Source organism: Coturnix japonica, chromosome 2 (assembly GCF_001577835.2).
Source record: "Coturnix japonica isolate 7356 chromosome 2, Coturnix japonica 2.1, whole genome shotgun sequence".
Classification (NCBI taxonomy): domain Eukaryota; kingdom Metazoa; phylum Chordata; class Aves; order Galliformes; family Phasianidae; genus Coturnix; species Coturnix japonica.
The window spans coordinates 109,357,337-109,429,425 of NC_029517.1; the positions used below are offsets into that span (position 1 = coordinate 109,357,337).

The window sequence follows — 72,089 nt, forward strand, 5'->3', positions numbered from 1 at the left end:
GACCATTCCCATAGGAGAGGTGCTAAAGCCCTCTGATCATCTTCATGGCCCTCTTCTGGACCTGCTCCAACAGCTTGAAGTCATTCTTGTGTTGAGGGCCTCAGAACGGGATGCGGTCCTCCAGGTGGGTTCTCACAAGAGCCGAGTAGAGGGGCACAGTCATCTCCCTCAATCTGTGGCCATGCTTCTCCTGATGCAACCCAGGATATGGTTGGCCTGGGCTGCAAGTGTACACTGCTGGCTTATGCTGAGTCTTTCATCAACCAACACCTCCAAATCCTTCTCCTCAGGGCTAATCTCAGACCATCTCTGCCCAGCCTGTATTTGTACTTGGGATTGCCCCTACCCAGATGCAGAAACTTCTGTCTCCCTGATAACACGCAGCCTTTTGCCTGTTTCCCACAGCTCAGTCACCACTTGCAGGAGGTCCTCCACCTGGACACATCTTATGCAGGAAGTTTATCACCTGTTGCAGTAGGCGATAGCGGGGACCCAGCTGTATGGGATAGTTCTTCCACTTGCCCCTATATGCATATGCTTGCTTGAATATGGAGCTATGCTTAGAAGAAGGTCAGTATGACCTTGAAGAAGTAGTAAACAAGTTTTGGGGAGCTGATCAAGAAATAGAACAGTGGAGGAAAGATTGTTAAGGAGATTGCTGATGTGGCGTGTTTCTTGACACCCCCCCCCCCCCCCCAGAATATAGGAGATTGTATCTCAGACCAATCAGGGATTGACGAATGTACTAGGGGACTATAAGAATAGACGTGTTGCTACAATAAACGCCTTTGCTGCTCACCAGATTGGTGTACGCCTGTAGTTACTGGCCCTAACCAAGCAGTTGGTCAGACACACAAGGGTTAGCACACAGGCTTGAAGAACCAAATGCCACAGTCACTCTGGTTTTGCTTTAGGCAGCAGGTTGACTTCCTGAGGTCCTTTCCAACCTGAACTGAGCTACATCCCTATGGTCCTACTGCATACATGCTTTTTCTTGAACTACTGACATCCCAGCTGGTATCAGAAGCAAGTTAGAAGCTACACAGGCATTTGATTTGGGTTGGTGTAGAAGTTTTCACACTCACAGATGAAAGATCCAAGCTATATTAAAGTCAACAGTCTTCACTAGCTCTTCTGGCAACTGGATTAGTCTAGTTAATTTTGCCAGGATTACTGGAAAAAAAAAAAATCTTAAGCACACACCTGAATAATAATAGTGCAGGGGCTGGGCAATATGAATTTTATAAGTAAATGGCACAATTTATGATCAGTGCAGGAGCAACAGCTCAGTTCTCATCAGAAATGTGATCTCATGGAGTCATAGTGCTTAAACCCAGGAGCACTACTTGTGATTACCTGATCCGATCTACTTATCACAGGCCATTACCTTTGTACTGAGCTCAATACCTTTATGTTTGACTTAAATACATCTTCCAGGATGACATCCCATCTTAATTTTAAAATGAGAGATTGGGAATCCATCTCATCCCTTCGTCATGCATTTCAGTGATTAATCAGTCATTCTGTTAAAAATGAGCACAGGGTTTCTAATATGAAACTGCTTCTTTACTACTCAGAATTTTCTTACTGCAAATATCCTCACTCACTTTAATGATGATGTTACCCCAAGTCTTCTTTTTAATTCAGCAACATACCATTTTCTTCATTTCTCATGAGATAAGATACATTTTGTAGCTCATAAATCATTTTTGTAGTTCTTCTCCTTGCTCTCTCAAATCTTTCACAAGATTTTAAAATATGAATATGAACTGGATACAATATTCCACTTCTCTGCAGAGAAGTAAAATATCTCCACACTCCTATTAGGAGAGTGTTTGACAGTGGACATCTTATTGTTGATTGCAGCATGAACATGGATTCCTCTTGACAAAACAAAATTATATTAGAAGAGTGATGTTTACTAGATAAGATGTTGTTTGACACAAAAATTTTAGTTGACAAAGTAGGTTCATGGGTGAAGCAATCTCTTAGTGAAGCGTTGTGATTGATAAGCTGTGTCCTTTCAAAACTCATCTGACCATCTGTCCTCAGTTTCTTTATTGTAAAATTAACCTGCAACAGCAGAGGGAAAGGGAAAAGGGAAAAGGGAAAAGGGAAAAGGGGAAAGGAAAAAGGGAAAAGGGAAAAGGGAAAAGGGCTGAGGAGAGGAGAGGAGAGGAGAGGAGAGGAGAGGAGAGGAGAGGAAAAATGATTGCTTGCTGTAGCAAGAAATATCATTCTTCACCACAACTGACATTTTCAAGTAGTTTTGCCATTTTAATGTTAAAATAATGAATTTTATGCTGTCATCTTTTCTTCTCTGGGGTATATTCAGACCAAATTCTTAGCTCCCAGAACTATCTCAGACACAGGAAAAAACTATTATCCCACTGCTGCAATGATGAGATATATGACTATTGAGATAAAAAGGGCTTGGCTGTAGCATGTTAGTTCAAACCTACTGAATTTAGCATATTATTAGCTGACAACATTCACTTTAGAATCACTGCTGCCATTACTGATGTTTAATAATGCCAATTTAAATGCATTACTGAATTGAAAATTTGAACTCTCCAGAATGTGCCTTATTTACTTTTGAAATCATTCATTTTTTTGCAACGGAGATACATGGTTTCTCAGAAATGATGGACATTGCATTCCTTTTGCTGCTTAGGATTCTTATCATCCTCAGACAATTGAATTTCTTCCATTTGTAAAATATATTACCAGAGAAACAATTGCAAGTAAAAACCAATGTCAGGACTGCTTTGGCAATATAGGAATAGTACATTGATCCATATTAGTACCTCAGTATCTCATTTAAAATATTATATTTATTTAGTCTTAACAATTAGAACTTGAGCAACATCAAAGCAAATCTTATGAGGCTTGTATATTCCTAGAGCAGATTTCTCCAAGATGTACTTAAACTTGAACTAGTGAGATGTTTTAATGTTTGGAAATGCCCTAAATAAATGTAACAATATTACATGTTTAAAAGCTGATTAACCAGAGAGACTGCAGAAAACAACCACGGAGTAAAATCATTGTCCAAAGAGGTACTTTCTGGAAAGGTTCCCATAAAAAGTATTTACTTCAATACAGATGTGAAGCAGCATTTGTTCTAATCTAAATGCAACTATTAAATTATTGCTAAAAAATATGAAAATGCTCATAAAAACTGTGATATCACAGGTAGTTATTTGCAGAATGACTAAGAGAAGTAATAGCCCTTTCCAGACTTAAAAATTTATGAATTGATGACACTGTATCTTCTGGAGCATTTACTGCACTTTCAATAGGTCTAATTAATGAAACTATTCACACAGTTAAACATAGTGCTTAGCAGTATGACATTATGTCCCAGTTCTCTGCAGACATCTCTGCTTTAAAACATTTTCACGCTCATGCATGCAGTGGCCTACTGAGCATTTTACTGCTTATCCTGGTCATGTCAGGAAGTGCTTAATTAACATCACTTATCTTTTGTTTACCTGCATATCAGTGTAAAGCTACTCCAAAGACATGTAAACTGCAGGGTATGATACTTACTGAAACAACACTGTTGGAAATCAGTATAAATAAGATTGTTATATTTTGCAAATAACATACATTTATGTTTTGATGTGGTCCTTTATAGATCCAGAAATAGGCGGTCCTCACTACTAAAACAGAAAACAGTAACCTGTGAAGCAGAGTCTGAAAGGAATCTACATGAAATCTTAAGCAGCTGCCTTATGGCAAGAGCAACCAAAACAGTTTTTGCACATGTCAAATGTAAAGTGATGAAAAAAAGCAGAGGGTCTGTTTCTGCTTCTTTGTGAGATAATTTTAGAAATAATGTGATCTTTCTACTAGCTGCACAGAAATGGAATAAGAGGACCCAACAGCTCAGGCTGAAGATAATGTCGCACAGCCAGAAACAAGAGGGGCGAGGTCATTCTTGCTTTCCAGAACGACTCAGTATGGAAACTACATTAAAAAAAGGGTGGAAGAAGGACTCAGAAGGTAGAAAAGTTAGAAACTATACTTTTTTTTGCTTAGATAAGGGTATTTTTTCATCTCTCGGTGTCTTCAGTTGATGATGAGGTACCTTTCTAGAACACATTTAGGGAAATATGAGGCATTTTGCTGAAGAGTCGTTAGGATTTAGTTACTCTGCTTTGTCCTCCTGTCAAGGTAGAAAGGTCAACGGAGCAAGGATTTCAGGTAAAAGAGATCAAAGTTTTCTAGTTCAGTGAATCCTCTGTTGCCAAGAACTCACAGCTAACCAGGCACCTAATAAGGGAATTTGATTCTTGCCTGACTTTCAATCTATAAATCCAAGAGCTAAAGCTATCATCCTGAAGGTCATGTTCTTACATGTTAAGATATTACATCTTACAGTAGCATTGTCCTCATATTGCATGATCACGTATCAGATATGCACTGCAATACTTTAATGCAACAGCCTCACAAAGAGAAGAGTTTACAGTCAGTTTTCTTAGTTATGTGGTCTTCAATCAGCAGCAAAATGTTACTTACACTTTAGACGTGTTAGAATCAGTTTAGCAGCCAGGTTTTCCATTGAAACCCATCAAATGAATGTGTTATTCTAAATTTTGGGTAAGGAAATATCTTAATTCTGGAAGCTACTAGCACTTGGAAACTGATATTCTACAGCAGAACAGAATACAGCAGTGGCTAGCAATAGCAGTCAGTACACATTAGACTGCCACTGTAGAATCCAATCAGAATACCTACCCTACAAAATGCATGCTTCACTCCTCAGCTCATAACCTCATTTTTTGACCCAGGAAGTTCTCTCAGCCATGTCTCTCTTTCACCTTTCAGATAAAATCAACTTTCATGTGCTGCGTGAAGCTGCAGTCAGTAGGTTGCCAACACTATAACTCATGCAGACTTCTCTACTGGCCAACTTATCTGGAAGAAGAATATAAAAAGTCCAAGATCTTGGACTCAAGAAACTTTTGAACAATTTGAATTTCTGATGAGAAAATCAGAATTTAAAAAGCAGTATAAAAATGCACTCTCAGCCAGTCCCATGCAGCTGGAGATCTTAATATCTAATATGATTTTCCATGTTTGGTTATTACAGCAGCTACATACTATCGAGTCACTGAAAAAGAATGACAGCTTTTCTCTTTCTTTTTTTTCATTTTCTTGCTAAAGTTAGAGCCTTACTTGACTTGACTCTAGTAGTATTAGACTGAAAACGAAATCACAATTCAAAGAGGAATTTTTCAGCCCTAGAAAAAATAAAAGTGATTTACTGCTTTAATTGGCTGTTGAATTAGCTCATATGAATAATAGCTCATGGTCTTTTCAAGTTCTGTGGTTTAATAAGACCTACTTCTCTGTCTGAAGATTTACTGGAGGATATTCATTCCTTTTGGACATAGTGATTACTTTCAAACTCCAGACATGAAAATGCTATGCAAAGCAAAAATTATATGTAGTATTTGCTGCTGGTAACATTGGTCTTTGGCTAACTTTTCCTTCCATGTGGCAACAACAAATGTGTTTTAATTATGCTGGAGGGCCAAAAACAAGAGGGCTCTTCATTACATGGGACTGCATCACGGGGGCCTTGCACATATATGTATTTAAAATATAAACATATATAAAATATAAAAATAAGAACAAGAAAGGCCAAGGAATGTCAGAACAGGTGCATGCTGGTATGCCAGTTAGCAAAACTATGACCCATGTCACTGAGCTGGGACTCAAGCAGAACATGAGCTATTTCATGTTTGGCACTGAACCAGCACTGAAAGAAATATGGGAAGAAGTGTTATGTGATCCAAAATGTGGATTTGTACTGAACCCTTTACCTACAGTAACCACAAGCAGATACTACTAAATACAGTTTCAAGTGTAACACCAGACAAAAGAAAACGCCAATACTAAATGAAACAATTATGTTTTCTGTTTGAAAATTCTTACTGTGGGTTACTAAGCCAGTAGCTTATTACTTACATGTGCTTTTACTATAACAAGCAGTAGCATCAGAGATACTTATCTAGCCTCCAGCCAGCCACAAGCTGTTAATGCTTTGCCACTAACTTCCATGGCATCAATTCAAGCTCTACATAAGCAATATTTACCCTAAGGTTACCCACGCATACCCTCATGGACCCTACCTATTTAAAATAGGAAAAAAAGCCATTGAAGAACTCATCATAAACTTAGAACATCCTACCAGCCAGAACAAACAGTCCTGCCCAAGAGGCAGGAAAAGGCACATGGGGTATCAGTATATCACTTAATCCCCCTCCTGCTAATCTCTTCTGTAGAAGGATGATAAAAACTTATCTTACCTCTGTATTTTGATATATTATTTAGCCACTATTTTTGCACAGAACAACTGCTTCACTCACCAAACGTCTAATCAATATTTTGCTTTCATCTCATAACTCACTGTGTGGCCCATTCTTTGTTTACTGCCCGTTTTTCAGTTGTCTTATGGTGGTAGAATTCCTAATTTCCTCCAGGGCTTCTCAGAAGTGCACATCACTTCAACATATGAGTGCTGCAAAAAATGCAAATCAATTACCTTCACAAAAAATCCACAGTGGCAAAGAAAAGGCAGAATTTCTATCTAAAATATAAGGAGTAGAGGCACAGAAAGAGTAAGGGCAAACATGTTCGTTAATTTTACATGTCCCGTCTGATGCATCAAAGATGTAATTTAAAAGTGTTTAGCAATATTTCAAGCACAGAAGTTGCAGCATCAGTCACAGGTGTGAATGCTGAGCAAATTGGATTTGGGATTCTAACGGTGGTCATTAAAATTAGATAATTAGAAGCTATTAGACTATTAGAGGTTTCACCTACAGAGACTGCAAAACTGTTTTAAGTGGATATATTAGCAATAGACAGGAAAACTCCTGTGCAGCAGTGCATTAATTCAGTCACATGACTTTCCCCTACCCTCCCTTGCTTCATTCATTAACTACTCTCAAGCTCAAGCAATAAATGAGGCACAAGCCATGCAGGCATCGCTTGCACAGCCCCAGTGCATCCTCAGAGCAGGTCCATCCTGCACCACACTGGAGACAGAAATCGTGCATAAAAACAATACGTGATCACACACTTATCATACCGGAACTGAACTGAGGTTGCCAGGCAACCTCCTCCCCACATTATGCCACAAATCCTTGTCCTTCATCTTTTCAGCAAACAAATGACAGGCCCCATCTCACAACCATATACTTTCCTTAGTCTGCCTCAGAGATGCTAATTATCCATGCTCCCAAAGGCTTCCTCATCTCAGTCTCTTTGTCTAGAGAGTTCCAGCTTTCTCTCATTACTCCAGCTGTAATTCTGTTTTCTATATAGTATTTAGTACATCCCATTTCCTATTTCCCTTACAAGTTCTCAGTCCCAAGATATGAGACCAATACAATAAAAAAATAAAGCATCCTCAGTGGGACAGAAACTTCAGAGATTCTAGTGAGGTTTTAACATGTCCCCAAAATCTGTTTAAAGCACTTTTTTTTTTTTCTAAAGCACAAAAGTGTTGCCAAGATTAAGTGGTTATTTACAATGAAAAAGACAGCAAAACTCTCTACTGCCAAAATAACTGTCTATCATATTTCAGTTATCTATTGCAGAATAAATATTATTAGAGTGTTTCCAAGAGAAGACCACCAGAATGAACAAAGCATGATCACATTACTTAGAGCTTATGGTCAAAAACAGCTAAGACATCTCAAACAAAACAAGTAATCGATGGACATGAAACACTGAAGATATCAAATTAAGATAATGAGATCTGACAAAGCTGTGAGCAAAAGCAGGTGCTGCATGAAATTTCCTGTAAACTCTGTATGGGCTACAAGCAAGACTAGAAACAGTTCTCCTACGCTTCATTCTCAGTGTTGTTTTCTGCTACTGTTTCCCTCTAAGTGAGAATTTCACCCAAGTGCAACTAATGTATTCAAAATCTATTTTATATATCTTCAATTTTATTTTTACATTATCGTCGTCTGTTGTCTGTATAGTGATAAATCACTGAGAAAGTGAAAATAAATCTAAGTTACAAAAAGAATACATAATGAGCCTGGTATGAGAAACAGGATCATTGCTTGAGAGGCAGTAATAACATAACACTTATTCTCCTAAAATCTGCCTGACTAATACTAAAAATGATCTGTCACATATTTGGATCATCTTCTCCAAAGTTTCTGAGACAAGAACCACAGTGAAACAGCTAATTACCAAAATTTAGCCACCACCAAGTTAAATAAATAAAAAAAATATTAAAATAAACAAGGGCACAAAAAAGTGCAAAAGCAACAAAACCTGAATAATTGCATTCATATCTCTGCAGACAGTAAGATGGAGAGAACAAAGTGAATCAGACCTTTGCAGCATACTTTATTGCCTATTCCACTTTGCATATTGCATTTTGCTGTTCCGAAAGACTACAGTCAGGAAACCAAATCAGGAAAGTGACAACATACACTTCATTTCAAATAGAAGGGCCTTCTTGGAGGACACTTTCAAAGTAGGACTTCTAGTTTTGGAATGACTTGTGATTTAAATCTGACGAATATTGTCACTTCCAAGAAAATTTCATTGTGAACCTCTGACTTGACATGGATGGAGTTGTCACTTGCCTGTCTAATATAATTCCTTTTGCATCATCTACCTGCCCACATGGTTACTTGAAACTCCTCCCATTTTAAAAGGAGAATTGGATCTGTTGTTCTTCTCTCTGTCTATGACTCCAGAATTGTAAGCATACTTAGCATATCAGATCTATCAGATGAACATAATAGGTCTTGGCAGGACCTATCATGCTTAAAATAAAATTTATTTGCTTAAAATAGGCAAAAGAAGATTGCTCTTTACAAAGTAAAGAGCCAGCCTGTAGAACTACCACTGTGGAAGGTAAAAGACAGCATGGGTTCAAGGACAATGCACAGTTACTTAGAAGAAAGAAAGGTTTGTGAAGAGCTGCTGATAGGAAAACTGCCTCGAGCTCAAGAATCTGAGAAAGTGGCTGGAATTATCCCTGGGGAAGAACTGCACTGCTTGTCCTACTCATGGCCTTCCCCAGCATTCACTTAGAGCCCATGATTATATGGAGAGGGTGGACTGCTAAAGAGTCACTAAATGTGTAGAAAACATAGGAAACCATGTTTGTAGAAACCAAACTGCACACATTTAATAGAAGAAAGAATAACAGGAGCACTATCATTGAACTGTAGAATCATTTGAGTTGGAAAGGACTTTAAAGAACATCTAGTTCACCTCTTTGCTGTGGACAGGGACACTTCTTACTAGATCATGTTGCCAGGGTCCCATGCAGCCTAGCCTTGGACATTTCCAGGACGGAGCATCCAAAACTTCTCTGATCAGTCTGATTCAGCATCTCACCACCCATATGGCAAATAATTTATTCCAAGTATCTGATCTAAATCTACCCTCTTTCAGTTTAAAACCATTACTCTTTGTCCAGTCACTATACTCCAATAAAGAGTCCCTCTCCAGCTTTCTTGTAGGCTCCCCTTTAAGTACTAGAAAGCTGCAATGAAGTCTTCTTGGAGCTTTCTCTTCTCTGGGCTGAACAAGCTCTTCTCCCTAAGTCTTCCATTATAGGAGAAGTGTTCCAGCCCTCTGATCAACTTCTTGGTCTCCTCTGGACTCACTGCAGCAGCTGCACACCCTTCACATATTGAGAGCCGCAGAGCTGCAAGTGGGGTCCCATGAGAGTGGAGTAGAGGAAAATAATCACCTCCCTTGACCTGCTGGCCACACTTCTCTTGATACAGCCTAGGATATGTTTGGGCTGCTGGCACATATATATCATACACCCTTGCTCCCTGTTAATCCTCCTGGACATATGTCTATGGCTGTTTTTCCTATAAGGTTTCAGTTTTAGGGACAGATATCAGCTCTTTATCTGTAAACAGGAAGTGAAAGAAGAAATAAATTAGGCAAAAGAAATGCACAGGAATACAGATCAGGAACCATGCAGGCAGGGAAGAGTTAAAGAGTTACAAATGTGAAAAATAAGAAGTCAAAGAGGTACATCAAACTTTACACCTCTAACAGCATTGTTGTGAACATTCTGAAAATAGGCAAGTACTTGGAGAGGCTGCCCAGTGGTGGTCTACTTGGAGATGTACTAGGATAAGAAAACTGAAAGATGTTCACAGGCATAGGATTCCCCTTCAGGCTGCATCCTTCAAGAGCTGCCGATGACCAGTTTGGCCAAGGCTAGAATGCAATTGGCAAGAAGATCCCATTATCTGATGGGGACTCAAAAGAGACAGGTATACAACTGAGAGGCTACTGGCTATATGCCTATATGGCCCTTTGTTCTGATTCAGCACAACAGTCCTATGTTCTCAAGAATATGCTGACCTCATTCAGAACCACACAACTGGCTTCTTCTCCCGCTCTTCCTCCACAAGACCAAGGGGTTTTTGTATATTTGCAGCAGGGGATAGATTCTAGGTGCAACTAAGTCACTCCAGTTCATGCAGCCTCGCACATCTCTAGCCCACGTCTCCTGGACAAGGGTATTGATGGAGGTCTGGTTATGTACAATCCCCATGTTAACCTTAAGCCATTTCTCAGAGATTTGGAAAAAATATCCGCAAATACCATAATACCACTATTTAGCTTCCCTACCATGATTCTGAATGGTGATGATATAACACCACGTGCAATCGTGCAAATATAAAAGCTCACGTGAAACCAGGCTAACACTAAAGCTGCAGTATTCCAATGAGTGATTTGTTCAGGAACTGAAGTCACTAATGGTGACATTGTTTGCAGCTGGCTTATTGAACCACTATCAAGCTGTAACAAGATGGTTTTTAGAAAGGCTATGCTCAGGAAAAAGCACAATTTCAGAGGTGGATATATGCTAGTTAAAAAGTTAGAGTATGTTGCTGCTTCATAACTCATACATTGCTTTGGAAAATGAGGGGATTAGAAAAGTGTAATTCATTAAGAAAATGTTGACCCTGATTTATATCAGTTACACATAGATGTTAATGCTCTTTGTTTCTCTCAATGTATTCAGCAGTACACAGGTAATCCTTTTCTTGGCTTGTTAGGATATTTATAGCATTATGCAGAAATTAATTTTAAAAAAAAAAATACAAAATCATATATTCACATATTTGTAGCCTCTCCCTAAATTTCACGTTAAAATATGTAGGGTACTGAAACACACACTATGCTAATTTATTCTAATCTATAATTAACCTGCTGTGAAGAATAAGTCTGGACAAAGATTTTTTCACCTGTGTGAGAAAATTATTCTGTTGAACGTTCCTTTAAGAAAATCTTTCTTGTCCCCATGCTTTCAGCAGTACACAGAGCCGTGTCATGGTTCGTTTTTATGAGAACAAAATAAAAATAAAATAGCAAATAGTCCTCACCAAGGGAGCCCCATCCATTCTGTTATGGATGCAGGGAGAATCTGGTGGAAAAACAGCGTGTGAGTACATAATTGGAAACTGTATCATAATATATAACATACATGCATGGGGAAATAATTAAGGTTGTGCAGGCACCATTCTTCTCTGACTTTTGAGGACTTCACTGCACAATCTGAATAACATCTTTCACCATAGCTTTGCGTGAGGGGGTGGAAGTAATAAAGATGAAATAAGTGAATCGGGAGCTAATTACTAATTAATCTTCAAAAATTGCATGGACACAAAGAGAAATTGCTTTGGGAGGCCTAAAGAAGTAGAAGTGACCACAGCAAGAAACCAGCAGCTTTAAATAGGGTCAATTGTATTTCCTAGTGGCAAATGTTAAGTGTACAGAAGTCAGTACAAGCTTAATTTCCCAAGTTAAGTTCAGTCTATGCAGCAGAGACAAAAAGCACAGGCTAATAAGAGATGCATAACCTACTCCCACCTCTGCTGTTTGTAGTTGCCAGCACAAACTGTATTTTCCGTGCCAAAGGAGTTCATTTACCTAGCAACAACAGTCTTCAAAGTGCTGCATAAACATTCCTCTTTCCAGTATCACCCCCCTCCCACCTTTCCTTGTCTCCAAGTGGGTAAGAATTAAGGTTCTTTCTAACAAATGGTGAAAACAAGAAATGTGAAAAAATAGATAACAATGGACTTTTCTGAGATCTGTCCAAGGCCACAGATGAAGTGCCCAGTGAAAGCTCACTGTTGTTCAGAAGCTTTACCTTTTGTCCTTACAGCCTGTGCACATCCACAGACCCAGAGGTAAGCTATGCTGCAAATGCATTTTAATGTCAACTAAGAGAAAGCCTAGACTCTGAAAGAACACAGGTCCAATGCTGGAACATGCTATAGCTTAATTCCATTATCCCATCAGATATACCTGAAACACAACATCGAAAAGTAGAGGTGGATTAGGCATAATATACAGTGTGTCTAATAACTGCTCCTGTACATGCCAAGTGGTTGACATGACAGTGGCTGCCAAGCAATTTCTTGAACCACTTTCTATGCAACAGCATACATTCTGATATTCTGATATTCTCTTGCAGAAGAGCCGGTTGGAGCCCCCTTGGGCCCCTCCAGCCAGAAGGGGCTGCGGAGGGCGACGCGAGAAAGAAGGGCGGTGCCTGTAGCGGGGAGATGCTGCTGCTGCTGCTGTCACTGCTGCGGTGACTGGGGGCAGGCTGTGTTAGCTCGGAAAAGAGAAACATCAGAATGAAATAATAAAGTAAATTTAGAAAAATAGAGTAGACGACAGGGCGGGTTGGATGCGGGCGGGTTGGATGCGGTCTGGGCGGGGGGATGGGAAGCCGAGCTCAACAAGAAACGTGATGGCAGAGCCGTATCGGGGTCCCCTTGTGTCCGCTCCCGGCAGCTGAGCCCTCGGTGCCGGGAAGGCAGAAAGGCGGTGGGGGGGGGAGGGGGGGGGGTGCAGGAGCCGGGCGGGGTCGGCAGCGCAGCCCCTCACCCTCTCCGCGTTGCGGCTGTCGCGCTGCGCTGGCGCAGGGCCCGCGGGGGGAGAGAGAGGGCGGAGGAGAGCGGGGGGATGCGCTGCCCGCTCCGCCCTGCTCTGCCCGCAGTCTGCCCGGCACCACCCTACCGTGAGCCCGGGCCGCAGCGCCGCCGCCTTCAGCACCACGGACAGAGCCAGCTGATATGCTTTGGCTGGACTGAAGGAAGCTCATTAATGAAGCAACCCCACAATCTGCATCCTCCACATTGTGAAAAATAGCCCAGTATCTGCCTCTCTGCATGCAGCATGGGAGTCTGCTGCCTTTGGGCCCAGCAGATGCAAGTGAGCTCAGCTGTGCAACATAAGGATGAGATGGTGATGTGTTGTCCCCTTTGTAGTACAGGCTCAGATGCTGTCTCCTCTAGAGAGATATCAGCTGTTTCCAGCCTTAAGAGGTGTGCACCCACTGCCATCTTTCTAGCAAAATAATCAGATAACCACCCACACGTGTTTAGTTGTCAGCTACATCCTTAAGAGAACCCTTATAATGAATGGCAAGAATTCTTACAATGCATCCATCCTCTTCCATGTAACAATCCTGTTAGGTCATATTCTTCACTCTTCATCAAGAAACTCAAGCTTACAACTTCCCAATGGCTATCCTTATTGTGCACAGTGGTTGCTGGAGCTCCTTTTCACATTCATCCAATTTGGGGCTTTCCAGAGCCCTTCCTGAGCACAAGCAGCTCCAGATGTTGTTCCCCATGTTTTGGCACAACGTGAGTCGTCCTGGGTTAACTCTGGGGTTTCTAAAATAAATATGCAGCATAAAAGTAAATGGTATCTGCATGTACTAGTAGGAAACAGGATGCAGAAGAGAAAGTAACCTGGTCCTATTGAATGGTTTAGAAAATCCTTTCAATTTGTCCTCTTTATTTATTTATTTTTGTCACAGCTTTGGAATAAAATGTGCTAAAATGCATTTCTGCATGTTTTACAGGTAGCAACAGCAGAGCCTTCAACACCAATAGGCTTTTTTCATGTAAGACATAAAACATTTGACATGGAATGTACTACTGAAGCCAGACCGAGGGGGGAGAGGCATTCAAGGACTGATTTTCATTTCAAACTGCATTCTGGCACTTTGTACTCCAGCACCATTGGTGGATCAATATTTAATGCCCGGAGATTCTGGCTCTGGAGGAGTCATGTCAGGGGACCTCTAGAGCCAATCTGCTTGGGTAGAGGAGTGATAATTATTCATGGGCTCCTGCCTCTTTCTCCTTCTCTTGCACGGCCCCACTCTGCTGACTCAGTGCCTTATTCAGTCTTCTCTCTCTCTCTGCACTGCTGTAGCTGGACCCCTTTGCCTTCAGCACCTCTGAGCGCCTGCATACCCCACCATGGCTAAAACAGCAATGGGTAAGAAAATACGTCTCTTTTCCTTCCAATGCCACCGCCACTATTTTCTAGCACCATTCCCTGCTCTGCAGGCTCTTCTCGGTGGCTCCAAAGTTTAGAAAAATCAAGACAACGCTAAGCGTAATTTTTATTTATTTGATGGATTAAAATAATAATAATAATTTAAAAAGATGATGATAAAGAAAAAAGAAAGAAAAAAGGGGGGGAAAAAAAGAGTTGGGGGATGGGGAGGAGGGTGGGACCGCGGGGCTCTTTTAGCGTCCTGAGATCAGATAAAATATTTTCTGATGGGTGAGGTTGGCAGCGTGAGCACAGCCTTGTTTTCAAAACGGTTTTTATTATTTCAAAGATTGGTGTATCTTACGGCACCGAAAACGTACATAATATTAATATATACATTAAAGTAGATATATATTTAAAAGAGAGAAAACGAACGGAAAAGTTGTCCCCACCGCAGAGATGCCCCCAATGCCCCGCAGCCCCGTCGGCGGGCGCAGAGATACCCTTTATTTCTGAACCACGCCTCGTGGCGAGGGGGATCCGGGGAAGGCACCGCGGAGCGGGGGTGCGGTGCGGTGCGGTGTGGGGGGCGGCGGCTGCGGAGCGCACTGCGGGCCGGCCGCGCCCAGCCCAACGCCGGGGACTGCGGGGGGGCGAAGGGAAGGAGTCCGCACCTGCAGTCTGTCGGGGGCGGAGTGGGGGTGGGGGGAGAACGGGGAGGGGGAAGTAGGTCACTGCACCGTCGATGGCTGTTTTCTAGCGGGTCCCACCCTGCTTTTCTCTCCCTGGGGGCTCTGCTGTTCGCTCGCGTTTGGAAGCTGCAAGACCAGCAGCCCCTCCCTGCCCACCCGCTTCAGATGGAGCCGCGCCCTGCTGCCTCGCAGCCCCGCTCCCCGCATTGGAGGTGCGGGGACCCTCGGCACTAGCCCCGCTCTGACCGACGGGTGCTCGTCGGGGCACCCCCGGGGTTGGAGGCAGGGGGAGGGAGATGGGCAGCCCGGCCCCTGTCCCTTTGTCTGAGGGCGACTAGGGAGTGGGTGGGGAGCGGTGAGGCGCAGTGAGGGTGTGGGAGATACGAAACCAAAGGGTGTGGGAGAAACGGCTGCTGGAAGCATCCGATCCCCAACACTAAGTTGGGGTTCTATTTTCTTTTTTTTTTTCATTTTTCTTTTTTTCTTTTTTCTTTTTCTTCTTTGGGGGGGTGGTGGGTGGGTTGTGCATCTTTGAAATGAGACAGAACCTATGTTTGACGCAGTGAAGTTTTCACAGTCATTCACCATTAAAGTCGTGCACACACAAATCACATGAAACGATGATGGAGAGCTCCAACACCATCTATTCCGAAGAAACAAATTCCATTCAGATTCCCACTCTGTGCACTGTCGCCACTCTCAGTTACGGTGCATGAAGTTGCACCGAGCTCTCTTGGCACTGTATGTGATGCATTCTGCATTTATTTCTCTGAACGCTGATGATTCCTCTCCCGAGGAATAATCAGTGTGGATGGGAGGCGTTTTAGCCTGGCCATTGAACCCCTGGGGACAGGGCAGGAGACAGCTGGATGCCCGAATAGCGGGGGGAGACAAGGGCTGTGGATTGTGGCCAGCCCTGCAGTGTGAGCACGCCCTCCCCTCCCCGCTGCAGCAATCTGGTAATCGGTATTGATAATTTGTCGTCTGCCAGAGATGTATCGCTGCAGAAGGCCCTGCTAGGAGTGCTGTCAGTGGGAAAGAAAAGGCTCGTCAGCCTTTGATTAATGATCTCTCAGAGCACAAATATCGAGGTTTCTGCAGCAAGAGACATGGTGGAAATCATTGGATTTGCCCAGAGACTGGTTGGCGTATCGCTCCACTTTGCCAATTAATACCTGGCTAATGAGCAGCTTAGAAAAGCAATTAAAAGAAATATAACTACCTAGCTCAGGTTTCTGAAAGTACTAAACACAACAGTGATCAATTAAAAATGAAGCGAATGTTAATAAAATCATCTTCCCTCTTTAAAACTCACAAAGATAAAAGCTTCTTTTCACCATTTCTTTGAACTTCATTCTTCTTTACTGTAGTTATCTTCAGGGAGATTTTGAATGTAGGCAACATACAACAATAAACCATTTCATCTCTGTTTTGAGGCTGTATTCAACAGAAGAAATTTTATTGTCTTGTGGAAGAGTAGGTGTTTTCTCAGTCGGACATGCTTCCATTTTCTGCTAAATAAGCTGCATTTGTTCTGTACCCAAGCATTACCCAACAGACCACTAAGAGACCTACACAGTGCCTGATTATTTTTCCCCTATTAAGCACCGTATTTTGCAAAGTGGCAATAAAGATGAGGCACTGCTATCATCGGAGCCAACAGAACATTTCTAATCAACTTAAGTTGGCCCACCATTATGTTTCTGGCCCTGCTCCAGCAAGACACTTAAGCAGGTGTCTGGGTTTGAGAATGTGAACAGCCCCAGTGGCATTGAACAGAACTCTTCACATAACTCAGCTTAGTCAGGTGCTAAATACATACCTTGACAATCTGTGTTTATCTTCTGCCATAAAAATCATTATTAGGTGTTTGGAATTTTGTTTTAAGATTCTATTTCATGGATAACTCCATTGACTTACATGGGATTTTTAACAGCTACAAAAAATTCTGGGGCTTGTTGTACCCTGAATGCTCATGAAGTTCTTTCTGTTTAGTTTACACAATGTAGGAGTAATGCACACCAGGTACATACATGCATGTGCATATTTGCATGTCTTGATTAAAACAAAGCGCATATAATGTGACTGCAGAAAATGTGGCGGCTTTTAAATGGCACTCTCCTCTTGACTCCTTCTTCCAAATAAAACTTGGGTTATTTGGATAGTGCACAAGTGGTGCATTTTAGAACATTAAATCAGCTGATTTTTTGGGTGGAGTCACTACAGACCTGATAAGCCGTGTACATGGTTGTATAATGCATCTTAGAGCACGTACATGGCAGTGTGAGGGTGGAGCAGGCAGTGATGCCACTCGAACAAAAAGAAAATGCATCTGAAAATATTATTCCACTGTTTTCTTTCTGTGTTTAATGTAAAGAATACTTGTTCTGAGAACATGTTCAAGCAATTACCGTACAGAAAATCATGGTCCTGTCTATGGTCCTAGCTTTTTTTATAGCAGCTGATCTAACAGAAACACACAGGACATGAGTGAATAATGTGCAAAAGCAGTGTTTTAATTCAGACTATTTTGAGATAGTCAGGAAGTCTGTGAGGTTACAAATGGGTGGAATTTATGGCAATATAAATATTTAGGCAGCCCCATGTTGCCTCGCAGTGAGACTGATTAAACCATTGTAAAGGCGCTTCAGAGTGGGGTTCTTTTATCCTTTGTGATTTAGTTACAAGCTCAGATATAAATACTTAGCTTGATGGATACACTGTCGCTGCTCAGTTTGTCTATTAATGGAGTACCACAATATTGTAACTGGTATGTAAACATACATACAAAGTCATAAGTATATGTATGGTTGTTGATTTTGACTGGTTCAATTATTTTAATAAGTTGGCTTTTTACCACAAAGAGTTATGCATTTTGCCCTGACCTGCCAGTACTCTTAAACAATTGCTTTATCTTTAATAATTGCACATGAGTAGTCGTCTGGACATCAATAGCAATGACAAGCTTCAACTTAAACAACATATGGCCAAGTGCCAGGTTGCATTCAGACTAAACATGCTTCCTTCCATATTGTGCAGGCTTTCAGTGAAGGTTTTAACCTGTTTTCTTCCTCTTTTGTAAATAAATGGACGCAAGTCATCAGTGTACTAATTGTTAGAAATTTACATATTTGAATAGACGAACAAAATTACTTTAAAATAAGAATGAATGTAGACGAGATTCAGAAAAGAGTTTGTTGTCTCCTAATATTGACAGAAATGTGATTTGACTGAGAAATCATCATTCCAAATTTTATCAGGGTCTCACAGAAGAAACTCTTCAATTAATCTGTTGATCATTCATTTGATCATTGTTATGCTAATGTAAATTTGCTAGCCAGTACAGTTCACATGAGAACTCAAGGTTAACACTTATTTACATCATTTGCCTGTGTTTTTTTTTTTTTAAAAAGAGTAGATTGCTCTTCCTGCTATTGAAAATTCAGGCACTAATAATCTCACTAACAGTCCATGTGCTTAAGAGCTTATATTGCTTCACAGCAGTCCTTTATTTATCCTGTGAAATGCTGAGACAGGAGAACAGAGTGTCATCTATTCCATCACCTCATGGAAGACATCCCATAATGTGAAGAGGAAATAAAAATCAGCAGCTTGAACAGTCCCAAAGTATCCTCTTGCCTCTACATCCATCTTCTCTTGTCCTAATGCAAGCTCTATCTAGCTAAACACTTCTCTGTTTAATAATGTATTCTTATAATCTATTCATATTGATTTTTCTCAGGTTTTCTCTTAATTAATTAATTCAGCTTGGAATCTTTTTTCATTTCCTTGGTATTTGCACTACAATAGCACATTTCTCTAGATTGCACTTTGCACGCATTTTTTTTACCATAATTATGCATGTAATCTAATGGCATGGTTAGATTTTTCCCAGGTGACATTTATATTCATTTCTTCAGAAAAGAATTCTCCATTTTCAAATTAATACCACTAATTAAAAGACTTATTATAGCAGAGGGACTGGATGGTCATATTCAGCAATACACTTAGGTGACATTTTAGCCTTCAAAGACTGCTCAAAAATTAAGAGATTAATTCTCCTCAGAGCCTCCTTTGAGAAGTAAGCATTATCATGTAGGCTGAAGAGCAGAGATCAGAGGGTTCTCATGGCAGGTAGGTCTGGGCAGTACTTAACCTATGGAGCATTTTCATGCACATCTAATTCAACTGCCTTAGAAGCACATAGTCAAAAGGAACAAGAGATATACAATGCCCCTGAAAAAGAAAAAAGAAAAAACCAAGCCCTAGGCTTATTTAAGCCCTGTGCCTTAAACAAGGCATCCTAAAATGGTGCCACTGCAAATAATTGAGATAGCTGGAAAATCAGCTCTCTGAAAGAAAGTTGAATGCTAAGTGGCATCTTGGCTGGTCACCAATTGATAATCCTCTGTTCTGACCAGTAGGCAACAACTCAGCTGGAAATGAAATCCTCCAACGTGACTTTTTTCTTTTCGAACATGTTTCCCAAAGGCTTTGCATGTCTCGACTACCTTTGTCTTTCAACTTGCAATACCAGGCCTCAATTTTTATTATTTATTTTTATCCTGGAACTACCATTAGTTCTGCACAATTCTTTGAGGAAGAGTGAATATCGTGTCACATACCAGCAGTGATCACTTACCCTGCCTTCAGAGATCCAGTGTTAGTTGTCCAGACAACTTTATCAAATCAAAACTACTGCTGTATCTTGTAGAGAAATTTCCTCAGCAGTACCCATAAATTGGATGGTAGATGAAACAATTCTACAAGTCTTGTCTCCTTGGTTTCAGTGGAGTTCAGACAATGGTTTTAGCACAGTCAGGGCTGAGCCCATGGGAATACTGAAATCTGACAGATAATTCAGAGGAATGGCCAGTATTCACTATTTTTCATAAGGTATGCAGGCAGTGATTTCCATGGAAGCACCCTGATCTACTGCTGGTTTTTGTATGTTTAAAGATACTATTGATCTTACTTAGAAATGGGTCAGTGTGCTGCCGCAGAATGCAGTTTTACTTCACCCACGGCTGCCAAGAAGGCAGTGTTTGTTACTCTAGATATTACTCTAGTAATAAAGTAATTACTCTAGGCATTACTATAGTGGCCCACCACTATTAAAAACTAAGAAACTAAAAATTTTTGAGTCCTCAGTCTCCACAGACCTGCATTCTCAAACAGACAAAGGCCCAGTGCAGAAATGATTTTTCCTGGGAGATAACATTCAAGACACACTGTGTCTGAGCAGCAGCCAGCATACAAAGCTGCTCTTCAGTTATTTCACTTTCCTCCACTTACTATGTTTTTCTTTCCTGATAATACATAATTTAACAAATGAAGTGAATTTAAGCTTGCAGGATGTACAGTTAATCTGATGTAGAACATCTGCATAAAACATTAGTTACTGATCAACGCGTTTAGAAACATTATTTTTCATAGGTGTAGTTGTGTAATCCAAGTTATTCATGAAAAAACTCATTATTTATGCACTCATTCTAGTACACAAAATCAATCACTGGGGACTTCTCCATCACGGCAGGAAGAAGGAGAGGTGGCAATGAGTGCATCCCCTTTGGCCCTAAGTAAGTGGTTGACTTCCAGTTGTGGCACTGGGATATGGTGACCCTAGTCCTTGTGTGGCTCCCAGGAGAGTGTCAGAGCTGAGCTGTGTCCTCTTACCCATGGGAGCAGCTTCACACTGGAGAGAGGACGTGAAGGCATATAGGTGGAAAATGAGCCCCACTGAGTACCTGGGAAGTCCTGGCTTATGGAACTACTGTTGGATGGTGCACACTGCAGCTACTGGACTAAGAAAAGGAACAATTGCAGGAGCTGAAAACAAAACTTGATTCTCTTTGGGTGAAAATTAGGAACCTTCAGGTTAAATCCTCTATTTTTGTTGAGATTTAAGCCTGTTTTTTTTCTTAAATGTCAGTATAGACATCCATCTCCTCTACTGGATTTATCCCTTGCTCTTTTTTATGATTTCAGTTTCTCTTCATTAACACAGGCATAGCTTTATATATATATAGCTTTATATTATTTCAGCACTGTGTTGCGAAATTATTCCATAATGTATAGAAAGGTGCAACAATGCTCTCCTGTTACTGAATTTGTAGAAAACCTTATCAGTTAGGTCAGGAAATGAAGCAACTTTCTGTCTAAAGATAAATTAGCTTTCTGAGCTGCTAAGGTGCTTCTTACGATTCCTTATGGAATTTCTCAAGGAAATGTGGTTATTTTATATCCATTAGCACAGAATGACTACAAATGACTACAAATTCAAGTTCAGCTAGGGTATATTTTACTTTAAGCTATGCTATTTTTTAATATTTAATTTTTCTTACGTTTAAATATATTCACCAACCACAGTGTGACTATGTCACTGTAACTTCTGACCTTTGTATTGTTTTTGAAAACATCAGTGACTATTTTCACCTTGGTTTTCTCATGTTCTCTGGTTTCCATTCTGACAATGACTAATGTGATTTCCCTGGCAAGATTCCCTAATTGTCTAAAATTATTAGGGTTATTATTTTTCATCTCAAAAGCTATAGAGACTACATCAAGGTCAAAGATTCACCAAAAAATATTGACCTACATCTTATCTTGACACTGTCAAGATTCCAGGCAGGCAGCTTTCAATAATATACATTGTAGATAGAAAAGATCCCTATTCTCATTATGGCTTAAAAAAATAAAAGTTTAACATTTATTAATAAAATATTGTCCTTGAGGCAAATAACTCACTGATGGGAAAACAATGTTCTAGTGCTAAACATGATTATTTTGTAAGTAGACTGTCTGTAATGATTGCTTACAAGAAATGGAGGATTCAAGTTATTCCCTTCTGAAGTGTATTCACAGTTTTTTGAAGTGAATCATCAAGAAGCGTAATGGTGAAAAGACTTCTACCTTCTAGTGGTGAAAGGTCTTAAAGACAGCATTAAATATGGCAGAGGTATTTTCATGTTCACTGAAAAGTTGTAATTGTCACTTGGTGTGGGTCACCAGTGTTATTCTGCAGTCTCAGCTCTTCTGGTATCCTGATCTCTTCTGCATAAGAGATGTGATCAGTGCAGTCAGGGAGGGTAAAATTCGCAATAATGAGAATAAACACTGAAACATAGCATAAAACTTAGGTTATTTAGGGAAGCAAACAGAAACAATCTGCAACACAGAGCTTAAAGAATTACTTTGATACATTTTTATGTAGCAACATGGGTATAATTTCCTGGAAAAAAGCAAAAATTAAGGAAGAGTTTACTGGAAACAGAATACTAGATCACATCAACCTCAGTCTGTCCCTGAGCTGATGTTCTAATACTCCCATAGTCTTTCAGTGCCATTTATACTTCAGAGGAAAGTTTGAGCTGGCAGTCAGGAAGACTTCTATATTTGATTTTCCAACACTGAACTTCCTTCTGAACATTCTGCCATTCAAATTGCAGCTTCCCATCTGTTCCATCCCTCCCACCCACTGATTTCTACTCCATCTCCTTAATTCCTTTTTTTTTTTTTTTCAAACTCAACCTATTTATCCAGTTACCATTTTGGGTCCTTTTTCAATTATTCCATCCCTTAACAGACTTTATCTTTTAAAACATATTTTATTTTTATTTCCGTTTTCATTTATCTGCTATTGGCCACTTCTTCTACCAGGCAGATTCAGTTTTCTTCCCTTCACATAGACTTTAGTGGCTCTCCAATAAACCTCTATGCCTCTGAGGGACAGACACAGAGGAGCTGACACCACAGAATAGTTGTTTTCTTTTCCCAATTTTCAGCACTTCTCTGGCCCACAGCAAGCAGGAGGAACAGTGTTTGAAGCATCATTCTCAGCCCATGTGAATTCAGACATGTCAAGAACAAAGCATCTTTATAGAATTTGGCTGTACATTTTTGGACATGTCTCTCCTAGTCCTGAGTGGAGCCTGAAAACAGATATTTCAATGAGTTATTCCATTGCCAGGCCTGGGCAGATTTTTCAAGGAAAGAATGATTTCCTGGCACAGAGTCTAGAGGCTTTCAAACAAATGCAGTATTTGTCCAGTTTGCCATAGGCAAGCTCTCTATTTTTCTGCAGTCATCTTCCCTGAAATGGTGAAATGATTTTTGCTAAAAATTTTACCCAAATTCAGCAGCAGGCAGACCTCCAGTCAACAAAACTGCTGGACAAATCATTGTAATTTATCCACATGATGGTGGAATGAGATCTCCTATGCTTTCTCCTGCAAGTGAACTAAGAAAGTGGCAGTGGATGGGAAACAGCACTCACTATGACGCATAGGCCATGCATTTGAGTAGATAAGATGTGCAAAGATCAGGAATACTGATCTTGCTAGAATTATGTCCTAAACCAGTGCAAATCTACAGCAATAGAGCCCACGTTGATTTATGTCTGATGAACCCTTTTTTTTCCCTTTTAAATCTCCAGAAGCAGCTTAGGAAGGAAGCATCTCCTTCATTATTTTGAATAGCCATATAAGAGCCAACCACACTAATAAAGGAGAATTGGATTATACAGGAAAAGAGACTTTTTAATACAGGAAAAGGAATTTGATTACACAGCAAAAGAGAAAAATCAGGACATTATAAGCTCCAGTTAGTTTTCAGATGCACTGAAATACATGATGAGCAGGCCAGCCCTGGAAGCTTGGAAAGGCTGTTACAAAGAGCAAGCCAAAAAACATGGAAGAAGTTTTGCCTTGCCTTTAACAACAGTGTTGATGCTGGGATGTGGTGGCACACAGTGTAATGAAAATGTAGGTACTGCCAGCAAGTCTCCTTATTCTCAATAAGCCAGGCACCCTCATCAGAGACCACAAATATCAGTAGTGCATCCTGACAGGGATCAACTACTGATGGATTTGATATAGCTGCAGAGAAGAACTGCAGGTAAATAGACCCAGACAGGCAGGTAGGCAGGCAGACAGGTACAAAAAGATAAATAGACTGACACAAAAAATGACATCTAGATAATTATAACTTCGGTGATATTTCAAAACAGGAAAAAATGATCAATTAATTGAAAAATGGTGTAAAAGTAGAAAACTATGAAAAACTATAATGAATCATAAAATACTTAATTCAGAACAGTCACATTATTAAAATCTACATAAGATGTTGTAGTTTATACATTTGTGCATCCATTTTACATCTTCAAAATCTGCATGTTTGCAGATATTATGCATATTTTGCATATTATGCAAATCGGAGCAAAGCTCCTTCTTACACAGGTGGCTTCCTCTAACCACTGCTTCCTCTTTTTTTTTAATTGTGTTAATTGTATCAAAAATATCCCACCAACAATTGCTCTCTCTGACAGTTTAATGAATTCTGAATAATATATCAACTTGTTTGCACCATCAGCACGGTTACAAAGAAGAGGTTGTCATTCTTTTTTTAATTATCACTCATTTTACACATTCTCTGATTAAAGTAATCAACAATATTTATAATCTATGCCCAAATGATAAACTTCAGTAATATGCTGCTGAGTGGTATAATTATTTTCTTAATTTAGGCAATCCAATATTTGTATATAGGCCTAAGGGCATGCCAGGATATGATAGTGGAAATATATATCAGTTCATTAGTAATAATAGGTGCATAGATAGTTTAGTCATGCAGAAAAATATCTGAAAGCCACAGAAGAACAGACATTTTGCATATAGCTCAAAAACAAAAAATCATCTCAGCCCCTGAGAAAGCATTTGTTGGATTGTTCCCCACTCAAAGTCGAAGAGAGCTTTTCAGTTGACTTGCAAAAAGTCTGGGATTCCATCCACAGTTGTTCTGATTGACAGTGAAATATAGCATTAATCAGCTGAAGCTCAGGAGTGACAGTAACTTCAAACTATTTTAATTCTTTTTATTGGGAGTTAGGACAAGTTCCTGACAGTAGAATGTCACTATTCACAGACTGCGTGTTGTAGATAAGCTTACAGAGACTTACTGATAAATTCTGCAGCTCAGCAATTGGGCTTTACTGTCATGCACATGCATAGCATGGATTTTTCCTTAGACAAAGAAAGGATGGGACAAATTAGGAAATGCTTGTCACCTAGCAGGAGCCAACATTACTGAAGATTTCATCCATCAGTTCACAGGAGTCACTTCATTGGTTGACAAAGCACTAACAAGTTCGACTAAGAAAGGCAAAGCATATCCAATCAAATCATGGAATCACAGAGTCACGGGGGTTGGAAGGGACCTCAAGAGATCTTCAAGTCCAACTCCCTGCTAAAGCCAGTCCCCTACGATAGGTGTCAATAGGTTGCACAGGTCCAGATGGGTCTTGAATATCTCCATAGAAGGAGACTCCACAACAAATCTAGATTTATCATGTGGTCTGGATTTGGGTTTATGCTTGACCTTAATAAATGTTTTAAACTGTGGCACGTTCTGGTTAAAATACACGCATTTATATTCACACACTCTTGTTCTAATATGATTTAGTAGTTCTAATTAATAACAGAACTTGCAGAGACCCTGGATTTTTTGTGATAAGTTAATATTCTCTGAACACAAACTGTTATTTTATTTGCAATAGTTCTATAAATGAAATGATGACTTAGATTCCAAAAACCATACAAAATCCCCCCTACTGATGCAAAGCCAATAAACAAATAAATAGTTACAGTGGTGGTATTTATCTTCTTTTATGTATCCTGTTTTTTACCTCCGTCTGTTCTGTATGGTTTATTGCTTGCAGACCAGAAAGGGTACTTGAACCACTGCATTTCACAAAGAGGCAGGATGACTGGAGAAGTGATGAAGACTGCACCTAAAGTCCAGTAGCTGAATGGGCTGAATTCTCTCTCTTGTACTACCATAGCAATATGGTAAAAAGAAACCATTTGGTTCTTTGGCAAGGAGGTAGGATGGAGACCAGTGAAGGAAGGAGCTGGTAGCAAGCCTTGCTTCCCACAGGAGCATGAGATGAGGTTACTTTGGGATCTGAAAATCTGATTGTAGGGACATCTAGAGGTCATCTACCCTATTCTGCTACATGAAGATGGACCATCACAAGTTCATCTAGCCAACTTCTGAAATCTTCCATGGATAATCACCAACTAACATCCCAAGCCACAGTTTGTGGCTGCTGTTCCTTCTTCTGAAATCTGGAAGTACCTAGTTGGGGGAACTGGTTCTGTCATTTCAAGAATTATCCCTCTAGTTCTAAGCAATTAGCCAGTCACCCCTTAAGAGCCCACTGCCAACTAAACAACATGAGACTTTCAGGGCCAAAAAAAAAATAAAAGGGTTGTTGCCCAGTACCTACTCCTGTTTCAGTGCTTCAGAGTTCATCTTTGAGCACTAGCAGTTATAGGTTTATGTAGCCACTCACTGAAACATCTGAAATACCATTTAGGCATTTGTAGTCTTTTTAGGGCTGCATTCAAGACTAGAAGAAAATTATCCTATGTTCTTAAATGCCATGAAGACAGATTTGTATAGTGGGCATGCTGATCACTGAAATGTCTAGGAATAGCCTCAAGTCTTCTAGGCTTGAGGATCTGCCAAAAGATTGTTTTCCAGTCAACCCACTGCCCTCTTCTTATGAGATAACACCAAATGAAAACAAGTAAATTTTACAAAATATGCTTTGTACCAATATGGTAGATCAGGAAGTTGATGTTATTAGTGCTTACTCGGTGCAGTACTGTAAAAGACCTTCAAAATCTGAAGACAATATGTTTAGACCCAGAGATTTCCCCAAAGATAAACACACCCTAGATGTACTTCCTACATAGAGAGACTTTCTTAACTCAGGGATGAAATCTGTCTAAACCTAGAAATTCAGCTGTTTGGAATATCCTATAATGAAACAAATACAACCTCTTGCTCCCATAAACACCTAATCAGGAGACCTCTTAAATTATTATAAATATTTTTAGAAAAAGGGGGATTTAAGCCACATGGTAGTCATAAATCAGAGCATCAGAGGATCTGCAACAGGGTTGTTACATGCTTGGTTTAAAAGTAAAAAAGCTCCACAATTACAAGTTATACATATGAACTCTAATGTCAAGCAGTTTTATATAGAGATTTAAAAGTCATCTACACTCAAATTTAAAATGCATTTTTATTTAACATGATTATAATGTGTATGTTGTATTACTGCAAAGATAGAAACACTTTATTTTTAAGTAATCTACTTACATTTACCATTTGTAATTGTGTACAGAAAGCAAACAAATGCCTTTATTCACATAGATGAGATATCCTTATTTTAAAATGTCCCACAGAATTAAAATTCCATTCAGAACTCAGAAGAAAATTGGATTTTTCAGACTGTCTCCTTTCATTGTCATTTTCATTTTGACATTTAGCCGGTAGTCACAGCAGCTCATAGGAATGATTGTGTGGAACAAAGACGCAGTTACACATGTTTGGCTTTGGATTAAGTACATTAAATGCATGCAGAGTGCTCAAAATCAACCCATAAGCTTAGGTTAAAAAAAAAAAAAAAAATTTGAAAAAAGGTGTTTGTAATAAGTATAATGCATTTATATAAGGTATATAAGCTAAGTAATGAGTGCTCCTGCATGTTTATTTCAGACATTATAAAATGAGTTTTCTAGGTTATGTGACTAGGTTTTTTTTTGAGGGGTGCCTTTCCCAGCGCTCACAGCAGCACATTGTCTCTAAAATGGATTCTCCTGTTAATTATAGTGTGAAAATAATTAAAATATGTTCTGCACTCGCTGAAGTGACTCAGCAAGCAAGGAATACATTTAATTACTGGGATATAAAGATCAAGAGTCCAACCAAGCTGAAAATCATAATTGCATTTATCCCTTATAACGAAAGCACAAATCTCTACTTAGCTGATTGCCCTCAGTATTTTCTTTGCCTAAAACTAATATATGCTCCTTACAATTGAATTCACAGCTCATTTTCTGTGCCTTAAGTTATGGCTACTATTTTGGCCTTCGTTAGTTCAAAGAACAACCTTTAAAATACTGAAAGACATTAAGGATTGTGCCACCTTGGAGTGGCACAAGGTGTGTGTGAAGGAGGACTGTGGTTTCAAACCATATATGAATTATTATGAAAAACATAAAAACGGCAACACATTTCAGATCTGACTTTTAGTTCTTACAAATATCTGAGTCTCAGATAAACAGCAAAGAATGGACTTTCTGGTAACTGAAACTGTAGTAATGCATCTCTTTTTGCTTCGCTGAGGTGCTCCAATTCATGTCCGCTGTGATTCCTTTAATCATGGAAACAGAAAAAGTTGGATTCTATACCCATTCTTTCTTAACTGCCTATGTTGCATTCCTTTGCTTGATGTTGTATCAATGTCTTAATTCTAGAACTTGTGGATAATTCTGCTAAAAATTGCTTTTATCCAGAAATTCAATGTGAGTCTTAGAACTGTAATCCAAATCCAAATATGGGAAGCGGGAGGAGAGCATGCCATAAAATAATTGAAATAATGTCATTATGTATCCAGAAAAGATCTACCATGTCAACTTGAAATGAAGCAATAGCAAAACTCTTTATTCAATTGTTACAGTATGATCAATATCTTAGAATTATGTCATGACTCCAGACAAAATAGATTCAAATGTTACCAGAAATGTGATGCAAACCAGGAAGTGTTTGTTGAGACTACATATAAGGATCACTGTGATGCAAAATTAAGTCAGTGGAAGTCTCTGAAGAGTTCATTGTGAAAAATGGAATACATGCTTCTGTTCCAAGAGTGAGATTCAAAACAAATGCTAGAAGTCAATTCTGTCACATCCTGCACCACTAATCCAGTCTTACTGTGCTAAAATAGAAACTACAATGCATTTCATACCTTGGGATTATGTTGTTAGATCATAGCAGGCTGCTTAACTAACCAATTACCACTCTGTTCCATCAAATGTGATTTGCATCCTTCCTTCAGAGGCTGTTCTACCCACCAGCACCCATATAATCTGCAACATTCTCAAACAGAGAGCCTGGACCGACGGAAGAGTCACTCATCCTGACATCAAGAATCTGGGTTCCCCATGGAGCTTTCCTACAGACCGGGTCCGTGACCTGTGGTCATTTTTGTCAGCTCTGGCTTATTTCACCCTCAGTCCTCTCTGTCTGACTTTCTCACTTACACTGTAAGATGTTTGGCATAGCATGTTTGTACAAAAGTGGTGCATATCTTAGATGGACTTCTGTATGCTTCTCCAACACAATAATGACGTGACTTCAGCAGCATGCTAGCAGCATCTCCAATAGTCTGGCCCTTGACTGCAGGGTTCTTTGGGGGAAATTGATGTGCTCAATACAAGAGCTTGAAATTGTGCTTCCACCCAGTACATGGTGTCTGCATGCCAGGGCTGTGCCACTTAACAAGGAAGATCTTCAGAGCTATATTAGCAGACATTCAGGAGTGAAATATCTGACTTTTTAAGCCACTTTATATGTGACCTTTCTCAGAAGTAAAGGATTTTAATGGCTTCATGTGCTGTCAAGAGAGTATGTGGCAGCTCTTTTCTCAGGGAAATGAAATATGTTACACCATGAGCATTAAGTCATGCAAAGCAAATCCAGCCAATCAGAAATTCCACAGCTTAAGGTTTTGATCCTTAAATCATCCATGTAAGTCTCCAAGTAAGAGCTTGGGGATTTTCCTTGAGAACAAGAATATTAATGACGGGATCAGAACTCAGACTGATGCATGTACTACCATTATTACTACTACTCTTACCAGTAGTCATAAAAGAAAAGTAGAATTTAATTTTTCTGTAAGACATGAAAGTGCAGAGATTGCTATAATACCATCAGAAGAAGCTGTTTTCCCAGTGGGCAGGTGTGCAACCAAACCCACAGCAGTTCTCATCTAGGTGATGTAGGCCAGATAAGGTGGGTTGATTCTCCTAGTGCAGTTCAAACCTATTCTGATTCAGGAGAATCTCTTCAGTTTACATCATCTTATGTCTGAATTTCCATAGCCTTTTATGCTTCCAGAGGATACTGGAGATGGCAGATAGAAGAATGATCACTGAGTGGGGCTGTATTAAAGGATTGTGAACCACTGGCCCATACCTGGATTTCACACTCAGGCAATAATAGAACTATCTATGAGTGCAGTGGCCTCTTACGACTTCAAACTTATCAAAGGCAAGATAAGTTTGGCAAAACTTCAGCATCTTAAAAATCAGCATCTTGCCAAATCATTTGAAGAATTTGTCTGCAGAGCTAAAGACGTACAATGAAAAATTAAACAACTGCTTTTAGTTAACTGGCAGCAAATTACGCTGCCTTAAGAGCACAGTAGCCTGTGAGTTCATTCCTTGCTGTTCATCCTCTCCATTTTCCTCAAAGTCTGTTTTAGTAGCTGACATCCTTGCCTGTAGAAGAACCTCTATGGGAAGAAAACTGGGGAAGGGGGATGGGGTGGGAGAGCAGGGAAAATGGCAAAGGCAAGCAGATACTGAGGGGGAGGTCTTCTGTCCCCAGGGAAAGATCTGTGGATTTCTTTTTGAATCCTGCTAGAAGTTCACTGAGATTCAACTGAATTTCAGGAACAGCACAATCAGGATTCAGTAAATGGATTTTCTCATAGCTCTACCAGAGAAAATTACACACATAGAAATTTTACAGTGCAGTAACTTTACATCTTAGCGTTCTGACATCAGAAAGTGAACAACATTTGAATCCAATCCCGCTCACTAGGTAAAAACTATGGACATAGCATCTGGAATAGTCTAGGAAGGCATTATTGGGCAGTCCGCATAAGCAAACAGCTGCTTGTGTATTCCTGTGGGTGGGTTTTCCAGCCAGATACTGCTCTGCCACCTGAACTGTGCTGTAAAAGGCCATCATTTGCAGGCTTTAATTTGATGGTAGGGTTAATTTTTGGTACAGTTTGACACAGCCATAGTAGTATGAAGGGTCAGATCTGTCATTCTCATCAGTTCTTGTGTTTTGAAGAACTCGGACTCCCTGACTCTACTGCCATCCTGTGCTTCTATGAATGGCATTACTTGATTCTCCTCCAAACCATTTTAATCTATTTTCTAAAAGGCTTTCTATTCGGAGAGAATAAAATTGCACATACTTCCACTGGAGCCCAGATACCTTTCATGATTTCAAAATGGCCATGACGGTTACAGAAATGAATGCCTAACACTACTTTTTAAAATCCTCAGTTACCACAAAAGCAGATTAATCTGTCCAAGTTCTATCTGGACTTACTGTAGGAAATGCTAGAGCCAGTGTTCAGAGAGAAAACTCAGTAATTCACAATTTCTTTTCTTCATTCTGTTGTTGACTTGTTCAACCAAGAATGGCCTTGTTTATAATCAAAAAGGATAAAACCAACTAAATATTTTTTTCTGTGTGTTTTCTTTTAAATCTATAGAGATGAATCAAAATTTATCTTCAGTGATTAAGAGAACAGCAAAATGTGGATCAGATGCATGCCAGGTAGACAATAATTTGATAGGGCTATCTTGGCTTGCTTCTGGTATTTATCAGTTACAATTATGGCTACATAACACCATTTCATTTCACAGAAAAGTATGCACAATATTACTAAAATGAATTATGAAAATAAAATTACTGATCAACAGAGTGTGTCTTTTGTTGTTCACAAAATGATGTGGCTTTTCGTGACAAACCAAAAACTCTAGCACTTCCGAGAGAGCAGTCACAAAGTGAAATCTGTAAAAAGCTGCTCTCTCAGTAACACCTTTGAGAGATCAGTGCAGAGGATGATCGTAGCAGGTCTTATGTACCTTGCATTCCATGCTTTGTTGAATCTTATTTCTTACTCTTACACTCTCTTCCAAATAAATTAAAAAGAGTGGGATGTCACTTAGTGACTGTAATTCATCTCAGGAAGCTTACAGGAGGAAGTCTCATGGGTGCCCAGCAAGGCGATGGAGCTGAACCATCCTATGGGTTGCACATTTTGGCCATGGGCAAAATGCCCATTCAGACTTCCCTCCAGGTTCACAGATTCTCAAGGAATAGATTGGTTTCAGTAAGGGAAAACAAATTGACAGATTTGTGTTCATCAGATGTTAAAGTAACATTTACACTCATCTCTCTGCTTTCATGTGTTAAAAATAGTCTTGATTATGAATAATGGTCTCTGCTGTGACACGGCAAGCTGTCCTGACTCTGCTTTGCCAAGGAACAAAATCTGACCCAGATTGCCCATGGCCCATCAGTCAGAGATTTTCATGTTACAGTGAAAACTGTAAAAAATTCCTTATAGCTATTTGACAACAGATGAGAGCAGACAGAGTGGCTTTAACAGTGTTTTCCCTAATGTTCTTGCCTCTCCCAGCAGTAGATAACTGCTGACTTCCAATGGCAGCCATAGTGTTGTCTCTTAGCTTCAGCCTATGAGCAAGTGAGCTGAAGGACCTCTGTCTTTAGTGGAGAAATACGGAGTGTATCTGACCAAATTTGAGGTCAGGAGAGCAATTCAGAAGTGAATCATCAATGCACCCCAGCTAACCAAGCTTTGGTCTACACTGCAGAGCAAGCTGAGAGAACTCAAACGGGTTCAGTTGTGAGGTAAAGACAACTGGGAGGTACCCTTTAGTTGCACTTCTATCGAGCTCAGCAGCTAATGGTTGTTCACATCATTGGACTAACCTAGTCTAAAGAAAAGACCCTCAAAATGTCTACAGCAGGTAGCACGGAGTCCCTGGGATTGCATCTCTCCACAGATTCCATCCTGCTGTGCATCCCTGCTTACCATGCAGATGCAGCAGGAGGATCTGGCAACTAAAGAGCCCACAAAAATAATTAAAATATAAAAATATAAAAATATAAATGTTCACCAACACATGGACTGGTTTCATAATTTATAAACACAACTGGTAGAAATAATTTCAGAAGTTTCAGCAAGTAGTGTTATTTGCTTCAAGCTGTGATATTAAGTTGCATTCGGAACTCATTCGGAAAAAAAAAAAATGATGAATTTTTGTGTTTCAGTCTGATCTGAGATTCTTCTCTGAAGCTGTCAAAGGTTTTAAGGGCATTAGGTACTATCTCCACCTTTCTGCAGTTATGAATACAAGGAATTCACTTTAAAAAATAACATTGTAAGATTTCTAGTACTGAAATCCCTTAGGTTTTTATCAAAAATCCGTATTCTGGGTTCATGCCAGACTTCAAAGCATTTAATGCATCTAAACATTTAAGTGGTGCTGCCTATAACTGAGAAGGTTCTGTTATAATCTTTTGTCAACACTGTTCTTTCCTAGTAATTTTCCTAACAAAGCTTTTTTATTATTATGATTACTATCATTTACTTGCCTTCATTTAACTTGCACATTTAATGCAATGATATGTACCCTTCATGACTGCACAAGAAGCTGTATGGTTAGTAAGCCAGTTGAAACACATTTGGAAAATAAACTTTGTTGCAATCACTGATTCTCTTTATGGGTTTTTAAAATCTCTGCTATAAAATAGAAAATTGGTACCTATTTCAGTTAACACAAGAAGACCTGTGTAATATGCATAAATGTTGTACTGTTGACTTTTTTTTAATGTAAAATGTTTCCCTTAGAGAAAATGTGTTTCTGTGGCTACAACACTTAGCTCCACAGAGTTTGGGAAATCACAGTGGTAGGAGGCACATACTACTCAGCTATCCTTTCCTTAAAATGCCATGCATTAATGAAAAAGTAGTATGGTTAGCCAATGACAACTATGCAGGCACCTCTAGATGGTGGTCTGATTGGAGTGGCTGGCCAGTGTCATACAGGAAGCTCATGACTGAACAGGGGAAGAGCTGTGATTTTCCAAGCTCTGTGGAGTCCAGACGTGTTTTACAGATGACAAGCTAGCAGAACAAACACCTTTTTCTGATTGTTTTGAATGCTGCTAGAAAACAAGATATGTTCAGTGTGAAGCAAAGAGAGAAAATAATATCAGGGGCCCCAAAAGGTAGAATTCTTAGGACGTCCCTTTGCATGCCTCTTCCTACAAAGATATTATGAGCTGTATGTTGTGTCAGTGATTCAACAGGTCTTTTACAACAATGTTTAGCTTTCAGCTCATATCATCAATCGCCCTGTCTTTAATGGACAAGCTCCTGTGTTTTTACTAGCCCTTCATGCAGGATCTCTCCACAGCCTCCATGATGAAGTTTTGGTGGTGTGGGCAGCTGGCTAGTCAAGCCCTCCTCCAAGGATAGTTGTACAACCATGTCTTTGTGCTTAGAATTACACATGTGGTCATATACTTCATTGGATGAGGGCTTAAATGATTATAACATTACGTTTGACTATCAATAGACGTCAATTTGAAGTCATTTGACTCTTTAGAGGATCTTTGAGTTATTCCTTCCAAGTTGCCACATAGGTTTCAAAAGAAAAACTTGTCAAGTCCAAACTTCCTTAGCAATCTTAGTTCAGAGAAAGTGAAGTCTTCCATACAACCTTGACCTGAGATGCTGGCTTTCAGCAGTGGTTTCTCTATAGCTGTATGTCCTTTGGGTGGGTTATTTTGTGTCCAAACAAAGATTCATGGACTTAATTAATCATGCACTGGCGGTTAGAAATCCATTCCTAACTGATGTATCATTCAAATACCACCATTCTGAGCAACACCTAAGGGCTCTCAAGACCTCATCAACCACAGGGACCTTTCTGAGTAGGAAAAAAGAACAACAAAAACAAAAGACAGAAGAGCAGCCATGAGAAATACAAGATGGCAATTTTATCTGCACCTGCTATTTCAAAAACACAGGGTTCTCTGATTTTCTTATTATAACATCATGGATTAATTTGGTCTAATCTGTTAAATGCAATACATTCAGACCCAGTTACATTGTAAGTTATGTTTTTCATGTGCTGGCTGCAAATATATGTCTGACTCTGTAGATATGATTTTAATAGCAACAGCGATTTGCGTGTGCCAAGGTCAATTTTGAAGCAGCCCCACGAACATATATACCTTGTTCTGTGTGTGCAGCAGCTAGTGTATTACCATAGGACTCAGGAGGCTTGGCTCTTGTCTGGGTTCTAATTTCCAGTTAATAAGCTGAGATGTTAGTAATTAGGAATGGCGAATGCAGACTATCATGTAATGACCAAGGATTGGTACCACCATTTCTCAGTCCTTTAATGGGGTCTATAGACACTGCAGACTAACACTGAAGGTAAATTGCAAGCATGTTTATTGCATCAGCTGATATTCAGTAGACCTGAGTATGGAAGCAAAGTAACTGTACAGGAACTGAACACAGAAATGCTTCTTTGTTTCAAGTACTTTCTCATATTAAGGACATTATGCTAAGGATTTTATAAACAGATCCTCATTTCTGGGTTTATTTTTAATTATCTGGATGACATTTTCATTTGTCGCAGATAATGAGTTTAGCATCTGCCTATGGCAATACATGGGCAACAGTTCAGAGCTGTTCCCAGTTGTATTTGGAGACATCATAGAATTTGTAAGAGCTTCATTTCTTTCCACCTGCCAGGAGATAGTGGGGTCATGGCACCCTTCCAATGCTAAATACATTTCCTGGTAGCTAGATTCACTATAACCGAAAGAGGACTGCGTGAATTTGAGCCAAGTCTGAGGTCATGCATGACAACAGAAGCAGTTTATTCAGTACTGAACATTTCATATTTGATGTGATAAAGACTCCATGTTCAGAAGAAACAACTGAAAGTAAATATTCTGGATAAATCTGCCAGGTGGGCTATGAAGCAGATTTGCTGGTCCATGGTTAATCATCGCAGTCAGGGATTCACTAAGGAGAAGCTGAAGAAGGGGAGCTTGCTAACAAGGTCTCTTGTTTCAGCTTACAAGGAAAAGATGAAGGAGCTGTCCATGCTCTCTCTGATCTGCTCCTGTTTTTATCCTGAACCTCGCAACATGAACATCTATAAATATGACGGTGAGTAACATTCACTGGAAATCATCCTGCAGGTCAGATAATGTACTAATGCTGGGACATGACTCAGTTCGCCATCCTGGTACCTAATGTTAGGCAATATTTTGCTGATTTAACCATTTATTTTTCTGGGTTGGGCTATTGCCGCATTGATGGTGTATTACCCATGATGCTTGATATTTTTTCTAATAGCAACTAACTAAACTCCTAAAGCTATCTCTTTCATAAGGAGATATATTTTTCCTAGTACCCTGAGAAGTAAGTCCCACTTGAGAATTACGTGTCTTCACAGCTGACATCATAGTTCCTGAAGATACCCAAAAAAGATGAAAGCATGCTTAAAATTTAATCAGTTTATGTGAAATGACACAGAACCCTAGTAAACTTCCAAAACTGCTGTAAAATTTATCTTCATAGGATTAATGTATAAATAAACTATTGCAGGTAAAACGGGATGTACTTCTCCCAAGGGCAATTTTCTTTAAAATTCCCACAGCAAAGATGCTAAACCATTTGCCTGTATTTCTGATCCTACACTGATTTTTGGACTGCTTTTCTCCCAAATACCATGGCAGTATTGAAGTTCTTACCACTTCTCACTTTATTGTGCAGACATGGAAGTTAAACAAATCAACAAACGTGCCTCGGGCCAGGCCTTTGAACTGATCCTAAAGCCACCATCCCCAGTTTCGGAAGCACCACGAACTTTAGCCTCTCCAAAGAAGAAAGAGCTCTCCCTTGAGGAGATCCAGAAAAAGCTGGAGGCTGCTGAGGAGAGGAGAAAGGTATTTTTCCTTAAGAAAATATTAGTAATTGTAACTGGCAGTGTGCAGGATAACATCCAATTTTCCTATCTATTTGTATGTCTTTCATCTCCATCACTGACTCACAGTGTGCCTGCATGGTTAAAAGCTACTAACATGTTTAACTCAACAGATTAATCTATTTTTTTCAGCATCTTGCAGACAAACCTGGCTAGTCCAAATGTTTGGGAAGCATGTGTCATGAAATACAGGTAGTTTTGAACACAGAGTCCCAGTGGGTTCAAATTCATGTGCTTTATCTCTGTGTGTAAGGATGCATTCAAAGTACCTATGATAGTTGCTGAAAGCTGGTTCAGTACTTCTGATTTCTTGATTTAAGAGACCAATATGCAATTTGAACAGCTACTGCCTGGGCTTTGAGATATTGACTCCATATAGGGCCCGTGGAAATTAGTCACAAGGCCTATCTGAGTCAACTAAACTGTCTTCTTATTAAGTAGTATGGAGACATGCCAGACCTGAATAAAGAGTGTCCTGGATTGCTCACCAGACCACTTTACTGAAGATGCTTAGCATTGCTACTAAGAGAGGCATTTCAAGCAGACAGTCTGAGTTGTGCTGGAAATAGGCCTTGTGGGGTTATCTACTGAGTCTTTTCTCCCTTATGAGCTTACCCATAACAGTCATTTCTTTTTTTATAATAATTAAGCTTGTCACAAAGAGCTTAGAAAGGCTGGTAGACCATCTACAGAGCAATTAGCATAAATGCAGTGTGTGTAGATGTGAACAACAATGTATATTAAAGTTCAGGGACAACAGCTATGCCAGAGATAGATATGCCAGGGGTATCACCAGCAGAAAAAGGTTCTCCGCTCTCCTTTTGATTCTGTCAGACCAGACCAGGGTTCCTTTCAAGAAAGTCAGTGGAGCCTTTACAGTGCTACATGATGAGAAGTGAATCCTCTAAAGTCAATAAATCTGGATAGCTGATATTTATTTTAAAAGTGTCCCTTATTTTTCACTTGCAGTGGAACTCTGGATCTCACTAACTAGAACAATTCAGTCATTCAGATGTTGTGCATTAGTGCTATAGGTTCGGTCTTTGTTTCTGTCAAGGTATTCTCTTCAGTTGAACATGTCTACATGTGAAAGGCATATGCATATGCACTAGAACCTGCCCAGAAAAATGAGCAGTGGCACATCCATGTGATGGCAAACTTCAAAGACTCAGTCAGTGAAGTGAAGTACCTCTGTACTGAGTACATATACTCAAGTAAAGATACAGACACAGAATGAAATGGCAGCAGTTAAGAAGCCCAATATTATGCATATACTTAATGATAAATAGAAATTGAATGTTCCAGAGATTTCATTTCAATGATTTCATTACTGTTCATTTCTTCTGAAAGGAAAACTCATTATCCGATAAACTGGTAATCAGTGATAGCGGTGCAGGCACCGGCCATTTCTTCCCCTTAATACTGCATTCATTTTGAATGAATATGTAGTTAACTGAGTTATTTTAATAGACAAGATCTTCCATGTTAGCAATGCAGCAGAAACTGCAAGAAAAGGAAACAAGAACAGAGCAGAAAACCTCATTACATCACTTAAAATCCTTAGTGCTCCTACATCCCAAGCATTGCCTGCAGTTTTAGTCTAAAAAAAGAGCATATAATGCAGAGGAGTGAAAAATGCAATCACAGGGGTAGAACATCTTCCATATGAAGATAAATTAAACAGTCTATTTCTCAGCTTGGAGAGAGACAACAGATGGAAGATAAGACAGAACTCTTAATGTCATGAACAGTGATGAGAAGATAAATAGGAGCAATTTTATTCACACATCTGAAGGGGAAGAAACATTCAACAAAATCAGACAACAATTTGAAAACAGAGAGGGAATTACCTTTGCATATATCATTTAATCAAGTCTTTGTATTTGTTACCGTAAGCTGTTCAGATGTTATTTAAATATTAATTATTTCAAAAAGACAACAGCAAAATTAGTAAAGAAGTACCTTGTAGAAATAGTTCTATGGATACAACATCTGCCTCAGAAAACGTATAACCTGGTGGAAGCTAGGAAAATGCATAGAAAAGAATCAGGCAGAATTGCCCAACTCCATACATATTTTCCCAAAGCATCTTCCAGTTTCTGCTGCTAGAAAATCTGAGATCCAGCATGGCAGTTGTTATCATGCTTTTTTATCTATGTACATCAGCTATCAGGCATAAGCATTCTAGATCATGTCCTTCCAGCACAGTTCTCATTAAAATCAAGTATGACTAATGGATGAAAATTGCCTTTAAAAAAATACTCACTAGTTTTGCTCTTTCTTTTTAGGAATTAGGCCCTGATCTGCTAATTAAGCAATGTTCATTAATACATTTTTAAACTGGTGAGAATATCTGCAGCAATACATACATTCCTTTGCTCTGTAACCCCATGGAGGGGGGGCATCTTCCTCTTCTCCTTGTCCTTTTAGACTGTCATTGCTTTAGGAGAGGAATTGTCTCTTTTTTGGCACACTGGTTGGGAAAATGAGTCCCAAGACATATAGAGGAGGTTCTAATAAGTAAAAGTATGCCCCAGTGAGGAATATAATGTAAAAAGAGATGTGGGTGAGATCTAACTTATGGAATGGCTCGGATTTGAAGGGATCAAAGATAATCTAGCTTCTATCAATTTGAGCCCATTTCCTTGCTTTTATGCAGGAACCTCATTACAGAAAACATACAGAAACCTCGTTACAGAAAACATCACATAATTAATTCCTTCTAAATAAGAGCTAGGAATTTATATGTTGGTATTTGCATCACAGTAGGAGCCTTTAATCCTACCCTGTAGCATATCTTAAATACAAAATACACTGAAAAATATCAAAGTTATTGAAGCTTCTACTGAATAACTTAATTTAAAATAAATCCAGCAAGTGAATAAATGTGTTAGGAAAGTGGAATTCACTTGATTGATAGAACAATAAAATCAGAGATTCATCAAGGTTGGAGAGACCTCCAAGATCATCTAGTCCAGCTGTCCACCTACCCCCAGTATTTCCCCACTAAGTCATGTCCCTCAGTAAAAAATCTAAACATTTCTTGAACACCTCCAGGGACAGTGACTCCACCACCTCCCTGCACAGTCTATTGCAGTGCCTGGCCACTCTTTCAAAGAAGAAATTTTTCCTAATATCCAACCTGAACCTCCCCTGGTGCAAATCAAGGCCATTACCTTTCATCCTATTGCTGTTATCTGGGGGAAGAGGCCAATCCCCCACCTCACCACAACCTCCTTTCAAGCAGTTTCAGAGAGTGATAAGGTCTCCCTTGAGCCCTCTCTTCTCCACCAGGGAGGTGGTGGAGTCGCCATCCCTGGCAGTGTTCACAAAGCTTCTGGATAGGGAGCTAGGAGATATGATTTAGTGGTTTTCTGTAGGTATGGTAAAGGGAGGACAGTTGGACTAGATGATCTTGTAGGTCCTTTCCAACCTTGTGATTCTATGACTCTATGATTCTATGATTGCATATGGTCCTCTAGAAAGCGACTTAAATGCCTGCGTGCATCAGTAATCTTTTCAGCATGATAGTACATTTCTGGAAGCAAAAATATCTATACCAGGAATGTCTAAAAACATTTTTATTCCTCTACATCTAGCATTAGAGGCTGCGGCTGTAGCTGCTTTGATTAAACCTTTTTATATTTAATGTCTCATGAATATTCACCCCGAGTATTCCTTTTTTCCTTTCTCTGCCATTTTACACTAAATCTTCTCTCTCTTCCATCTCATTTCCAGCCTTGTATACTCATTTTCTCATAATAGCTATGCTAGAAACATTTATTGTAAACCATTTACAAGTGCTTTAGATAATGGAATTTGAGAATACCCTTTCCAGCATTTCAATACAATGTTGAAAAATAAGCTTGGAATAAAAACTTCCCACATGAGTTGGATCCCACGTCAAAACTGTCCAAATGCATCAGCTAAAAGCCAATACTAACAATAAAGAGTGTCCATTAGTCTCAGGCACACTAGATATCAAGGTTCATTCATTTTAGCATTTTCTGGATGCATAGCAGGCTTTGAGCAAACTGGGTGGCCAAGATCTTTAGCCAAAAGTATCTGAAACACAAAATCACATGACAATCCAGTACAAAAAAGCACTGCCTGGGTTCCAAAATTGTCATAAGGGTATTTCAACAATGATCAGAATGCAAGGGAAACAGGCAGGCTCACAGCTGGTATAAGTGGCATTAGAAAAGGGACATCAGTGTAAATGAGACTCTCATCCATGTGTGCTCTGTGAGGAGGAGGCCCCTTATTCTGGACAATTCCTGAGAACCCTAAAAATTTTGTCTGAGGAAAAGGGATGTCTTGTAAGGCACATCATAAAGAATATTAGGAATGTGCAGTCAGTTCCTGAAGCCTGGCATAGCTTTAATTTAGATTCTTTCTGATGCCAATGCAATTTACCTCCAAAAAATACTGCATTAATTTCTAAGTAAGTATTTTCTTAATTATCTTGCATTAGCGACCAAATTACTTCTGAAAATATTGCCTGCCAGCATGGCCTCTTGAACTATGTGTACTTTACCATGGAGCTCTAATTTTCTACTTTTCCCACGGATTTATGATAATAGGAAGTAGTTCCAGAAGGCAAAAGGTTTCAGTGGAAGAAAACAAATCCTGACAAACAAGCAAGTGCCCCAAAGACCAAAGGTATTTAGATATCTCCCACTGAAAGCCAGTGTTCTTTCCAAAAATGTTGCTTAGAAGTACAGCCCAAATCTTACTTTTTATTATGGGATGCATCCTTAGACATATCTGTTGTCCAAATCTCTGCGTTCTTGATCATATATATAATGGGACTTTCTGTTCCCTTTTGCAACATGTTTTGGCCAGCACATCAGTCATTTCATCTGATTCAATTGATCTGTTGCTATCTGTTCAACACATGCTATAGTAGTAAAAGCGGTAAGGATCAGTGTAAGGTACCAGCCAGCTCAGGGCAGCACTCCCATCAGCTTGCTCCAGAGGTCACAGCTGAGCAGCGAGTCCAGAACTGCAATCAGGCTAGAGGTGAAAGAAAATACTGTGAGTGGCCAAGAGTGACAAAAGTAGCTTTATCTCTGATCTCAAGCAAGCCGTTCCAGCCTTTGAAAGCCAGATAGGTTTCAATCCAGTGTCTTGCTGCAAGATGTTCTGCCTGGCTTCTGCAGTCTTTTCTAGAATCTGCTTAATTTGCCTTGTCAGTATATTTGGCTGTATGTCTACCCTACCTTTGTTAATATATTTGTTTTCTCCTTCTAGCTGGGTCTTCCACATGTAAGAAAACTGCAGCTTTTTTTCACTCCTTTAAAAGTCACACAATAGAATTTAGTAGGATTCATTACCACTAATTGTAATTACTGGTTAAAACCCTTAATTTAGGCCTTAAGCTAATCATTTTTATGGATAAAAATGGCAACAGCGTATTGTTATCTGCACAGAAATATACACTTAGCATTCGAGAGCCATATTTCTTCCCTGTTTTCTGTTTGCCTCTCATGCTCTTTCTAATTTATTTTTTCCAAGAGCATACAGTGCTGTTTATCATTTCCAAATAACCCCCCTGAAACACAGTCTTTTCTTCTAGACTTGCCTGAGGATGGGCCCAGTGCTGCAAATTCTCTGGCTTCTCTCCTAGGATTAGTTGTTCTGTGTTAGCAACTTGATTTAAAACAAATAACAAGCCTTGTTCTTCTGAGCAATAAGTTTACAAAGGATACAACACTAGAACATGGCTAATTCCTACCTTCAGTTTTCATCTTTCTTAAATAATTTAGGTGAAAATGCAATTTTTATCTATTTTCTACACAACAAAACACCCTTTTTCTTTCATAATTAATGAGGAGAAGCTGAACATAAATACTGGGAGAAAAAACATCATCTATATTGATTCTGTTTATCTTTCACAATGGTAAACTTCAAAGCCTGTTACCATTCATGCATTCTAAAGGACTGCCTAACCTGGGCAAAAAACATGCCTTCATTTTAACACCATTCCCTTCAGTTCCCAGTCCTGTATCTCTACAAATAAAATATCCACACCTAAAGGACCACAGCTTTCAGAGGTTAAGCAACCACTGCAGTAACCGTGAACAGCGTTACTTGTTAACAGAAGTGATTTGGACACTGCTCTGCTGCTGCCCACATTTAGCCAGTGCCTCTCAGCCCATTATTGAAACTAATCTGGTTTCTACACAGCAGTGATTTTACCCAGCAACGCCTTTAAAAGCAAATGAACAGATATTACAGTTTCCAAATTTGGTTAAGAGCTCCATGGAGGTTTTTTGCTCCATGTGGGTTTTCAGGACACTTCTTTCAGCCACATATCTCTCTGTTTCCAGTCCCAGGAGGCCCAGGTGCTGAAACATCTGGCAGAGAAGAGGGAACATGAGCGAGAGGTGCTTCAGAAAGCTCTGGAGGAGAACAATAACTTCAGCAAAATGGCAGAGGAAAAGCTGATACTGAAAATGGAACAGATCAAAGAAAACCGTGAAGCTAATCTAGCTGCTCTTATTGAACGTCTCCAAGAAAAGGTAACTGCACCATCACTCCTCACCTTGGACTAGAGAAGAGCATCTAATCAGTATTTCAAAGAGATGCTGTTTGTAGCTCTATTCTAAATTGCAAAACTTAAGTTAGTTTTAAACCATAGTCCCTGATGCCTATCTAAGCCACTTTTGGGAAATCACAGGTTGGCAGGGAGCATTGGGTCCATCTGGCCCAGCCCCCACTCCAGAAGAGACACCCAGCGCAGGGGGCCCAGATAACATCCAGGTGGCTAATGAAGGTCTTCAAGAAAGAGACTCCACAATTTCTGGGTAACCTGCATCAGTGCTTCATCACCTGCACAGCACAGAAGTGATTCCTGGTGTTCAGAGGGAGCCTCTTGTATTCCAGTTTGCACACAGTGCTTCTTGTCCTGTCACCCTTCACATCCCCCCTTCAGATATTTACAACCACTGATAAGATTTCCCTTGTGCCAGGAGAGGAAATTCACTGGTCAAATTAAACATTTAACCTGCATATGTATAGTTATTGACTTCTGATGGGGAAAGAGTGAAAAAATCAGGAAAAATTCTTTCCTATACATTAAATGGTGCCTATTCTGCCAATAAGCCTTGCAACTAATACAGTGTAATCTTTCCTTTGAAGATCTTTGGTACAGCCATAGGAATTCCTTTTGAGAATCCAGAAAATTACAAAACACACATTTGAGAACCAAATGTACCCTTCTCCAAATCACCCCTCCTAAGCAAGAAAGGGAGACATGAGAATTAAGGTTCAGAAGGGTTAATAAAAAGATAATTTACATCTATTTCTCTCACCAATGAACTTTCTAATATTTTTGCAAATAAATGATGAATAGAAAGAAAGTAGCTCCCAGTCACTGCCAATGAAATCTCTCTAAATGTTTCTTTGATGGAAGCAAGAGTCCCACACAGCAGAAAAGAAACAGTTGTTTACCCAAGGTTTAAGTTCTGCCTTAGAGAACTGCATACTGCAAACTTAACAATTGCAGAGTTTAAGAAGTGTATTCAGATTACTTGACATTTTCGCAGTAGATGACTTTACAGGCACATATCCCAAAGCTTATGAAAACAAAGGGAAAAGCCAATTAGCCATCCTTGAGATCCAAAAGGAAATGGGACGGACAGCTGGAGCAGCTCAATGCTATGCTAATATTAACAGGCTGTTAATCCCCTCTTCCTCTGCAATATGATGGCAGATGTTTGTGAAATCCAAAGAAGGTTTTTGAACAAAGACTATGATAACTCATGTGAGAAAATCTGTACAGACCAAGAATTAAATATTATGTGCTATATTGTTTTGCTAGCTATTACTATACAGGAAAAGATTATGTGATATATCTTCAAGAGTGACCCAGAACTGTGGATGCCTCAAGGTTATGGTGTCTAGAAGCTCCTATAAGATCAAAGATAACTTTTGCATTCTGCAATTAACTGGAGCCCTGGGTAGCAGGTCCCTTAGAAAATCTGGCACTCAGAATTATTAATCTTAAAAGAAACTGTGATTTACAGACTCAGATGATACAATAAGCTGTGTTGGCCTATGATCCATAGCTTATCTCAGCCAATAAAAAGATTCCTATTGTATTCATTGAATTTTTTACCAATCCCCACAGAATATCCCCTAATGTATGAAAATATCTAAGTGCCTTAAACAGAAATCAGCTAGAAATGAGTTACTTCTCTAGTTACCTTGTGACTTGTCATTTAGTTTTTTTCACTGGTAAGATAGAACTGGTAAAAGTCTGATCATTTGACAGCTGAAAAATGAGAGGCACGAATCAAAGATGCTAAAATCTTGAACCTGCCCAAAATTATAAAGTTTTATAAACTCCCTGAATGGAACATTTCCTAAATTCATTTGACAGCTGTTGTTCCTGACCACAGACCAATTTCCACAGAATTATCTGAATATACAGTGGCTCAAATAAGTCTAAATAAATCATGACTGGTTTTGTAAAATAGAAGACAACATGGATATAACTAGACAGAAGGGCGTAGCATTGACTTCTAGTATAAGCTCTCCAGCTTCATCATGGCAGGCGAAAGATAAAGAGGACATCTAACTTAATTGTTCAGTCTAAGGAGGTTAGAATGGAATGGGATGGGATGGGATGGGATGGGATGGGATGGGATGGGATGGGGTGGATGGGATGGGGGGATGGATGGATGGGTGGTGATGGGATGGGATGGGAGTGGGATGGATGGGATGGGATGGATGGGATAGGTGGATGGATGGGATGATGGGATGGACAGACGACAAGATAGGATAGGATAGGATAGGATAGGATAGGATAGGATAGGATAGGATAGGATAGGATAGGATAGGATAGGATAGGATAGGATAGGATAGGATAACTCAGCTATGTTAACAACAGGAGCCTCCATTGACATGCAGATTGGGAACAAGGTTTGATTTTCCCTTTCTTGCTGTTTTCCAGGAGAGGCATGCTGCAGAGGTCCGTAGAAACAAGGAGCTCCAGGTGGAACTGTCTGGCTGAGAACAGCAATGGTGGATGTGACCCATCCCCACCATTAGTAAACTCCCCCTGCCTATATTATTATGGATCATGCGATATCAGTATGGGAAATGTATGACATGGTTTAAAAAAAAAAAAAAAATCAAGAACTCAATAAAAACTTTAAAAAAGAAACAAAACAAAATAAAACAAAACCAGTGCGGTCTCTTTGCAGAATAATTTGCTTGATGTTTAAAAAACTTGGATCTTATTTTGTAAATACTTACATTTTTGTTAAAAAATACAAGTATTGCATTATGCAAGTTATTTCATAATCTTACATGTCCTGTAACAGGCTTCTGATGTTGTCTATTTCCACTCGATTGAATTTGCTGGGTCTGTCCATTTGAAGCACCTCATGTCTAACTCCATTCCCTGCGACTTTCATTCCAACTCACCATGAGGTCAGTAGTAGTTCAATGGTGCTAGAGACCAGTCATTGCCTAAAGACCTAGACTGCTTTGCCATCGATGAGCTTTGTTGAAACAGTGACTAGACCACAGGTGTCGTGAATTCATATTCAGCTGTCCAAGACAAAAGACTCTTAAAATGTAGTTTCTTCAAATGCAGCTTGCGCTACAGGACTCTGTAGCATGCTGTATAACTGAAGTTAAATCACCACGTGCACTACTTGGTGCTTCTGCTTTCTGAAGCAAGAGGCAACAAATAACAGCTTTGCAACCAGATGAAAGCAAGTGGTTTCAGTTTGAAATGAATTTTAAAGGCACATCGTAACCATCAAGCTCTGACAAATTCCAAATGATGCCAAACAGCCATACAAGTGCTAATTGTAAAGTGAGCTTAATCTACCACTTGAAAATTTATTAATGATGCAACTAATAGATAGCATCAAGTGGCTTTATTTGTAGGTGCCATGATCTATGATACTTCTCTGATGCTACTGTAGTACATGTGTAACAGTTAAAGAGGCAATCAAATATTTCACTGGGAACCTGTGAACCAGATGTTACCTTTTTGTTTTTCACACTGCTGACTTCCATTTGTCATGACCTTTATTCTTCAGTGTTAGCCAACCCTAGTGACGGACAGCTAGGACTGGATGATCTTGGAGGTCTTTTCCAACCTTGGTGATTCTATGATTCTATGACTAAGAGGGCTGAAGCAGGAATGACTAGGCAGGGTGCTTGTGCCAAGTACAGTATCATGAAACCTAACACATCGTCCCCAAAATAGCTGCAGTTTTGAAGTTGTCCCTGCCCCCCCAGAGGTTGCTGCCTGCATATTCTACTCTTCATTAGTGCTATTTTCCTGTATGTCATTGTGAGCAAGCTGTGATTAATAAAGAATTGGGGTTCTGTGAACTGAAAAAGGGCTTGTCTCTTCTCTCGCTCCATTACTTCTGGCATGTGCCCACATGAGGCGAAAGCCTAACAGAGTCATAAAAGCATGGAAATGAGATTTAAATAAGACCTATTAATAAATCAACCTATTTCTCTGCTAATACAGCTCCAGCTCCCGCTAAGTGTTTTCCAGTGCTTAGGCTGGTTATTTTTAAAGTTTACCATATAAACCTATGCTCATGACTTCTAGCATTGAGTTATTACAAAAGAGATAAGTACGCGTACGTGCACCCCTTAGCCAGACTCAGTACTGAAAAAAAGGGAGTTTCATGAAAAAGAAGTTAATGAAGTTGTCCTATGCACAAACATCCATAACTGCATCAAGATTCTGTTGCGTACCTACACTCTGACTCTCAGGGTGAAAGGAGTTCATGTATAGGATTTTCTGAAAAACACAAAACAGACCTGCTGAGCTGCAGAGCTGAGATATAAAACTGGATCTGGCTCCATTTACAGCATCTAGAGAGTTAATTGAAAATTACCCTCAGGATTAGTTTTCTAATTTAAAGTTGTGCAAGTGCTGTCAATTGCTCTTTTGGAGAGATGGGCCAGAAGCTCCAGATCTGCAACAGTTGGTTTCTGGTCCATGCAGCCTGTTTTATTTCAGAGCCAAGTTACATCCCTGGAAGACTTGGACCTTGGTCAAAAAGCTGTAGGAATTCATCCACGCACAATGCTGCTAGGTCAGCCCTGTGTGCAAGGAGCTCTGTATCTCAGAGTAGGAACAGCAGTCCAACTTGTTGCAGTAAGTTGGTTTTGCAGCCTAAATTACTTGTTTTTCTGGCAAAATTATTAGGAGTAAGCCTGGCAGAGAAGTCAAACAATAAACTTTGAAACCTGGATGTCAAGCTTCAGCATTGCCAAGTCTTCAAAATTTGTGTTTTCCTTTAAGCCCTAGTGAAAAGGGCTTATTTTTATTTATTTGCCTTTAAGGTTCAGGATTTTGATTTGAGGTCTCTTGGATATTGGTTTAATTTCCTAATGACTAGTCATGTGCCAAGTTCTTACAGCCCTCTGACTCAACAAGACCCGGTTGTGTTTCAGACCTTAGTTTGATTGCTCTGCATAGCCAACAGGACAACAAGACAAAGACAGACCTGTGGTGCAGGGGCCAAGAAGGGCAGCCTGCCTTGTTTCCATGGAACAAACCTCTTTTCTCCCACAAACAAATGTGCCCATGTCCAGGAGGGTCCTTAACACGTGCCATCCCCAGAAGCAGTCCTGGGCCTGTTATCAAAACTGAACCAGAGAATTAATGAAGAAGGCAGTCTGTTCTCTGTGGGGCACTGTCAGAGTCAATGCTTTCATCCTGATGGATTTACTGTAGGATACACACACACACACACAGCATGAGCACCCATTTGATCCAACAGTTTTCAAATCCCATCACATCGAACCCAATGCTCTCACCAGGTTTTGGCTGGAGGAAAAGAGGACCGCATGGGAAGAGGCAGGACCTGCTCCCACCTTGCAGCAAATGCCCTGTTCTGAGCAGGCTCAGCAGGGTAAGGAAACGGTTCATACAGCAGGGGGCTGTTGCCATCGAGTGGAAGAATTTGAGACGCTTTCCTACATTCAGGTATGGTGTTGCAGAGACAATGGTGCAATAGTGCCATGCAGTGGTCAGTTTTAAGAACAGGAATAACCTGAGTACACGGGATTGCACGGATTTCTCTCAGAAGGAAATTCAGCTCATCTACCTCACAGTAACTTGTGGCACAACCATAGGTGGCACAACCATGTAAAGCCAAAAAGGGCTTGGCATTTTGGTGTGGAGTGAGTAGCCTGACATGCAGTCATTGCAAAAGTACCACTAGAAACTTGTGACAGTTGGAATATTTACATTTTTTGCGACTTCGAACACATCTAGGAAGAAATGGGTAACATTCAGTATCCAACCCAGATGAGAGTCATAGGAGATGACATAAAGCAACCTCAGAAATACAGGGAACAAGTATAACCAGCATCGAAAGCCAGTGTGGATCAGAGGCAGAGTAACCCATGAAAAAGCTCTGACATTTGGAATGCAGGTTTCAGCTCCCAGCAGAAGAAATAGACCGGTCATTTTTAGAGCTGTCGCCATTCTGAACTCTTTTTCTCCCTCTACAAATACTGGGAATCAGGATGGAGAAGCCTAAAATCCAGCCAACAGTACACATAAAGGCAACTCAAGGCTCTAAGCAGTAGAAACAAAAGTCTGCTGTGGACTCCCCATGGATAAGGAAAATATCTGATGTACAAGAAAATGCTTATGCCTTGGGTATTCAGTAGCATCTGAGCCTTAAAACTTCCTCTGGGAAAAATAATGGTAAGTTAATCCTCCAAATGTCCACAATAACTGTAGGTATACATATGTTTGATAGTTTACTTGGGCAAACATCCACATCAACCCTACAGCATGATGCCAGCTTCCCTTTCCTTTGGGTACTAGTACATAGATGCTGAAAGTATCTTCCTACTGTGACACATTGGCTTTGGTCAAATGGGTCCCAGGAAAGGAAGCTCCTGAGTGGCTCCTGAAGACGGAGTACAGGAAAAAGGAGAGTGGTGAGGTCCTGGAACAGACTGCCCAGGGAGGTTCTGGATGCCCCGTCCTTGGAGGTGTTCAAGGCCAGGTTGGACAGGGCCCTGGGCAACCTGATCTAGTAAACATGGAAGTTTGGTGGCCCTGCCAGGCAGGGGGGTTGGAGCTTCATGGTCCTTGAGGTCCTATCCAACCCAGGTCATTCTGTGATTCTGTGATTCTGTGAAAAGCATTATCCCAGATACAATCCAGGTAAGTGTGGTGTAAGGAAACAGCTGATATAAAGAAACAATTTCAGTTTTTCTTACCTGTTCTGGTTGCAACAGATTTTTAAACAAAATTTGGAATGCGACTGTGCCATAACAAAATATGTTTTGAAAACATTAACTTATCAGATATCCAGTTTGACAAATAGTCTTTATATGGCAATTTCCATAAAATCCACAGGCTCATGAAAATCCTCCTGTACAACTATTTGTGACCAAAAGAGGGCAAACTCTGATTATTTAACATGTAACAGTGTGTGGTGAGTTTTGCCCTCAGACACTTGTCTAGCTGTGTGTTATCCTGCAGCCCTGCTTTAGAGCATCATGAAGACTGATGCAGTATTATTTGTACTGAAATCTGGATTTGAGTATATATGTTTGGAACGGAAGGGAAGGGAAGGGAAGGGAAGGGAAGGGAAGGGAAGGGAAGGGAAGGGAAGGGAAGGGAAGGGAAGGGAAGGGAAGGAAAGGGAAGGGAATCTAAAAAATGCCATAAGTAATATAAACATCTTTTAAGTGTAACATCAACTTCCTTATAGCTGAATTTGGAGAAGCCTTGTAAAGGATGACAGAGAGGTGACCAGATTCATCAGCTGCACTGTGTTTTACATATAACCCTTTGTAACTGATGAAAAAGCATAGAATACAGTGGCATATAAACAGCTTTCAATCAACAGTACTCCAATTACCTGAATACCTACCTTCTGTAGGTATTACCTTGGGAGCAGTGCCAGATAAATGCAAGTCTTTTGCCTCCAGGGACAGATTTGGGAGCAGCATAGTTCCTTGTACACAAAACACAGCCTGCTCCTGAATTAACAGTTTCTACTAGATTTCAGATGTCCCTATGAGGAGCCAGCTCAAGTCTTCTCTGTGCTGTGCCCTGTTATCAGTGCTGCACGGAGCTCCACTCAGCCCAGGACAGTGTGTCAGCTCAAATCCATGCACCCATGCACTCAGCTACAACCTGCAGCAGAGCTGGTGCGGAAGGAGAATACACCTCCTGGGCACTGCAGGCAAGGAGGAGGCTGTCAGCTGCCAGCTGCCAATGGGACACAGCAGGAAGAGGGGAAAAGGGGCCACAGTACTCAAGCTGGGTTTCTGATAGCAAAATAGAGTGTGCTGCTTCTGCTCTGAGCTCAAAATAATTTCTGGAGGCAGGTAGGCAGGCAGACTTCTGGCATCATTTGGCCTCCATGCTGAGACATGTTTAATGCTTGTACATGTAGCAAGCAGTCTTGGCTACAGAAAGTCCTTTGCATCACCCAAGGCATCTGCTGGCTCTTGCAGATCATGTGCGAGGATGGATCAAAACAGCCCTGAGCTCGCTGGCATGGGCTCAGAACCGGCTGAGCTCAGCCAGCTTCACACAGGAGCTCCCCAACTGCTGGGAGTCCCAGGGCAAGCCAAAACAAGCACTCAGGTGCCATAATGCAGCTTCATGGGCTCTGCTCTTTACCCATGGAGGGCAGGCAGGGTCACCACAGCTGCACAGGTGGAGCCAAGGCAACACCTTATTCTGCAGCAAGCTCTGACTCTTTTTCCCCAGAGCAGCAGACAGGTTGTCCCTCTGGTCACAGCTTCTACTTGGTCACAAGTACTTGGTGACAGATGCCCATAGGTGAGCCTGAAGACAGGACAGGCTCATGGCAACGCTTCCCATCCTCCTGCAATATGCATCTCTGAAGCTGCCTGAGTAAGAACTGTGTAGTATCAGTGTAATAACAATGTAGTATTTAGCATCTCTGATTGATATTTTCTTTTATTGATATGCCTGACACCTAAGATGCATGGAAGCCCATCCTGTAACACACAGTGACCAACATGCAGTCGGATACTATTTTACATGTAGCCTTCATCTGATTCTCTTGGCAAACAGAACAAGGCAAGAAGTTTCTAAAGCAAAGATAATTGCTTCCCAGGGGAATAAAGCACATAGGTGTAGCCTGTATCTCTCTCTTTTTCCCACCACACTTCAAACTATTTTTTAATGGGCTTAAAGGCAGGGCAACAGCTATAAATTAGGCAAGTACTTCAGCTTGGTAAAGAGCTCCATATGCGTTTTTTATCACTGAAGTGCTACACACAGCACAGTGCTATCAGTAGTAATTGAATGATGTGCAAGGTCTGAAGTGTAAACAAAAATGAATCATTAAAAAAGAAGCACACTGTTTCTGAGCAGTGTATGGATTTCTGCTGAATGCAGTATTGAGCTTTCCCTCCTTTGTGGTGATCATCAAGCAGAAATACCCCCAGTATCAAATCCCAGAGGAGCAATACCCGTAATCTTAATCTTTCTTTGTTTGTGTGACACAGGAAAACGTAATCTTTCTCCTTATTCTGCTCAGTGATTTATTCATTATTCTGGTGTTAAAGACGACTTGTTTTCTTTCTGATAGTCTTGTGTTAGAAGCTGTAGTTGGCTGAAAGCACAGAAAATGCTATCTGCATGCTATCTCATTAGAAAAAAAAAAAAAGGCTTAAAACTTGCTTTCACTTCTTTGCATTACTGTGGAGACAGTAATGTTCTTCAAGTGACCACCGCATTTACAGCACTCTGAAAAGAAAGCAACAGAAATGAAGTATGAGATAATCTCTATTACACTTGGCCAGATAAGGGCTGGCTGAAATACAGCTACAAGTAGCTAGAGCAGTTGCAGCTTTATGAGGATGCTTAGAGAAAGACTATATATATATATATTGTATGATATATATATCATATATATATATATATATATATATATATATATATATATATATATATATTTGAGATACAGAATGCTTAGAGAAGAGCTGAAACAACTTGTGACTTTCACAAGGTAAAGGTAAGACTCATGAATCTTATCATCTTGAGGGCCGTTTCTGAGAAAATGCCTGCAGATGGAGATAAATCACACCAATGAAGCAATAGGCTTTGGAAATACTAAAGCAAATGGCTATGTGGGTGATACCATGAATATTCATGTTATTCATTGCATTGCATGAGGTAGCTGCTACATGTCAACTGAGGTAACCGCATCAGTAACTGCAGATATTTTATTACATCTAAATCTAAGAAATCTTACTATGAAATTATAAATGTAGCACTTTCAATATCAAGTGCTGCAATTAGCACTGCAATGTACTGGAGAAAGCTATGAGTTTGATTTGTCACTGAAGTAATGCAGTCTGTGAAGTATTAACTACTCCATATGCAATCATAAAATTATTTTAACATAATTTTTTTTTTTAAATGATAAAATCACCCTCAAACAAGGGATCACTCTAGAGGATTCTTCATGAAGAAGACAAGAAACAGTCAAGCGTCCTGCACAGAAGTGATCAGCTCATGATCTGAAGGACACCTTCCTTCCTGTGCTTGAAGAGATCATATAAACAGGAGTGGGAATGACTGTTTACATGGTTGAACGGTGATGGAACAAGGAGGAATGGTTTTAAACTAAGGCAGAGGAAATTTAGGCTATATATTAAGAAGAAATTTTTCACACAGAGGTTGGTGAAGCACTGGAACAGGTTGCCTAGAGAGGCTGTGGATGCCCCATCTCTGAAGGCATTCAAGGCCAGGCTGGATGTGGCTCTGGGCAGCCTGGTCTGGTGGTTGGTAACTCTGCACATAGCAGGGGGGTTGAAACCACATGATCATTGTGGTCCTTTTCAACCCGGGCCAATCTATGATTCTATGATACCTGCAAGACACAAAACAGCCTCTGATGCCAATAGCAGGCCAGATGGGTAGGTGATTCAGGTGAAAATTTCCTGCATTCAGGTCCTTCTATCACACAGACCAGAGATTTAAGCTGTAATTGGACAATCAATGGAAGCACACTGTTCCTATGAAGGATATTAGAATTAGGGCACCTCAAAGCAGAAGTTGAAGTGTCACTAATGTCTTTTTACCTGTGCTTCATATGACTCACATGCTGCCTACCTTAGTTAAGCAGGTCTCTCTCACGACCCAAGTCCTCCTTGTAATTCTCCATGTTGCTCACATAAGTTACTCATTCTCTGAACAAGCTTGTACATAGCACTGGGCTTCATTTTGTAGTGAAGCTGTAGGAGAATTTCTTGAAGACTATTGAATGTCATAGAAAGGACCCACCTTACTTCAAACTGCTTAATATTTTCTGGAAGAAGAGTTCTCCTGAGGCTATGGTAAAGAAAAATATGTAAAGGAAAAAAGCAGACTGTTTATAAAGCACGTCTGTTTCACCCCATCTTGGGTATTTTGTTCATCATACTGTAAAATAAGACAATACTCACAAATCCCGATAAGAGTGTTTCATGACAAATGAAGGTCATTCTTTGGAATTTGCATGAGGGGATGAAGCAACATAACAAGGCAACACATAATTTTGAGTGTTTGGACCTCATTAATTCATGTGTGCCTCTTGAAAATGTACAATGCTTTCCCTATGAAAAGCTGTTTAAGTCACACACAAGGATTTGCACAGAATTCAATACTTGTTGTCAAACTGAAGAAGTGTTTTACTTTTAGAAGAATTAAGTTTGCCTCTCAAAAAACAGATGTGGATCTGCAAAATTGCTTAAGGACAAGCTTCTTTCCTTTTCTTTCTCATCAATCACAATTTGATTATATAGCCATCATTTTGCTTAAACTGAGTCCCTTTTCATAGATTCTTCAAAGAGGACTGTGTGGATTATAATGAAATAGTTATGGTGTTATGAACATATAAGAAATACTTCAATTGGACATTGTTAATAACTGCTGCAAATGTTTTCCACTACATTAGCATTTAATTGTTTTTGACCATTCATGTTTTCATCCATAAGAGAATCCTGAATTAATTTTTGATGTTGAAACATTATCCCTATTTTTATTACTCCAAAGAAAAATTGCTACTGTTATAAAAGCCACAAATAAACACATCCTCAGAGTAGAACATTTTCACTCATAAATGTTTGTATTTTGACCATGCTTTAAAAAGCACGATTAAAAATTAATTATAAATATCACAGAAAGGGATGAAGTAGCACTGAAGATGTGTGGTCACTCGTTTGATCTTTGCATGGTTAACAAAGAATCTGACCTCGATATTCACTGATATCAACAGGAATTTGTTCCATAATGTTGAATCAAGCTCCAAATATGTCATTCAAGATCTCACAGTTGAAAAGCTGAGTCATTGTGAAAGGGAAACATTTAGAGTCACTGGAGTAAATTAAACAGGGCACATGCTGTAGCCCTTCAGATAACATCCTCTTTTCACCTAGACGCCACCTCATAACCTAAAAAGGGAAAGTACATTGCTACTAATGTGGAGCTATGGCAGTCATCCATTCATCACGTGTATTCAGATTGTACTTGTATCTACCTGCTAAATGTAGATCATCAATCAATCATACAAACAAACAAAACCACAGACCCAGCAAAGGAAATACTGTCATTGGCCACCTACAAAGAAAGAGCAGTTATAAGGTTTATTGCTTGTGACCCTGTTTGGGACTTGGATCAGGAGTTGCAGCTCTCCATTCTCTGACACAAATGAGATGCCTTCCAGTTTTCCATGCAGTTATCAAGTCCAATAATCCTTGTATCATAGATGAAGTCATCAAAACAGCAGATATGGTGCAAGAACTACAAACAGACATCTCTCCACTGAGACCTGCATCTCAACAGCATACCTGAGGAGCAATGTGTATTAAAAGCAACTCCTTTTGTGTCAAATTCAGGCAGCATTGGTGTCGTGATGAAAAGCATGATGATAATTCCTACTTTACAGTATTCCCAGCCACGGAATAATCTTTCATCAAATAAGAAAATCAAACCACAGCCTTACGGCCTATCTAACATATCCCTTGATCTTGGGTGCTAAAGCTGGAGGCAGGGAGATGATGTTGTAGTTAGGAATCTGTGAGGACAGCAGCAAAGAATACTTAACACAGTTGTAATCTATCCACAAGAAGTCAATTCTTAGTGGAGTTTTTTTATCAGTCCTTTTGAAAAGATCTGTAAATGGTTCACCTGAAGAATCTTTATGCTGACCCATTTTACTGATGTGCATTTTCAGCATGCTCCCAAAGCCCATATCAATCAGAAGATTCGATGGGACAAGGAGAAATTGCTGGAAGCAGCAGAGCTCAGTAGTGACCCCATGTCACTTATGGTTATTTAGGATCCTGGCAGAGTAACTCAAGTGAGGACAGGAGCTGAATGAAAGAAGAACCTGATTAGTCCTGGTGTTAAAAAATGACTGAACTTTGAGCAGTTAATCTGCTGGTAGTTGTGTGTACCAGAATAGGCCAGGAGTAAAGATAACAATAAATGAGGCCTGGGGATGACAGCCAGAACCAGAGTCCTAAAGCATGTATCTGCTGAGCAGAGCCAAGCAAATCGTGAGCCTGTGCTTCTGATCAAAGGCCTCCAAGAGGGCTGCAGCATTCCTTGGCATGTTCAGGAGATCTCAGGGCTATTTTTGACCACTACTATGATCTGGCCAGCCAATACATTCTGCAGATGGACAGATGATCACATTTTGTTGCCAAAAAGTCTTAAGAGATTTACAAACCTTCTCTTAAAGAGAACCACGGTATTTCTAAGCTCTCTCTGTGGAAGTAGCATCTCAGCACAGTGTGAGCTCTGACAAGTATCCAGCAGGAGATGTGGCCCTTCAGTTCACTTCTCAAAACATAATGCAGAGCCTCTGCTGATCTTTTAACTGAATCAGGGGACACCAAAAAGTCATCCAGATGCCCAAGAAAGGGTCACATCAAGGCCATTGGAGGTGCCTTTGTCATGTATGAGGTCTGGTTCTGAGCACATGAATGCTGTTTTGCAACATCTCAGGCAACCACAAATCTGTTCAGACTTGAGGGGTGCTTTACAAAGAGCTGAAGTCCCTCAGAGTAACACTCTTCTGTCAGCAGAAAATCAATAATGTAGATATTACACCTTCTGAGCATCTTTTTCAGCTTCCTGAAACATAATGTCACATAGGAGGATGCCAGAGAAGAAGTGGTGAGAAAACAAAAGAAACTACAAACCAGAGCTTTTCTAGTCTCTAGTGGAAAAGGTTTTCACGTCAAATGACATAAGCATTAAACGTGACTCATTGCTGCCATTTCTCTGTGCCCAAAAGAGAGAAATGTATACTCTGTGGTCAAGGCAGAGCATAACAGAATGATAGTTATTAGCCACACCGGTTTGATACCAGCACAAACAAGCTGAGTTCAATAAAGGTATCTCTCCATAATGCATTTTACATGTCCATAGCACTCTATGAAGAACTGGAAACAGAGCCTTTTAGCCTATGTGAGTGTACTGATATTTCAGGGACAGAAAGCAATACTCTTGGAGCTCTCCTGAAACACTGCATCTGGAACAAGAAAACTGTAATTCTACTTCATTTTCCTCCTTTATTTCTTGCCAAGTGCCAGTTATGACTGGCAGCTTGATGCAAAGCGAAGTTTAGAATTGGGGTGGCTACTATTTAGACATAAAAAAGACGAGGGAGAAGCACCTACAAATGTGTATACACATAAGACATGGCTTTTGTTTTTGAGAGCATGGCCCTGTACAGAGTTGGCTGCTTGAACTATGAGCTAAGTGGGCCAGTCCTGAGCCATGGTAATATTTTCAGCAACGCTCCACCAGTCCACTAATGCCAAGAATCTGGCCTATTGTCTGCCTTTCAATCTTACTTCATTGTCTGTGAGCTTTGCCTTCAAGTGTAGTGTACTTCAGTAACTCAGTCAACAGAGGGAAGTAGATGGCAAACATTCCCTCCCAGGGACATGGGCTTACTTTCTGTCATTTAATGATGTGAGAGCCAGCGCTGATGCAAATCCTCTAGCCAGCAATGCAGTGTTTTGCCATCAGGTTTCCTCTATAGTCAAGGCATCACTGCCACTTCACATTCAATGCCACATTCAAGTGGCATGATTCATTTTCAACACTGTTAGTGTGCATGGTTTGAATCGTGTCTCACTTCTTCAGTGATTTGTCCAGAGCGAAGCATCTGCTAGGAAAAAAAATATCTAACACTGGTCTTTCTCTGCTCCTCCCGACACCTTAGAGACACACATGTCTTCAAACTCTAAGGTCACACCGTGTCATCCCCTGCATGTGACGCACAGGCTGAGTTATCTGTGAGATTAGAAGAGAAAGTTCAGCAGCCAGGACAGAGGATTTGCAGTGATGCCCACAAATGCTGTTACTTTTTATATACACTTGTTTATAAGCCAGCAGGACTCTGACAGTTTTCTCTGTATTTTAATTTTCAGGCTGGGTTTGCAGTACAGTGTTTCCATTTTTAATAACAGTTAACTCAAAACCAATAACGGTGACTATTTCATCAGCAGAAACATAACCTTTCTGGTATAGATGCTTACAGAAGCGTAGCATTCTTGTTCCATAGAGATACCAGTACAACCCTTGGAGATAAAGATGCTTTCTGACACTGGATTGTTTTCTGTAAGGGAAATCTCTTTGCAGTGAAATAAGTGCACTGAAATAAGTATTCTGAAGTTCTGACCACATAACATTTGATCTCACATCTCTTAGAAAGAAAAGACACCCATGGACTGCAATAGGATTCTCACCTTCATGAAAAACAACAGGCTGAAACTTTCAATTTCTATGCATTCTGCCAAGATTCTGCACAGCTTTTTCAGTTTATTTTGGGTTTTTAAGGAAATCCTCTTTCCCTTGTGCTTTATGTGTTAGAACCGGGCCCAGCCACAGTTGCTGGTCCTAGAGGGACAGGAAGGAAAAGCGAACAGAGCCAGCCCGAACCTGCAGAAAGCCACTGAGATTTCAGGAGACAATACATGCTATAAAGTCCTTTTGGGAACAAAAGCACTCTCAATGCACTCTCCTTCGCTGCTAAATCAACGAAGTTGTAAAAATTATTTCTATAGAAACCTATTTTCTCTCTATGTCATAAAATTATATTTAAGTGTTACCCAACAGCTCCACTGCTATTGCAGAGCCAACACACCCAGCCCCAAAGGCACAGCTCTGCTCCCATATGCAGCCCAGCTAAACACAGCAATTGCTCTGCTGTCTCACAGCCTTCTTCCTCCAGCCTTGTGAATGCCAGAGCATAAACCAAAATTGTTCCAGAGATACTAATGTGTTCTGTGTTTTCTGTACTTTCCCTAAGCACAGACATAACTGACATAGTTGTGTATGTCCTCCAGAAATGAGTTTTTCTGTCTCCCCAAAGGAGATTTAGTCTTTCTCTCTTATCAAGAATCCCTAAACAGATCTCCTGTCCAAATTACATGCTTTCTCCAGACACTATCATGAAGGGATAATTTCCTCAAGGCTATAAGGGTTCCTTGTTCACTTCTTGAATAGGTTCTTGCCACCACTGAAAGACACAGGTTGGCTATTTGAGGTAACTGAGCCACGTGTAGGCAGAAATGCTTTGCCAAAGCATCTAGTTGTTTATTTAATGCTACATAATTGTGATTGTTGCTGGTATCTGGCAGTAGAACTGAAGAGGCCACAAAAGGGAAACAAATTAGCCAGGGAAAAAATAAAATCTATTACAGTATTGCTTATATCCAGAGAAGTCTGTAAGGGCACAGCCAGCCTGGCAGCATGTCAGGTTCAGGGCCACCTTTTGCAACAAGAGAGGTATTTCATTGCTAGTTTCTCACTATGCCTAACTATGTTCGTTTCATGAACAGAAGCAACCCCATTCTAAATAACGGTTCAGCCCAGGTGTTGGTGATCCCATCTCTCATGTCCCCCACTTCACATAACCAAGTTACTGATGAGACACATTGGATTGCTAACAAATGGATTTTCTCTAGCAAAATTGGATTGCCCTAGCAAATGAGGAGGATTGAGGGGAGTATCCTCTCCCTTCACACACAAGCCTTTCCTCAACTCTAACCTCTTTCCACAGTCCTAACCAGCTTCCTTTCATGACTTGAATTCCCACCCAAAGCTGCACTCTATCTGTGGACTCCGACCTCCTTGACATTATTTTCACTGCAAGGTTTCCCACTGGAATTCCATCTTGAACCTCTTCATGTCCCTACCATGGCCCGGTCCCACACTGGCAATCTGTGCCATCTTAGTGGAGACTTCAGCAGTGCATCGTGCACTATCATTACAGTAAAGACTGTCTCAGACAGATACTTTCCTCACCCTTAGATTCATTTTGCTCTAGATCTGGTCCACATAACCTACCTGTGTCACCAATTATCCCTCTCAGTGGAAGAGATCTAAGTAGCAAATCCAAGACCTTCAGCCCTACTACTAATGGACAATATGCATAATGATTTGAGGCATTATAGAGGAAGTTGTGCTTTCACATCACTCTTAAGATCTCACACATTATACACAAAAGGCTGTGTTAAAAATACAGCATTGAGTCGTGAAGTCAAATACACAAAAATGAATCTAAGGGGACTATTCATTTTGCCTAAGAACTTGGTTGCATTGCATCTGCAGGCTGGATTGTCTTTCATCAGGGAGCAGTGAACAGCACTAGCTGCACTGAAATACTTGAAGGTGTTAGGAGACTTCAGAGTGTGAAATACAGTCCTACTGTTAAGGGTACTGAGGGGTGCTGTGTGAACTGGATTATTTTGTTTCTTCCCTTTATACAAGTGCTATGGGAGACTAGGAGAAGGTTTGCTTAATGTTGCTGGTGTTTTTCATTGTCTGAACTCTGACATGGGGACAACTGAGCCTGATTTGAAGAAGTACTCCTCATCCATGACTTCCAAAAAGTCAAGAGTATCTGTGCTTTCAGTCCAGCAAATGCTGAAGAAGCGCTGAGGGGGTCCCTCCACTCCAGCCAAGACCTCAACCAGCTGCTTCAGGTTCAGGAGTCCTATCTACCCAGAACATAGTGCTACACCTCCATGGGACATCACAGAGATCACTTAACTTTAGAAAAGCAAATATAGGGCTGCTGATTTTGAGAAGCCCTGGGGATGGGGAGGCTTATTCACAAAAAGTACCCTCTTTAGTCAAGTTTCATTCCCAAAAGGTTCTCTGCTTTTCACTCATACTCTGCTTACTCCCCTGGATTACAATTCATTTTGCAACTTCTGCAGCCTCATAACAAAGTGGGACTAGATGCTGGGTACTGGTTGCTGATACAAATTTGTCTTCATTATCTTTCACTGTCCCATAGGATTAACAACATTGTTGCAATAGTTTCTCTCGTCCAGATGAGAGATGAGCAGACATTGTCACCAGAAAATTAAATCTGAGGTGGCACCAGCCCCCGGCAAAGTCTTTCGTAGCCTTTTGCAGTCAGAGGCTTTAGAAACACTTATTAAAGGAATCTCGTTCAGGGTGAGTCAAATACAATCTCATAAAAATCTCTTTCGTGATGGGAGTTTGGGGATATAAAAGTTAATGCAATGCAGATAGCTGAGCTGAATAGGCTGCCTCCCTACAGACTCTGATATAAAAAGCATTTCATTGCGTAAAGTTTGAATCACAGCTTTCTCAACAACTGTTCACTACAGGATGGGTTTCTATCTCATGCAAGGCAATGAAAATAGGATGGAGGGAGGGCTGTTCTCCTAGCATAAGAACTGGGAATAAGAAGGGAGCTTTTTCTTTTCTTTTTTTTTTTTTTTTTTTTTTTTTTTTTTTTTCTTCTTTGCATTTGAAAGAACACAGCCAAAATGAAAGCTAAAGAACTATTTCATTACAGCTCCCTTTTTGCTTTAAAAAGAAAAATGCCCAAAGTCAGACTGTCTGGCTAGCACATTATGAGGATATTAGTGCTGTGTAAAACAGCAAAAAGAAAGGCAGGGATTTTTCTAACCGGAAACCTAATGCGTCACTTCTTCAGCTCTGTCCCTGGGGGCAGACTATGGGAATTCCCAGTGTTGGGTCCCGGTGGCTCTCAGCCAGCTCTGTCACTGAAGCTGTGCTTTCAGACTGGGCTGCTGCTGTGCTGCAGGGCTTGGAAATGAGGCTTCAGTTTGATAAACAGGCGGGATGAGGTCACCCTGAGGCGCTGTGCAGAGAGCCCTACAACCTCTGTCAGCACCGTGGAGAAGCACAGAGCCTCCTTACTTCCCTGAGAAGGGATCAAAAGTTGACAGATGTTGCCTAACAGAACAACAACCCGCAGATTAAGCTCCATAGCAGATTTAGCTTGAACTATTTTCAATATATATTTGACTTGTGGCGGGCTAGACCAAGGGGAGTTCGTGGGATTTCAAATCTGCCTTTTGCAACAGGCATGGATTTATGACAACAGCTCAGCTTTAGTACTACAGCCATGCCTATTACCATGCTTGTTTGAGGTGGTGCCCCAAGTTTTGAGGTACAGCAGCCCAACCTCTGACTGCAGGTGGAGGTTGCACATGCCTCTTGCTCAGCCTGCCCTGGCTATGTGGGGACAGAAGGCCTATGTAGTCACATCTGAGGGACAGAGGGCAGAACCTCAGAAACATCATGCAAAAGAGCTTGAAAGAGCTGCTGTTCTGCATGGCCTCCTGATGCATCTTACCCCCTTCCACACTGAACTAAAACATATTTGTTTCTGTCCAGCAGGTGCGTGCACCATTCACATCCCCACCAAGCTAATTTCTTAGGAGGGTAAAGTTTAATCATTATCACTCCTTGTGCTGCTTTGGGGAAGAAAAACAGTAATTTTGTCATTGCGTGCTCTAGAAAACAAGTCTCTAAGGAGCTCAGACTTCCTGTTACCAATGCCCTAAACTTTGCCCCACCTTTGTGAAGCACAGGCAACTCACAGAGAATGTCATCCACTCTAACAATTGATTTTCTTTTGCAGAATAACGTCAGACCTTTTAAATAAAAGGCTGACCTGTCTCCTTCTAAAATAATTTGTCGGTTTTATGGAGTGTTGTTCTGATTATATACAATTCCCACAAGAAGGGAAGTACCTTTAAAATAAGGACTATTCAGTACTAGTACAGGATTTCCTCTTGTTGTTGATAATTTCCTCGTAACAGAAGACGCAATGAATCCCAGAGAAATTCAAAGGGGCAATCTACAGACAGATAGGCAACAACATTATAGAGGTCACATTGTTCAATCAAATTGATGTTTTCCTTATGAAGTAAAAAATAGATCTGCCTGCTGTGTAGCATGTGAAAGAGTTCATAGCGCGCACACTTCAGTCCCCTTCGTTACCTTTTTAAATCACCATACAATCCCACACATTTTTACATAACCATCACTGAACAATAAAAGGTGACAATTCTTTTCATTTCATCTTTTGATATTGAAATTCAGTCTCTGAAATGGCCTCTCTGATAAAGCAGACGGGCTTGGTGATAATAGGAACCAGTATTACCGCGTTATTATCTGCACTATAAATAGCATATGTATAATTGAAGTAAGTCAGCAGTTGTGAGTTCTCTCTACTGGATGTTCCTTATTACCAAAGCAGACCCGTACTCCCTTCCACTAGATCCAGTTTTTCACTACCAGAACACGGATCCACACTGTTCCCTTCGTGGTGAAGGAAATCTCATACCTATGTAGGTAACTAATGCGTGCCCCAAAACACTGCACCAAAATCCAAGAGTAAAGCAGCTAAGGCTTTAAGACTTCATGGGAATGGCTGCCAGTCAAAAGGAGATAGTACCTGTTATCCTAATGCATTAAATTATCCGTTGTGTTGGGCCCCGTGAACCCCTCTCATTCATAGGCCACATTTCCATTTATTCACCTCTTTACTCTCACTTGACCAGATTGCACGAATATGATCAGCAAATCTTGCTGCATTCCTGCAGCTGGGAATGAACACCCAAGCCCTATTTCCCCTTTTGCTGGTGGCACAGCCCATCAAAGTAGATAGTGATATCCACATGCATTTGTTTCAGCACCATCTTGGTTTTAAATCACATGCCACAGTTTTTGCATGTTTATCTGATTCTAGCTTACTGAGCAAAACTATGATTTACTGAGATTGTTGTCCTCCTATTTCCAAACCTTTTAAGCACTTGCACGCAGCTTATTTTGTCATTTGATGACAGTTGTTTCCGTACCTTTGCAATAGACAATGCAAACAATTCAGCTTCTCATCTGTTCACGGCCTTAGCTTTCCTTTGATCCACATTAGCCTTCCTTCCTGTTCTCTGCCATTCTCTCCCCAAGGCTGTCCAACCAGCCTTTCTGCTTCAAAATCCTTTCTTCTGTAAACACAGGGCAAAACGGAGAAGTGCACAAACCATCAGCAGTTGAGCCATTTCTACTGTCTGTTCCTCGACTTTGCAGATTACCTTGGAGAAACACAAGCTGTCTGGAGACCTCCCAGAAGCATTTCCATTGCAGAGATAAGAGAGTGGTCTGCAGAGGCCTCCTGTGCTGGGGCTGCCCTGTTAGACAGGAGCACATAAACATGCAGAACTGCATCCAGATATCCCCTTTCCTTTCCTAGAGGCTTCTCCTGAAGAAAGCAGCCAGAAAAAAGCCCCTGAAAAGGTCTAAGGAACGCAACGTGATTGAGGGTTCTATAAGGCAGAATGCCCCCAAGTGCTGAGCTGTTTCAGGCTCTTGGAGAAACTCTTGCTGTGTTATACAGCTGTTTATGTGATATATTGAACAAGGCACAGCCAGAAAAGAACCTCTGCCTCTGAACTCTGTGATCCTGGGATGGCTTAGGCAGGCTGCAGATAGCACGGTCAAAGCAAAGCTATCTGGTCGATGCCTTCATGCTGTATGAATAATCTGCATGAATTTGCTAAAGAAAAAAACAGACTGGACAAGATGGTATGAGTGAGTATGACATAAAATACCCAAGCTCTTTCTTCATAAAGGCTTTCTCCAGATGAATTCTTCAGATTCCCAAAAGACACCTTCAAATGCCTTACTGGGCACTGGCATTTCAACATTTATTACTGCAGTCATGCTACTATATTGCAGGCATGAGTTAATGCCTTCATCTTCTGGATCAAGAAGAAAGAGACTGGCTTAATTTTTATTTACAAGACAGGCAAGAGCCTCAGCATACTGAGTCACCTGGCAAGTACCACAGTCCGTCTCTATAGCCTTTCATGTGACACCCCAGAAAAGGGCTTTGCAAATCATTTTTGTTGTCTCCCAGCAGAAAGCCCACAACCTGCACATGATTCACTGCAGGCTTCAGCTCAGCATTGAGTATACTGCAATCCAAACTGGGAGTTTCTGGCAAGAAATGCATGTGAACAGGCACACAGTATAAAACAGGAAGAAGGATTTCAGTTTTTCTGTGCTCACTTGGGCTCGTTTGTTGCGAGGAAAAACCTGGCAGGCTTCCCAATGCTAAGTAAGCCTAGAAAGGCTCCTGTCACCTGGGGACTCACATGCTGACGTGTGAGTGAGGAGAGCAACAGTCAGGATTCATCATCTTTTAGCGTGATCCTAATACAGTCTGTCATGCTACGAGTGTAAGACAGGAGTGCTGAACAGAAATAGGCCTAAGAACTAGTGACAGCTTCTTTCCAAAAGCAAAAAAAAAATGTCACTTTGATGAGCTATTCTTTTATGCCAAAGCACAGAATGGATTTTCAGAGGTTTGTATCTGGTTTAACACAGTATTTACCAGCTCCTTAAATTCATTCTGCACTCAAATCCAGCTTTTTTATATAAGAAGATAGTATTTGCTTATTTAAAACACCACATCGTCTTACATCCCACACAAAATACTAGCCTGAGGATTTCCAGGCAGGCACAGTTCATCCAAAGCAATTTCAGGTGGTGGAGGGGTCATGCGATCGAGTCACATCTGCATTTTCTATTTCTCTGCCACCTCTCTTGGTTAAGGATTTGCTTCTGGATTGTTTTGGGTGGAAATACTCGGGGCTCAGGAACTATCGGTTATCTATAGGAGCAAGCTTATTTTGCTTCTCTCAGCCTGTCTTTGGAAACCCATCATTTTGTAGGAAGTAAAAATAGCTGAATGCCTCACAACTTCAGCTTATGAGAAACAACAGTAATTGTCATTTGTAAAGGAAACTTCCAGCTACCACTCTGTCCTGAAGAGAACGAGCAATGGCACTGCTTTTTCACAGCTGACAAAACAGATACGGCCAAGCGATTGCCAAGCATGACTTACTGAGCAGCACAAGTTGTAATACAGCCCTGGACTTCTAATCCCTGTGTTTCAGCTTCTGGGTCAGGCTTTTTCCATTTGAATGTTTAGCTTTCCTGAGTTCCTGGAATTCATTCACCTGTTTCTAAGGAGCAGCCAGTGGATTTTCAGTCTCTAAAAGTTAATAAAGATGTATTGCATAAATTGAATAAGATTAGTGCTTTAATACCTTTGCCATTGGTAATGGAAAGAGAAGACTGAGTATAAACACGGCAGCAAAACTTTTATTGCCCTCTATTTCTGAAGTTCATTCAAGATTAAGACAGTGGGACAGAAATAACTGCAAGGGTCTTTCTGCACAAAAGAGCCAGCTATTGAAGGACAAGCAAAGAACTTCGAACGTCAATGAAATAACTACTAAAGGGCTGAGAAGAGTTGCCATTTATTAGATCTAAAGTTGCATGCATCGTAGTAATCTTCTCGGTAGGAGTCATTAACTTAGTATAAAAAACCTATTAAGCACTGAGCAGGGCATAACTACATGGGAGACAATATGTACTGTGAGAAGGAAACTGGATTGGGAATTTTACAGCCTCTTGTTTCATGTTTATACATATAACGCTATAATCTATAATCTCAATAACACCTATATATTCCTAGCTGCCCCAGCGTTTTGCATTTGGTCTCTAGCAGAGGTCCCCTGCGGCCTGAGAAAGAAGGTAAAACAAGGTTACACACTTGAATAACCTCCCACTCTTTCCAGCCCCACAGCAATCCTTCCGAGAAAGCCTAGCCCTCTCAGCCTCTCGTCAATGCCACTCCTTAATTGGCCTGAGAGCCCTTCTTTAAACAAAGCACTCTTCTCCCACAGGACCCAGCTCTTTTTCTGCTCTTCTGGCAGAACTAAATCCAGACGACGATACAGCACGTACCAATAGAGGAGCACTGCAAATTCAAACACAAGGGAATGGAGTGAGGTACTCCCAAGAGTTCTCCAAGAAGAGTTTGCAAGTGGGATCATCTGCTCATACTTCTTTCAAGGAGAAAACCTTCCATCTACATTTAAGCCTGTAAGGTTGCTGCTTGGAGAAAAAGCAGAGCACACCATTAACACAGAGGTGACAAGCAGAGGATCAGTCAGAGACCGTAGGTACATCCAGCACTAACGCACAGAACATGAACTCAGCGAGGCAGTAAAGTACAGGACTTTGTTACAGAGCTATAGGAGTTCCGTGAGTTTGACCAGAAGTGGCTCCACATTAATAATGATCACTTCTTAAATATTAAGAATTAGGTGTTGTGCAACTTTAACCTCTTCTATAGCAGAAACTCGTATCTCTCTACTTCGTACCTACACACTGCCACGCAAGGAGTAACGCACAGAATGCATCTTTTACTCCCTTGGCCGTGATCCTGAAGCACAGTGGTTCTTTACGCTACCCTCAGTTCACATATGTAAGTACACAAAAATGGATGAGTGAGAGCAAAATAAATGCATGTGCCCAGAGAAAGGTTAAAGCAGCACCACCCGTGGCACCAGAGGCACAGAACTCTTATATATACCAGTCAAATGTGTCATTTAAAATACGTTGTTCTTTCTTCTTTATTTAACCACAACACAAATACAAGAGCAGTCAAACCTAGTCCAGTGGAACTCACCAGATAAACCTGTTCAGGTTAAGATTCTCATGAAATCAAACAAAATATACATGTACGCACGCACACACTCACGCACACGAGAATGCAGCAGAGCCCTTGCAAAATGAAGAGTGGCACTGAACTGCCCCTAAAAGCAAAATGCAAAAACAACAAGAAAGAAAGAAATTCACCAGTTAGGATACATTTGTTAAGCAAGAAAGTCGTGCACTGAACAGGTTCCCACTGTACCATTCCATTGGATATCTAAATACCAGCATAATTTGTTTCAGGTGCAGATTTGAAGCTCACAAAGGGAAAGAATCTGCTTTCAGTTATCCAAGAATACCAGTAATGCAGCAATTGCTCTACTGTAACTCAGAGCAGAATCCGGCCCTGTGAAGTTGAACATGCTGGAAGGCAACTGCGGGTAACAAATTTTCTACCTCTCCAGCAATGAAACTCACCACCACCTGTAGGTTCCAACTTCGCTTTCACACCCTCCCCATTCTAAAACCTGCACTAAAGCACATGCTGCTCCTTTGGGTGGAAGAAGTAACGCAGTGATCCTGTGATGCAAATAAGCATCCACTAGGGACTAGAATAAGACCTCCAAAAATACCAAATCACAGCAGAAGAAACAGAAAGTGGGCTCTTAGATAAAGCTGGTCAAGCTGGTCCATCTGATTTGTCAACGCTTTGTTCAGAAATATAAGACTCCTATATATGTTTACAAAAACAGTAATTCCTTATAGAACATCTCAGTGTCAAAATATGAACAAAAATACAGCTTTTTAAGGCTGAGAAAAGTGGTCTTGGAGAAATTAATACCTAAACTAGGCTGTAGCTAACAATAATAGGTGATATCTCTTCGTAACAAGGCAGTCCGATGTACTCGGGGAGGAACATTTGAGACGAGCTGTTACAGAACTGATTTCAGTGTTCAGCACAGATCTAACACAAGTGTTAACATCCACTACTGTTACCTTTATTTTCAGACAACTATTAAAAAAAAAAACAAAAAACAAAAATAAAAAAAGCAAAAACAAACAAAAAACCTAATACAAAAATGTAGAAAACAACAACAAAATGAAACAAAACCCAAAGAGACACTTTTTAGACAAATTTAGTTAAGGTGAAGCTGTACCTTTGTCCCAGTTATTAAGAACTTCAACGTTAAGAGCGGCATAACCCAGCTCAGCTAGGTCTGCAGGCTTCCCCACCCTCACTAAAGAGTTAGTTCTTAAAAGGCTCCGATCTCGGTTCCCCATGGTCTGTATGGTTTGCCGAGGTTTGCTGATTGTGTTGGTGCAGATGGGCTCAGCATGTTGGGGGACAGTAGATGAAACGAGCCAAACGAAAAGGGGAACGCAGACAGTGACGCCATGGAGGAGAGAAGAGGAGGAGACAGTTTGGTAGTAGATGTGACCACGGGGAGCACTGGTCCGACGCTGCCATTTGGGGGCACTCTGAGTGAGGAAGTTTCAGCGTGTGAGACGGCAATTCTGCCCTGGTGATGCGGTTCTGAGGAAGACGCTGGAGTACTGGTATTGCCGGGCCCGTTTTGAGGCAGCAGCAATGGGTGAGATATGTGAGGGTGATGTCCAAAGGCGTTGCCCCAAGGAATGTGTCCAATGCCAGCGTGTGCACCGCTCGCTGCTTCCCGCTGAGAGGCGTAGTTATTGAGGTGAGACACCAGTCGGACCCGCAGCGGGTCGGAGGCATCCAGGCCCTCTATGATGCTCAAGTATCGAGCCACTTCAGCCAGGCACTCTCGGAAGCCGAGACTCCGGTAGTCCATAGCCAAAGCATGAGCATCGAAATAACCTGTGAGAGAGAATAAAAAGAATGAAGGCTAAAGATGCTGTTTGCCAGTCATTGCCTGCACGCAGCCTTCGCACCACTTCCGACTGTGAGCATTTTCACCTGGATGTGGTTAGTAATCCCAAATGTAGACTAGCTGCCAAGCCCCCTTTTATCTCTATGTTGTTGCTGTTGGGGGGCTAACAGGCTTCTTTTATATCTGTATTGTGATGCTGCAGCTCCCAGGACTACAGACTGAGACCTGCAACTGCAGAATGCTGCTTTTAAACTGAAACTGCACACTGCTGCTGGGAGGAAAGCACTTCTGCTCTTTCCACGTCTCCCAGTGCAAAGCAATTTACAGCACAGTAAAATCCATTAAAAGCACAAGTTCTAACTTATCAGAGGCCACTTTGCAAACTACTTAATTTCCTCCCATTTAAACAGCACACATCGCTGTTCCTACTAATTCCATCCTGTGTATTTTCCAGTTTTCTGTTCTGGTAGTTTGGTATGTCAGAGAAACAGGCACCTGACAACAACACAACCTCACTGTGCTCCACGCTGCCAGCAGCGGCTCATCACACAGCGCTGCCAAAGCGCTGCAGCAGCTCGCAGCGCCTCTCCCTTAGCACAAGGCAGAGCTGTATCCACGCAGCACCGCTCAGCCTGGACACCTGAGCCCAGAAGAGCCACAGCGCTGCCATCCCCGTAAGGCAGCTGCAAGTTCCAAACTTTACCTTTCCCTCCGGCCGTGTGCAGCATCTTCAGGTGATCCACGGTCATCTGCAGGATCTCGGCTTTCTCCAGCTTGGCAGATCCCTGAGGAGAGAGGGCCGGGAGCTGCGGGCAGCGCCCCGGCTCGTTGGGCAGAGCCCCGCACATCCTAACGCCTACCTGCTTCTCGAAGGCGCTGGGCACCAGCCGGCGCAGCTCGGACAGGCTGTTATTGATGCGGTCGCGGCGGCGCTTCTCGATGATCTGCGGGCACAAAGCGGGGTGAGGAGCCGGGAACATGGGTGGGGGGTGGGTTGGGGTCCCGGCGGGTCGGGCGGCACTCACCCCTCGGCGCCGCTTCCTGGCCAGGATCTGCGATGTGGCGGACGGCGACGCGGAGCCGGCGGTGGAGCTCAGGTTCCTGCGGGCACCCCGGCACGGCGGTCAGTCACCCCGGGCACCAACCCCAAACCCCGCCGCCCCCCTCCCGTCTGCTCCCCGCTCTCACCCATTCTCATCCGCGCTCTCCTTCTCCACCTCCACGGCCTCGTCCAGCTCCTCGCTGTCGGACGAGCTGTACTCGGGGTGCGCTCGCTTCATGGCGGCGGCGGGCGGGCGGCAGCCGAGCGGGCGGCGGGCGGCGCGCGGCAGGAGGGCGGCCGACACACGCCCCGCGCCCGCTCCGCTCGCCGTGTCCCCCATGGCGGTCACACGCCAACTCTTACCGCCGCGGGCGGGACGCCGCCGGCCGGGCACAGCCCAGCACGGCACAGCCCAGCCCAGCCCAGCCCAGCCTAGCACAGCACAGCACAGCACAGCACAGCACAGCACAGCACAGCACAGCACAGCACGCCCGCCGCCCGCCGCCACGCGTGGCCTCCGCCTCCTCCATTGGCCGCCCTCAACCAATGTCCGCCTCCATGCTCCGCTCGGCACCGCCCCTCGGGCCGGCCGTGGGAAAGCGGCTCCGCTGCGGGGCTGTGCGCTCTGCTCCATCCCCTCTGCTCCATCCACGGCTCCTTCCTTCCTGCCGCTGGGAGCAGCTCAGGGCAGCAGAGGAGCTGCAGGTGAGGAGCTGCAAGCAGCTAACGCGGGGTTATTCCCATGCTGCGCTTTCCATAACGCCGTCTGCTCTGCAGCGCTGTGTAATTAAGCTGGTGTCAGAACTTGCAGCTTCCCAGCCTTCGTGTTGCTTTGCTGTAAAGCACCTCTGGCTGCACCACCTGCTTCCACAGCATCAGGATACTAATTAATAGGTAACAGTCTCGTGCGGGTTGGAAGGGACCTTAGAGATCATCGAGTCCAACCCCCGGGATTCGAGCCTCCTGTGTAGCAGAGCGGCACTTCTACCACTTGCACCACAGGGGCACACACACAGGTTGGAAAAGACCACTGAGGTCAGCCAGTCCAGCTGTGATCCATCCCCCCATGCCCACTAACCACGTCCCTCAGTGCCACATCCACACGTTTCCTGAACACCATGGACAGTGAGTGACCACCACCTCCCTGGGCAGCCCATTCCAATGCACTGCCATTCTTTCTGAGGGGTTTTTCCCAGCATCCAAACTGAACCTCCCCTGGCACAGCCTGAGGCCGTACCCCTCGTCCTAGCACTGTTACATGGGAGAAGAGGCCAATCCTCACCTCACCACAACGTCCTTTTAAGTCTTTGTAGAAAGCAACAAGGTCTGGGTTGAAAAGGACCACAATGATCATGTAGTTTCAACCCCCCTGCTATGTGCAGGGTTACCAACCACCAGACCAGGCTGCCCAGAGCCACATCCAGCCTGGCCTTGAATGCCTGCAGGGATGGGGCATCCACAGCCTCCTTGGGCAACCTGTTCCAGTGCATCACCACCCTCTGGGTGAAAACCTTCATCCTAATATCGTACCTAAACCTCCCCTGCCTCAGTTTAAAACCAGTTCTCTTTGTCAGTCAGATGCAGCTTTGAGAACACAGTGTGTGCTGTTTGCTCTTGCTAGGAAGCATAGGATGGAAAATGACCCTCAAAACTTTGGTTCCACTCTGCAGAATGTTAAGT

General features: G+C 41.2%; 2 protein-coding genes across 3 annotated transcripts; one reads left to right on the top strand and one right to left on the bottom strand.

Annotated features, from left to right (window-relative positions):
* The first annotated feature begins 14,074 nt into the window (after nt 1–14,074).
* STMN2 (stathmin 2) lies at nt 14,075–47,082 on the top strand. The gene is made up of 5 exons (XM_015855890.2): nt 14,075–14,328; nt 35,800–35,895; nt 36,505–36,677; nt 43,048–43,239; nt 45,675–47,082. The coding sequence occupies exons 1-5, from the start codon at nt 14,310–14,312 to the stop codon at nt 45,732–45,734; spliced, it is 540 nt and encodes a 179-aa protein (XP_015711376.1). The 5' UTR covers nt 14,075–14,309; the 3' UTR covers nt 45,735–47,082.
* A 20,383-nt stretch (nt 47,083–67,465) lies between these two features.
* On the bottom strand, nt 67,466–70,851 carry HEY1 (hes related family bHLH transcription factor with YRPW motif 1). Of its 2 annotated transcripts, XM_015855891.2 has the most exons (5): nt 70,556–70,848; nt 70,393–70,468; nt 70,228–70,311; nt 70,071–70,152; nt 67,466–69,354 (listed from the first exon to the last, which is right to left on the bottom strand). In XM_015855891.2, exons 1-5 carry the CDS (start codon nt 70,747–70,749, stop codon nt 68,771–68,773), a joined length of 1,020 nt encoding a protein of 339 aa, XP_015711377.1. In that variant the 5' UTR covers nt 70,750–70,848; the 3' UTR covers nt 67,466–68,770. The 2 variants fall into 2 exon arrangements, with proteins under 2 accessions (XP_015711377.1, XP_032298668.1); XM_032442777.1 differs by having other exon boundaries at nt 70,071–70,311; nt 70,556–70,851.
* Between the last annotated feature and the right edge of the window lie 1,238 nt (nt 70,852–72,089).

Coding starts and splice junctions, on each gene's coding strand:
- HEY1 (XM_032442777.1), bottom strand. CDS start 70,749: ATGGGGGACACGGCGAGCGGAGCGGGCGCGGGGCGTGTGTCGGCCGCC. Junction 70,312..70,392: donor CCAGGAAGCGGCGCCGAGGG/GTGAGTGCCGCC, acceptor TTGTGCCCGCAG/ATCATCGAGAAGCGCCGCCG. Junction 69,355..70,070: donor GCACACGGCCGGAGGGAAAG/GTAAAGTTTGGA, acceptor TCTCTCTCACAG/GTTATTTCGATGCTCATGCT.
- STMN2 (XM_015855890.2), top strand. Junction 35,896..36,504: donor GAACATCTATAAATATGACG/GTGAGTAACATT, acceptor TTTATTGTGCAG/ACATGGAAGTTAAACAAATC. Junction 36,678..43,047: donor CTGCTGAGGAGAGGAGAAAG/GTATTTTTCCTT, acceptor CTCTGTTTCCAG/TCCCAGGAGGCCCAGGTGCT.